Raw genomic sequence first — 60,948 nt, forward strand, 5'->3', positions numbered from 1 at the left:
TGTACCTCCACTCTAACTCAAATACAATTCTCAAAGGGTCTGAATTAGATCTGTCAGCTACTTCGAAGGAGGTGCGATCCATCATAGCGCTAGTAGATGAAATACAAAGTTAAACTATAAGACCGTTAGCTGCTAGTGTTAAACTTAAACGTTTGATCAAAAGCTTATTTTAGACCCTAGAGGAACGAAATAATGATTTATTTCATTTAAACATTCGCCACACGCAATAAAAACTTAATTACTGAATTAAAAAGTCAGTCCCTAATCTTATAAAAACAGTTGAAAACTTTTTTGTCATTGACTTTTTCTGACGCAAATCGAAAAATGTTTATAAATTTTCTGTGATAAGAACATTTCAGATCCTGACTATACTTCCTCGAATAACATCTTGCTAATATAAAAACAGACAAACCTTTTCACCCTTCATCAGGCCTCCAATAAGTGTCAATTTCCCCGAGCACAATGCAGAGTGGGTTCTTTGTTACCAAATAACTGACAGTCGATACCAGCTCAATGCCATTTACCTAATAGCGCCGTATTCACTTCACATGAGTTGCCGTACCAATTCGTTCACAACGTCCGACGTGAATTGTGAGCTAGAATATGACTAGCTCAGTGAAACTGATTCACAATTCACGGATAGATCAAAATAGATTTAAGTAGATTCGTAAGCGAGGAAATCATCGTTTCTGACTAGCTTTTGCCTGCGGCTTTGCCCGCGTTCAGTCTGTCATGGAAGCCTATAGTCATTCATGAACACATATAACTACAACTATAGCTTAATACTTCTTCTATCTTCTGGTGAAATAATTTTCAAAACCAAATCATCATTATAGTTCTCCAGATACATATAACGAGTACTTTTTAGAAACAAACTTACAAACCTTACCATAATGACTGTACCTATCTGGTAGGTAAACGGCATTTTATTGGTGTAGATTATTTAGTTAAAAAAGGTTTATTTCTGCCTACATTGAAATAAAATGCCACTGAACTACAGCATTATTTTTCAAGCACCAATTTTACTATTTCAAAGGTAGGTACCAACTTATTTTGGCATTTCGCACTTACCAAAACATGGAAAAAAGTTTGTAGTTGCCGAAAAAGTTTATGACGAAGTAAATCGAGATTCCGCAGGACGTTGAGGAAAAATCTGAGTGTCATCGGGAAACTAGAGATAAAACTTACGCCATCCATTGTTTATTTCGCGGCCTTTATCAAATTAGGGAGAAGTTTTCGTGAAATTACATTAACTCGAGGACGCTGGCGTAGGTCAGGGAGAACAAGCAGGTCACTTGGTTTTCTTAGAACTTTTTGGAGTGTCCACTTGACGCTTAGTAGCAGAGCGCGAGCGACGTGTTATTTCGTCTTCCTTGAAAAGGCGTGACGAAAGTATAAATGAAGAGAGAGTCCTTGCCGAAGTCGTTATAAAGACAGTACCACCAATAATGGACAATACATACCAATAATACTTAATACAATTATAGCATAGTACACCTGTAGGCCTAAGATGCGCGTCGCGATAAGCGGTTATCACGCCATTTTATCGATTTTGCCCATACATTTTGACGTCGATAAAAGTTATCACGGCGCGTATCTTAGGCCTACTGGTCTACCTCCAAAGGAATTAAAGCATCTCTCTCTGATTTTCATGAGAAAGACATTTTATTTAACTAAGTATTTAAGAACACGGATTCCAAGGATACCATAAACACAAATTAGTGAAAATATTATTACTGGCCTCTTTATTAGGCATTCGGCTACAGAGGCAAGACGTAACCACCGGAATATCCAATGTCTGTATAGTCAACAAAACTTTTTTAATGTTGCTAGAAAGCCCTTATTGCACCTACATCAGACGCAACAGTGTAAAGCTTTAAGTGCTTCCTCTGTACTATCTGTTATCTTTAAGCTGCGGTGACAGGAAGCATTTTAACTTAATGGCAGCCCTCGCAGCAGTCCCTTGGCGTCACTTAGCCCAGCGAGTCACTCCGCAAATAAAACTGAATGGACCAAATGCATTCCTGCATGCCTTTTAACGTTATTACGCGGAGTAAACACATTGTCTGCTCGTTTGTGTAATGAAAAACAACTAAATAAACTGCTTGATTCTTTTTATAAACTGGTTGTTGTTCGTGACTACTCCCATGTGATTTTCGGCCCTCACGAAGTATTTAATTGACACGTGTGTGTCCTCCGACTAAAAATAATGATTTGAGTTTAAGAATAATGTTTTGAAAATATTATTTACATTGTATTACATTAGTTAAAGTGCAAAAATTCTGTAACCATCAGTGTTTCCAGAACAATCACCGTACCGTACCGTACCGTAGGTACTCGTATTATCAAAAAAGTAATCAAATATAAACTTAGGTAGAAAAGTAAGTAATATATAGTATAAGTGTAGAGGCAGTTCTTAATTGCATTTTGATGGTATATTTTTATGAATAGATCACGCCGATATTAAATTACTTCAAATAATAGATTCTAATTTGGAACAAAAATAATGTCTTATCTCACCATGAAAGAGCTGTTAAATTGACCGTTAAAATACCCGAGAGGACTTTCTTCGTCGTCGTCACATTTTCTTTAAAACTTCTGCCTTCCTTTTGGCGAAATTCGTTTAAATTAACCCAATGAGTCATTAAGATCTCATTAATAGTCTAGGCACCACCTCAAATGTACTAAAATTCTCCACTAAAGCAGAAATGGAACACCGCAGCGACATTATATAATTTATTACGCCCTAAATGTACTGAATTTAATGGGACCCTAATTGTAATGTCTTTTGGCTCTTCTAACTAACTACTAGTTGGGTTAACACTTATCTGGTAGACACTAGACAGTAAATCCAAAATTTGGGGTAATTGTGGACATTACTGGATTATCAGTAAACATTTGGCAGTTAGATGTTTGTACTACTAAGTCCATTTCTGACCTAAGTTTACCTATTGAAGATGATATTTAATAGAACTTAGCCAACCACGCTGCCGCGAAACTAGACATAAGTGATGCTTACTCATTTGTTCACTGAGTAAATATCGAGGAAAAAAATAAACATTTATTAATTAAAAAACAATAGACAAGGCGAAATTAGCCTAGGTAAGAACTAGTAATATTTTTTTACCAAAATTTGTAACCAACGTCATTCAACGTACACACCCGAGCGCAAATCAAAGTGTAGACATGGCTACCGTTGCGCAATGTACAGCAGAGTCGGCGGCCGGCAGCATGATAGTTGAAACTCCACTAAACAAGCTACCGATGGTTCCAATTAGATAACACTTAATGGCGTAAAACAAGGGGTTTCGGAATCATAGTTACACTGAAAACAATAATGGCTTCGAGCAAGCTTGTTTGGTGATCTAAACACGATTATGGTGTTCATGAATATTCATTGTCCGGGTGTTTAGCCAGTCAACTCTGGAACTAGCCATCTACAGGGAAATTTGGGCTATTCTCGTCTCGTGTAGTTGATACTTGCTACCCTGTTCGTTCGTTCGTTTCAGCCAAATGACGTCCACTGCTGGACAAAGGCCTTCTCCATGGTTTTCCACAATGCACGGTCCTGCGCTGCCCGCATCCAGGCTCTTCCCGTCTTCGTCTTCTTCTTTTACCAGATCGTCGGTCCATCTAGTAGGAGGCCTGCCCACCTGCCCTGCCTGCGTGATCGAATCAGAAATGAGGAGATCCGCAGGAGAACCAAAGTGACCGACATAGCTCGCAGAATTGCTAAAATCAAGTGGTAGTGGGCGGGGCACATAGCTCGTAGAGACGATGGCAGTTGGGGCAGAAAAGTTCTTGAGTGGCGACCACGGGCTGGAAGACGTAGCGTGGGTAGGCCTCCTACTAGGTGGACCGACGATCTGGTAAAGGTCGCGGGAAGAGCCTGGATGCTACCCTGTATTTATTGTCAAAGTTCGATCTGAGTTTGTGAATACGCTCAATGGAGTAAGGACAGTATCGTGAAACAATACTGAAACGTGCTACGATTTCAAACATAAATTGAAGTCTGATTGGTTCGATTTCAATGTTCAAGCAAATAATTACTAGCGTGAATCTATTTTTAAACAGAGACTAATTTGGGATGTCATAACGAGAGCCAGACTAAAACTAGAGACACAAAAATTACCAGTCGTGATGATAATAATACTGTGTCAAAATATCCTGGCATTATTTGAATTTCCTAAATATTTTAATAGTTACTTAACGTGGGACTAAACTATAAAGAGCGAGATAAGCATACTCCTAAAGTTACACCAGTAGGCACTTTACCTATTACATACTAGTAGCATTCACTGATGGTAGGTAATTTATGTGAATTGTTTTCCAATTGCATTTCCCATCTCAATTTATTTCCACAATGAACCGAACATTATCGAATTATGCCTAACTGTCAATCGGGCTAATTCAATCGAATTTCGATATCAAAATGTCCCATAACGTTCAGATTTGCCACACATTGCACTAAACCACTAAAACCGCGGTCGCAAATGGTCATGACACGCTGACACGTCACATTACAGGTTAACAGTTCCACAGATCATGGCTGACTATTACGAATTGTCAGATTTTCTCAAAGGATTATGAACTTTGTGTCCAATTTATAAGGTTCAAGTAAATTAGCCTGTATAGGTTGATTCGCTATTGTCTGTAGACAGTCGTAACAATAAATTTTTAACTATTTAGTTTTACAAGTTTCGTACAATTTGACTGAAATTAACGGTTAAAATCAAATAAAACAAACCCAAAAAAGTAGGTCAAATAAGATTTAAAAAATAAAGTCACAGAAAGCACCAGTTATTTTGATAGAATAAAAAAAAAGCTAAAAAAGTGAGAATCTAATTTCCAGTTTCCTTGTTTGTTCATGTTAAATAATCTAATAGCACCAATAACCAAATGATTTAGCGCTCAATTCAATGGCTTGAACCTTACTCATTTCCACTATTCCGATTCTCCGCCCACAGGGTATAAGTACTTCACCACCCGATACTGTAGTAGCATCGAAAACAATAATCGTTCAACAAGAACATAGCAAGCTTGTGGTACAGCATAAGTAGGAGCAGTAGGCTTTTTCTTTAATTTTTTTAGTACCCTATCTCAAAGACTCCAGAATCTGATGGTTTTTTTTATGCGCCGCTATTTGATCCTATCTTGAACGTGGAGTCCCAATACTTCCAGAATCTGATGGATAATGATCACTGCTTTTATTGTTCAGGACTACCGTGAGAATACTGCGTATATACGCTTATCAATTGATGCCACTGGCTAGTTACAAGAACTTACTGCCTTGCTCGTCAGTTGTGCTAACTGTGCCTCTACCATGAGTTGCCATCGAAAACTTGTATTCGTATACTACAGTCGATAGAGTTTAAACGTGGATCGATGAAGTTTGCATTAAAATCATACCATGAGTTCAATTACCGTATACTTAACTCGCTAGCGATAATTCGATGGTTTTTTGATGTCATGTTGGTGAACATGTTAACGTATCCAACTTCACACTCTATGAATGGATGAATGAAAGAACGAATGCCGCTCCTTTCTAACTATATAGAAAAGATAGAGTAGGAAATAACAAAAATGTCAAAAATAACACTGCTATATTTAAGTGTCCTAGAACAGTGCTTAAAGCTGAATTAACATGATGATTTTAAATTTGTATTATTTATTTCTTGTCATTGCGACTTTGACGCAGCTGTTGCCATGACAACAGATAACAAAACATGTTTTGTTGAAGGATTATTGATGAATAATTTTCCACAAAAAATTGGATTTTAACCACGATAGGAAAATGAGAACCTGCGCCTATCCGTTTAAACCGATTGTAGAATTTATGTAAAGGTAAGTTAAGTAAAAATAAACATACTATGTAGTGGAGGAATTTCGAAATTAAACGAATAATTTTGAGCTGGTTTTTTTGGAGAAATACAATCTTTCCAGCATAACTTTCACGTGCCTAGCTAAAATTCAGTAATATGAGTGCTAGATTTATATTTTCTAGATACAATAAAGTTGTTTTTCTATAGATATGGCGATCTGAGTATGCCCACTGAAGGGCCCCAAGAAAGAGCTAACAATAGTCAACGGTGGGTGGAACTAACGGACACGCGAACGTGAAATTAATGCTGATGCCACCGGCGACACGAAAACTACTGAGAAATTGAGAAAAGTGTGTATAAATACCTACCTACTACTTTATTCATTTTGATTGCTTTTATCTTATTTCGTCATTATTATTTGTAATGTTTATTTGTTAAGGTGTGAAGTGACTTTAAACAGCAAGAAGAAGGCAACTCGCATACACAGAGCTGCCAAGGGAACACTGGACTGGTGGCGATCCAGGTTCTTCCCTGAAGCCAAAGGATTTAGAGCAGAGTGCTTGTAAATAACTACTTGTAAATTAAATCCATAATAAAGACCTAGGGTAACTGGATGGATTTACCTACCTTATTACTGTAAAACTTAAGATATTATAATTAATTAAATACATTATATTGTTTTAATCTTTCATAGTCACTAAACATACATGGTAGCAATCTCGTCAGTAATAATAATTAACCTAAATACATATCCTACTAATATCCTACTTAATATTAAAAATGCGAAAGTTTGGATGTCTGGATGTTTGTTACTCTTTCACGCAAAAACTACTGAACGGATTTTGATGAAACTTTACAGTATTATTGTTTATAACCCAGATTAACATATAGGCTATAATCATGACGATCTGTGACAAACTAAATTTCACGCGGACGAAGCCGCGGGCAAAAGCTAGTTGAAAATAAAATGATTAATTTTTATTGACTAGGTATTTATTTCACAAAACCTAATACATAATACACAGACTGATTAAAAACAAAAGTAAATTTCAACTTATGAAAATACATATTCATTGTCGGATTAGCTTTCTATCATGATCTCGTAAGGCTGCGTTTCCACCAGAGATGTGCGAGGATGCGTAGCGAAGGATGTGTTTGTAAAGAACCAATAGAATCGCTTCATTTACCTCGCCTCGGTCAGCACATCTCTGGTAGAAAAGGCTCAGGCTGTACAACACTAATGAGCATTTTCAAATCTCTGCTACACATCCTCGTACGATACATTTTCCTCGCACAGCTTTGGTGGAAACCCGCACATATTTTCACAGCACAGCTAGACATCTTCGCACGACACAATTCCCTCGGATATCTCTGGGAAACGCAGCATCCTCTCCCTCCCCCAAGGATCTCCACAATGTGCCCGCATCCAGGTTCTTCCCGCGACCTTCACCAGATCGTCGGTCCACCTAGTGGGAGGTCTGCCCACATGCTGATAACATGTTCCATCGTAATAAACTTCTTTCCGACATAATTTAATAAAGAAAACACCTAAAATGACCTAAAACCACAATTTTATTTTGCTTTTCACACGTCAATAAGCCAGTGAGTTACGTTACTGTGACAGCTAAGGTATTTTTCGATGACATCTTTGAAAATTGCAACTCATGGTAAGTTATTTGTATGAAACTTAATAAAAACTTTAGTCGCTATCGTATTCATTTAGATAGGTTTTTTACCTAACGATTTGAGATGAACTCATGGTAGTGTTTTTAGTTTTGCTGTGGTTCAGCTACTAACCGCTAGAGGCGCTGTACAATTTGCCATACATTTTTTTACGTCCTCGATAGCGAGGTGCTCGGTAGGTAAACTCATGGTAGAGGCACTGGTGAGTGTATAAAACGAGAAGTGTCCATCGTATTATAGCTCACTAGACTACCCAGTAGGCGCTACTATAATAATAGTCAAAGCAAGCGACCTTACTATACTACCCAGTGTGGTGCCAATTGGTAAGTACCAATACAATAGTCACCGATTGGGTCACCAGTGCGCACCACTATTATAACTTTCATCTTTTAACAGGTCCATACTCACCAGTGGCGCCAACTTGTGACTATAAATACCTACGATGATCCATAATCTACATATTTCTTAATAATCGTCACCTGTTGCGGCCTTTATTAAAGCAAACGTACTCTCTCCATCTGCATTGTGGTTGTTTGGAAACCGATCAGAATGCGATCAGGGGTCGCTACATGAATATTCAGGGTACAGATGGTCGGTTAATGTTCGAGCTTCCGATAGTCAAACCACTACTGATCAACACGTAAATTGAACTCACGTTCTGCTTTATTTTTGATTGGTGTAGTCGGAAATCGGAATGCTTTATATTGATGGTAATTGGATTTGTTTACTTTAATAAAACAAAAAGTTGTAGATAATGTAGTATCTAGATACTTTAGCACAGATTGTCTTGGTAGTTTTAGCACAGATTACCTAATAATGTTTAAAATTATCTGATACTATGATTGCTTGAATATACTTATAACATTACTAGCTTTTGCTTACGGCTTCGTCACCGTGAAATCTTATAAGGCCTGTTTTTTTTTAAGTTTGATCAAAATCAGTTTAGCATTTTTTGCGTGAAAGAGTAACAAACATAGGTACATCCTTAGAAACTTTTATCAATATGTTAAATCTGAGTTACTTATTGCTGTCGCGACACAAGCACAGCCAGCCGCTAGAAGAACAGGCTGTTTGTAAAACTTTTGTTGGCAAATAAAATACTCTACTCTTCATTTATGATATTAGTACGATTAGTTAAAGTAATCTAAAACCGCTAACACGGCTAAAATCACCGGTTACTCCGGCCGCATAAAGATTTCAAACCTCATACAAGGGAGAGTTGTAAATTCACCTAATAGTACGGAAGTGCATTTCATGAGATAGAATATGTGACTCAAAAAGATTTATCTCCTCCCTACTGGCTTATAAATTCCAACAGTCTTCGGACATTTCACGAAATTAATGTAGCTTGAATCCGGAATATATTTCATGAGATTGGAATGCACCTGTGAATGTATAAAATGTACTAATCCTTTAATAAAGTACACAATATTCTTTCACACTTTCGTCACAATTCGTTTAAGTTCTTCTGAGTTCCTCTATGACACCAACTTTCACTTGAACACATTGCTAGATATCATTGAAATATTAAGGAAAAATAGATTTTTTTTTTATTTAGTCCAAAATCCTTAGACTACAATATCAGTATAAATACATAGGTAGTTTGTTTAATTTGAACCAAAATGGCAGTTACTCAGCATGTGTTATGGGCTAGGTTAGGTCCTAGAGCGTTGGAAGTGTGCTTGAAACATTTATACTCAAGCATATTACGATAAATGTTCATTTCAAGAATAAGTATACAAATTATCAAATCGCCCCGAAAATTATTTACTAGGAGAAAATAAACCACATTGAAATGGGAACTACATTTTGGCGCCGCTAGTTGAAACAATAGAATTTCTATTTTATGACGGAATGCTGAAGTAAAGTCAGTTGCATTTCTGCATACCAACTTTACACGTTTCCAACACTGAATCTCGTCTCGGAGAAATAAAGAGCGTAACTGGAGACACATTACTGACGTGACTAACTGTTCGCGTACGCCACGACGGAATTTAACGGCTATCAGCCAAATGTTTACTGTGACATTATACAAACCTGCATTTAACAACTACGATAAAACCCCAAATTAAACTATAGGGGGCACCAAATTATGGCGTTAGTAGTACCTGGTAGAATAGATGTCCGTATTCGCATGACATGATAATAAACTTATTGTACAGATAGGTAAAGTTGTCTGTGATTTACCAGCTCTTGGACTTTAGTAACATAGTACCTATTCAAATCTGGGTTTTTAAGGCTGTGGTCATTCGTGCCGTAGGCCGCGTCACAATGTTTGGGTACTACCTCAGATCTATGATCTAAGGGTACTATCTATAGCTGGCCTAAGGGGGCGCAAGTTGGGGGGGAGTCTGATCTTTTACAGCACCCCCTACATCGATATTAATATCACATAAAATAGCGGTTGAAAATACGCGAGAACAAGTTTTGGAAACAAATAAAAACAAAAATATAAATTTAAAAAAGTAGCTCGCTTAGGGTCAAATGGGCGAACTTGTATTCTTAAAATGACCTTACCTATACACCCACGAAGTTTGTCTAACCTTCAGCCAAACACACTGTATTATTTGCACTCTTCAATTTCAGCGCATAAAACCATTTAACCCCACACATTGAAATATTATTTAGGTACTCGCAGAAATATTTAAAGCGATGATCAGCCAGTGTATCTCGAGGGGTACTTCAAACTCGATTGTTGTTTTAGGATGCCTTTGATAAACTATTCAGAGCTGGGTTAGGGGGCAAAACAGCCACGTTAGCTTTTCAGGCTCACAGACTTTTACTCGGGAATTGCATTAGTTTATTCACAAAGTTAAACCACTCATGCAGACATGTTTAAATGGACGATGGAAAACTATTTACCGATTTCACGTATAATATGAATTGAAATAATTTTAAGCTAGCTAGTATAGGCATCGTGGGAATAACTTCTAACTGTCATTATTACCAGCAGAATTTTTAAATAGCTGTCTAAACTTTTAGCCTAGAAGATCATCTTAAGTTGATTTACGCATTAGCATTTAGCATCGTGGAATACTACCACATACTCGTATCACTACCATTTCTTGTACAGCATGCCTGAGCGAAACGTTCTTAGACAATTTGACAGTCGTAAGCATGTGCTAGCATGGCTTAGTGGCACAAGGCAATAAATGTCAACCTCACGTTGTGACGTGACAATATCACACCCCACGCTCACATCCTCTGCTTGGCAGGGGTAATAAACAAATGAAGGTAAGAATTTACACCCGTACCTATTCACAAACGATGCTTGCTTAAGTGAAGCAGCAAATCGAACGCACAGCGTTAAATACAGCTCTTTGATTGGTATGACCTTGTGCGTCCACGGGCACTGCGAGACCACTTAGTAATGTTTGTGAATACGGGCGTTAATGCATTTAAAACCATTGCGTCCTACCGTATTTAGCGAATTGGTGCAAAATAATTTTGTATACGCAACACGTCCGTCCGTCTCGTCACAACAGACGCCGCGATGGTCCTAATTGCTGCAATTATGAAACTCTTCGCTCGTTGATGAAAGCAATTTTTCTGTAGCGACTACCAATTAGTGAGGAGAGCAGCCATTTGTAACATGAGCTCAAATTGTGCGGGCGATATTTATGGCAAAAAGTTATGGACATCAAATGTAATGGGTTGATATTTCGGCTGAAAGTGTCAGAAAACAATCGCGTTACTCCACTTTTTAAAAGAGCTACATCTGTGTGGCCATTTGAAGCACGAAAGATTGCTTGAGAGGCGTCCGGTTCTTTTGAAACTTGTACACCCTTTTATCTTAAGTGTAAATTTTTGGATAAAACTAGGCAAGAAGTTATCTGATTTACCCACTATACATCTACGTGGCATATCGACGGTGTAATTCAATGCAAATAACTTGAGGTACCCTTCGTTCGAGTAGCGTTTAGGTCTCAATAAAGGGAACTAAATAAAGTTGTTGGGTTGTGACAAACTCCCACACGTAGGTAGGTACAGTCGACGGCACATCATGCTAAAACTGAAGTATCTTATTCTGTTGTAATAAGTTCCATTTTGCCACAAATATGCACAACTTGATGTGGTGTCTACTGTACGCCGGCGACGCGCTCTAATACGATTGTCGCGCAACTTCAGTCTACTTTGCCTGACGCAGACAAATAGGTAATGACGTTTGCAACTAGCAGAGAATGTGAACCGCATCATCTTCTTGTTTGCACATGAAAACTTTCAACCTAGAATTAGCCTTAGTTTTGTTGAAAACAGAGCAAGAGTTGCGCGAAAATGTAATAATATAGTCATGTTGAGGCATGTACGGATAACAATCTTCAAAGAAAAGAAACAACTACCAGTTACCAGTGGAAAAAAATAATTTTCTTCAAGCGAAAAATTATTACGCCACATGGTGCGTTTTACTCCGATAACGATTTGTGAGTTGTCTTTGCATTAACGTCACAAAGAAACACTACAGGTACGAAAATATACTAAGGCCTAAGCCTAAATCAAAATCTTCTATACCTGCTTGTACTGCAAAAACACTTAGGCTTATGTCCAACAAAGATGAAACCCTACACTATCATAGAGCATTTCTGTAAGCTTACAACGTTAATTACTGTCACAAAAACCAATTTGTGGATAGTCTGTCATTCTGTCTGTATTGATATTTTAGTACAATAATAACTAAAAGAGAATTCAGACATGGGCAATATGGGCATCGACAAAAAACTTAGAAATCTTAGCTACAGTCTTTGATAAACCTTTCTTACCAGATTGGCGATCTGGTGAGCTGTATACGTGACTGATTTTAGACTTAAGGACTCACTGTGCAGCGTATCAAGAAATATGCTAACAAACTAAAGAGTAGAGGAAATGTAGATGAGTTTAGATGGCGCGAACTTTTTAACTGTCGTGTCGACGGGACGCCCCGAGACGACGTTAATACGATTGGCGAAGAACTTAATCCAGTCGCCTTCGTAGATAGGGTGGCCTTATGCTAATAGGCATTTTATAAGATAGTGCATAAGTAGTAAGTAGGTACACGTAGTTTTTATGTAGCGACATTTTTAAATGATGTACCTACCTAATTGTCGGCCGTTTGGTGTAGTGGTTCGGAACGGACTACTATGCCGAGAGGTCCCGGTTTCGATTCCCGGCCGGGCAGAAATTGAAATTTAATTTCTGTGATGGGTCTGGACTTATGTACCTACCTATTTACAAAAAAAATGTATTTAAGTATGTTTATTTATATCCGTTGTCTAGTACCCATAGTACAAGCTTTGCTTTGTTTGGGACTAGAAGCTAAGTGTAAAATGTCCAAAGATATTTATTAATTCTTATTTATTTACTTAATTACGTTACCAAAGCTCACACAATTATTTTTCATGCAGTTCAACAGTTTGAATCCTCAGCGGAGAAGCCCTTGGCCTGCATCTGATAGAAAGATAGTAGAATATGAAAACGAGGTTCACCTTGAATCCTTAACAACAGAGAAACTGGCTGTCTTAGGGGAGACTGGCCCAAAGCGGGCACCTTAAGGTAAAGTAGGAAAAAAACACAGAATAAGCAAAATGGAATAAGTTTTTAACGTGATCAGTTACTACATTTATTGTAGTTTGACATGGCGTTTTCAAATCATTCATTTGTCTAATATATAAAAAGTAGGCACTCAAATACGAAACACTATCACTTGCTCACTTTGCCCGAGGGGGTGGCCTAAAGCGAGCACCGGCACACGGGCAAAACGGGCATGCAGAGGGCAATAGTTTTTTTTTAATTTTTACTATATAATTTTGACCTTTGAATAATAAGGAATGTCTCTATTCAAACATAGAATGAGAATCATACTTTCTGTATTGCGAAAAAATAGATTCTAGACATAAAAATTCATCAAACAACATAAAAATTAAAACATAAAACTAATCAGAAGGAACTCTCTTTGAATAATGCAGTCTTGAATCATTATCTTTTAGTATTTTGAAGCTTTTGAGCTGAAGTATTACAGCTTCACTCCAAGAACCTTGTTGTGATTTTCTTTTATATTTATTTACCATCTAAAAAGTCAAATAATAAGAGATTAATGTCGACACTAAAGTCTGTTTTTCTTTGCTTGTCCAATATTGTAAACAATCTTAATATTCCTTTTTAACGAAATAATTCGTTTTAAAATAAGATAAACACAAAGCTCACAACCTACATTATGTAGGTAAGTCATCGTTGAACACCGATATCTTTTCAAATCATTTAATTAATTAATTTTTTTCACTGATATTACTTTAAAAGTTATAAAAAGATTGTTTACATTGTTCGACTAGCAAAGAAAAACGGACTATACCTGACTAACAATAAAAGCAAGTTAGGGGCCGTCCATATATTACGTCATTCTAAATTAGGGGGGGGGGGGGGGTTGGTCTGCGGATGACGGTAAATGATAGAAAGGGGGGGGGGGGGTGTGTCGAAATTGACGTCATTCTTATTTATTTATTTATAGTTTATTGTTCACCTACAAAAAGATTATTTCTAAAAAGAAATTCCTTCCAGCACACCTAGTAAGTGAGACTGCAAATGTGAGAGGCGGCTAAGGCGCGTACAATACTAAAAAAAACTCATAATAAACATACATAATGCAACATAGATGTACACAAATACAGTAATAACTACAGATAAAATACTCTAACAATAATATTACATACAGTGGCGGCGTAGCATGGGTTGGCACCCGGGGCGATCACCCCCCCCCCCCCCCCCCCCCCCCCGTCACAAGTCCTATGGCACCCCCTGGTACCCCCCCCAGGATTTTTGGGGTTTCCTACCGATTCAAAGACAACCGCACCCCCCCCCCCCCCCGTATCATGACATAGACCGCAGATTTGCCATGCAGATGTGCCAGGGAGTACTAATCTGCGCGACTTGTGTCACCCCCTGATGCTTGGCACCCGGGGCGGACCACCCCCACCGCCCCCCCCTTCCGCCGCTACTGATTACATATAATACTAGCTGCCCGCCCCGGCTTCGCCCGTGGTACTTACATGTATTATACATATAAACCTTCCTTAAGAATCACTCTATCTATTAAAAAAAAAAAAAACCGACTCCAAAAAACCTACACTAAAACGTAGAAAAATAATTACTAATTACCTACTTATTTATTAGGACGAATTATTAATATTTATGTAGGTATACCATGATTGATACTTCTGGAGTCGGTGCCAAGATTATGAAACATGTAAAGTTTGCCTGCACCGACTCCAAAAGTATCAATCATGGTATACCTACATAAATATTAATAATTCGTCCTAATAAATAAGTAGGTAATTAGTAATTATTTTTCTACGTTTTAGTGTAGGTTTTTTGGAGTCGGTTTTATTTTTTTTTATAAAATTTTACTTATTTCTTGCTTTTTAGTTAACTAATTATTACCTTGATGTTACCACTGAAGGTAGGCAGTACACGGAGACCAAAAAAAAATTGGTTCATAATCTTCAAGGATAATAATTTTCAAGGAAATATCCTTAAAACACGGTTAAGTAGGTGCAACACATTACGCATACATTGATAATAACGTACGTCACTCAGTTTAATCCAAAACACAACGAACATACCTTTGTTTTTTCAAATAAAATTGACGAATTTCGTTTATCACTGTCCACGCGTGGTGTTGTCACTCGGAGGTGGCGCACACGACTTCCGCGGGAGCGGCGGGGCGGGGGGATAATGTTAACAAGACAAGACAACAAGTCGAGCAAATGAGTGTAAGTTTAGAGGGGGGTGCCCGCTTTAGGCGGAGTGCCCGCTTTGGGCCAGTCTCCCCTACCTCTTCGTTACCCCTTTGCGTGATTTCGGTCAAATTCCTGCATTTTAAAAAACTCTTTATCAGTAATCAACTCATCATAGTTACAACTATCATGTAGAGAAAAAAGCCACAATCCTAGTTTCAAAGTTGGTTAAGAGTTATTGGTCATGTTAGCAGCCAAATACGGCTTACAAAAAGTGTAAGTCAAAGTCGGTTTATTTATTTGCCAAGTCCCCAATCCCATAGATCGCATTCGCTCAGATAGGTTTTACGCTATACTTGGCATTGCCGCAGGGACATGAGCATCTTTATACATCTTTTCCTTTTGGTATTTACACAAAATTATTGATCTCAAAATTATACCTATTACCTACTTTACTTTTTTTAGCACGCAGCAATGGACGTGATGATTTAGTTTTGTCTAAAAGTACAAGGGAATTTGCGGAGAAATGAATTTTCGTTAATACCAATTGATAGCTTTCTAGGAAATCCTTCTTTTAACGTTCCTATAGTCGCACTTTACCCTCATTAATAAGAAAATTAAACTTTTAGCGACCAAAGAATTAATTCAGCACATCAGACTATACGTTTTTGTTGCAAAACAACATCTGAAGGCGCTTTCAAATTAGGCGTTTTGAAACGGATTTGTTATTTAGTTGATTTTATTGACATTTTAATTTTAAATCTGTTATCAATACAATTTTCCGTGTGTTGTACAAAACGCCTAATTTGAAAGCGCCCTAATACAAGTATAACATAAGAGTCCATAGTGCTTACCTTTATGTGATGTCCGAATACGTGAATGATACCTACATGTAACATAATGATCAAAGTTAACGGAACAAGAGATACCTTTTCTAAAGAGCCTTTCACAGAACAGGTGAAGGTTTCTAAGTAGGATCACATTTTATACGAAATACCCGTAAGCTGCTAATACAAAAACTTCTCCTATGTATTGAATATTTTCGTATTTCAAAATAATGAGTTCTATTAATCAAATCATTCCTTCATGAGACTACAGATCATTTCAACAGTGGAATTAACTGCATACTTAAAAAAACACGTCTTCTTAAACTTAATGAAATATTTTTCAAAATCCTGCATTTCTTGGGTAACACAGCAAACCGCACACCGCTTAGCGTGCCACAAATTACTGTCGTAAACTAAGCAGTTGCCTAGATGAACACAGAAAATGAAACTTTGTGGTGTAAATAAAAATTAAGAAGAAAATACTTAACAGATTCCACTATAAATTCTGAGACTGCGGGTAGCGCGTCCGCGTAATGAAAAGTTACAGCAGAATATATCTTCGTATACAACATATAACAACTATGTACTACGTGGGATTAGGTCTACCGACTTGGGCGCTTTGCACATTGGGGAAGGGCTGGTTAAATATTAGGGCCCGCACTCATTGAACACTTATTTCACCAGCTTTTTTTTTTAAAAAGGAGCAGTACGGGACAGGTCATACAAATCTGAAGTCTCGCTGACGTTTGACCGTTACAAAATCACCCTTCCTTGCCGTTCCCATACCTCAGGAACTGACTGAGCGCTAGACCTTTCATTGAGGTTTTGGTGCCTAATGAATATGAGTGTTTTTTATTATGCATAACAAGAAAGGTATTTGACCTTTGTTACATAACGCTAATCGCACCACATTTTTTTTTACTAAAATAATTAAAAATTATAAATTCATAAAATTCATTTATTTTTGCAAATAGGCTTTAAAAAAGCGCTTTTACACGTCCCAATATTAACCCTACCACTAAAAGATGTAGATATCAAGAACCTGTAAATAATATTGCAACTCATATCAGAAACGAAACGATACTGCCACCTGCACCCTCAATACGGCTCTTGCAAGATATTTAGCCAGCAGCTCGATACAATCTGCCATTGTTGATGAAATGCTTTGTCTAAAGATCTAACTCATTGAAAGGAATGCTTTCCAGACAGACAAAGGCATTTCGTGTTGTGAAGCAGCTCCTTTTGTTTTTGGGAATACTATCTGGGAATATTTGCTGCATTGTGAATTATTAAAGTCCAGAAAGGGATTCTTACAAATGCCTCATACCAAGTCATCCATTAAATGTATATTGACATTAGTTGTAGTGATTTTATACAGTTGAAATTCGATGGAAATATTGCTCCTTTATTGTTCATACCTCGATGTTCTTTTAAGTTTTCGTAGAATACGTACCTACCTAGTTTGAAAAGTTATAAAAAGTTTATTTCGAAATAGCTACGTTCCAAAAGCAAACTTGCTCTTTTCTGATTACAGAAAGAGCAAGTCTAACAGAAAGATTACTATGTTTAATATGCATCTATTTATTCTGAAAATATGTTTTTATATTTTTTTATTTTAAGAATGTGTACAATTTTACTAAAGATACGCCGAATGTAGGTTCAACTGAATACGAAAGTTCGGCTGAATATTCGGTCCAAAATGTACCGAACCAAACATTTGGCGCATCTCTAATTTTGACTATCCAAGGTCATTCCGTGAACGTTTAAGAATTTTAATGTGCTTACTCCGGTATGTCAAACGGCCGATTTATTTATTATTATGTTTATTTATTCAGAAAACCACAACATGAGTTTGGTTGAATCATAACATAAACCTTAAAGATTTACAAACCCTATAATAAATCCAATCGTAAAAATGGCGTTATTTTTAGCCGACACGTATATTCTGCACGTAGGCGTCGCTAAACGACGTACGACTGTATCGCGATGCATTTTAGTGCAGCGCTCGTGCCCAACGCTAGTGTCGGGTTACGCCTCCACTGAGATGTCACGTTTTGTAATGTAACTGGTAGTTTTGTAGCAAGTACCAGTCTCTTTACGTTAAATCCTCCTATTCTCTGAAATACAGTGAGTGCGTTTCTTGCGCTGCTCCTTCAGAGTTCCTACTAGCCTACATTATTGTGGGTTTAACATTTTAATGAGATTTGTAATTAAAATCGCTTTTCAAAAGCTTTTTAAATTCAAAATATGATAATATCTAATTCGAGTTAGCAATCTAATTTCACAATAACGCGAGGTTTAGGCTCGATTCCCAAGTGTGACACATAGGTACTGTATAATCTTTTTGAACCTAAAGACACTTCACACCAGTACGAGTTTTTAAATGTGACTTTATAAGTACCCTCTAAACTTTGTTTCATCATTCCCAAATATACTAATTTTCATAAATAAAACCCAATTAATTTAAAATTTACTTTTTCCCTCGCTTTTTTAATTTCCCTATCTCCAATGTGTCCCGCCCCTTATTCATCTCGCATCATTCACTCATTTTAAGTTAACCGAAAAGAACGCAACGTCATGAAATATGGAGGCACATTGAATAATAAATACGCCCTATATTGGATCCAGTAAACTGTCGTCATCCCGGCTTCCACGTAAGTGGATCGCTGTGGCAACACAAAGGGACCCATGGCTTTGTGACTTATTGCTCTTGGTGATCGATACGAACAAAGTTTTACTGCTTGATTATTGAGATACGGGGCGGGCGTGAATTTCTATTTTGCCCAGATGTTGGGTTCAACTCGGAGGAAGTTGCCCCTTTTGAGTGGCAACGGTTTGAGAAAACAAAAGAGGTTTCACATTTAAGTAAGATTCTTACTTGAAGTGATAAAATTATTACGATAACTGATTGTATCTTAAGGACAATAAAGGTTGCCTTTTTGTTACAAGAATAAATTTATTTATTTATTAAACGTGTTGGCTTTAGATCACAATGTGCATGGATACAGATGCAATGTTGAATGAAGTGAAATTGCCCAAAAGCTCATATTCACTAGAAGTGTCACGTTAAGCTTAACAATGTAGGTCAGATGTGCGTATCTATCTATCTTGAAATGCTTGGGGATCTATAAAATTCAAGAAAACTTCGCAGGGAATTCCACCTTAATAATAAATAAATCTCAAAAATGTGTACCTGCACGCGAACCATGGCAGAAGCACCAGCCCGACCGAATTTAAATTTTTCGATACCCAACTATTTATGGAGTTTGAAACTTAAAAAATATCCTGAAACAAAGTTTCTCGACCGAGTGGCGTCAGCGGGGCGGACCATAGAAGCCATGGATACAGGGCCGGATTTAAGGGGGACCAAAGAGGGGCCCCCACAATAAACTTCGGAAAAAAATTCAAATTCAGACTAGAAAACAACTTTACCTTTGATTTTTTTTCGCGTTTTACTTTTATCTACAATACTTTGTACAAACATGATTATCCTTTCATCATCTCTTTCACTCGGTAGTTTTAATAATTCCACGACTCGCAGTTCATCAGGCCGCTCGTCGTCGGTGTCATAATTAAACGTTACATTCTTTCTATTAAATATTGACCATTTTATTTGGATGAATGGGCCTGGGACCTTTACTCCTTTGTTGCCCCGAGGCCTCCAGAGTCCAGACCCCTAAATACGGCCCTGCATGGATATCGCAACGGGGGCACGTACTTTGAACTTCGAGAACTTACAATATGTTGCCCATTATTGAAGGAATTTTAGGCCAATGAGGTTTATGACTTTATGAGTTTGTCTTTATAAATAGTTTTTAGAATTTTACACGCAATTATAAAGTAATATTTATCTTCATTAACGTAGTTATTTACCTAAAAAAGTACGAGGATTGTTTCAGAATAAAAATTTTGTTACAATTACTTGCATTTCATTAAAAATTATCGGTATTTAATAGGTGATATTGAGATGCAGGCCAATACCTTATTCGTTGCGAATTAAAAAAAACTTGTACACGTCTCTCTATGTCACTGTTTTTACGTGTGCTTAAAAGCACATTATTTTAACTAACTGAAATGCTCTCGTCAGATTAATATTTCAACTTTCAACATTCGAAAGCAAAGGCATCTGCATTAATAAATACCATCATCCCAACAACCAAAGAATTTCGTTCAATTTCAGCGGCCTATCAACTGACCCCGTGATATTAAAAATGTTGTTCCGATGCTACAAAGCAATGAGGAGAAAAAAATGGGAAAGCTTTTACTTCGGCTGCGTTTTCCCGGCGTTTCGGTGCATTTCCCGTAGTGGCATAAAAGGCAAATGGATTAGCGGCTTAACAGGCCGCTCTGGCCGCTGCATCAGATATTACGGAATATGAGAACGCTTACCACAACCCCGCTATGTTTTGAATTCCCCCCGCTAGTGTTATAGAGTCGGATTATCGGAATGCATTTTACTTAGCACAGGAAAAATGGGTTTTGAAACTTTATACAAAACAAAAATCGAATCACAAGCCCCGGCTAGAAACAAACTTCAAAGACGCATCTTTCGGCTGAAGCAAAGCAAAATCACTGCAGTTTCAGTTTAGCATTCTGAAACTAAAACTTCAATAATTAAACGTGCGAAATATATACAAATTTCGTCGCACGGCACAAATCCGTACGCGGAACTATGTTAAACTTTGTTAATCCCGATGGGCTCATAAAACACGAAATTAAAATCTATAGGAGAGCAGGGTCCACATTAGCCCATTACAAAAGTTCCTGCGCCGGGGCAGGAATGTCCCGGTATACGGGCGCAACTCTAACACTAACAACTAACTTTGCTGTCGCATACAGTTAATGCCCTTTTGTTTGAATTTCTATCTTTTTAAATGTCTGCATGCAGAAGTGCATGTTGCGCAGTTTAATTTAGTTAAAACTTAAATCAAGCAAAGGTAACAAAAAGAGCAAAAAGACTATAGGTACTGAAACTTTTGAAATGGTGATACCAGAATAATAAACATGAAACACACGGAAAAATAATTTATGTGAGCACTTTCTGCACAAGACGTTTTAATTGTACAGTTCATAGCACATCAGACTATATTACATTTTAGTTACAAAATTTCATTTACTAACTACAGCTTCAAAAGATGTCAGAATATTTTACTTAATGTATACCGCCGTCAGAACATAGTATCTTCGCTCTTTAGCAAGGGAAAAGTAATCATAACTTTTCGTACAGTAAATGGAAAAATTATAGTTATACAACTGTGACAACATTGTTTTATTGACACAACTGTAGTACTTATTACCGAATAACAGAGGTCCCTTAATTAGTGGAAAACAAACAAGCTAAGACCTCTCGTAATTATTAGACAGTTCAAACAAAGCTTCGGACATGTTGCCTGTCGCGAGTTAATGCATTTTTAATTGTCCCTGAATGCCGACTTTCACTGAAAACTAACCCTGAGGACCTGACTGTAATGGGTATTTCGGTGAAGTACTCATTTAATATTAAAATGTCTTCAAGCAGAAATAGAACTAGATTTACACTGACTTTGGTTGTTTTAATGCACGCTGGATTTACACGCCTTACTTCCTTGTTGAACCGGGGAACAAGGGACAATTACCATAGGGAAACGTGTTGTTGGTGGGACGGACGAAAACGGTTGTAATTCATGCATCCAGTTGATAACCGCTACGTCGTAGCGTTGTAGCTCGTAGCGTCGTAGTGTCGTAGCTCGTAGCGTGGTCAGGCGTGGAATCGTAGCTGGGTACAGTTATAACATTTTCTAAAGAACGTGCTTTATAGCTCGTAATAATGACAATGCTTGTTAAATGCAATAATATGTTAATATAGAACATGACACCTGACTTGCTACTAGATAAAAAAAAACTTAGCTTGAAAGAAGCATGAAATGAATCAGCACTCACCAAATGACGTCACGGCGTCCAGAAGCACGGTTTCGTACATTTTCACAAAACTGAGTAGCAAGTTACGTGCAGAATATTTTACCAGAACATGCACCAAGTGACTCTACATGTACCCACCGCATCGAACAAATCAAAGCAATGGCCAAACGAAACGACAATAGCACTGCTTTGCTTAAATTGCTAAGGTTACTGGCGACATACTAAGCGTAAAGACCAAGTCTGTGTTTACGTTATGAGAATCGACGATTATACCAGTATAGTAAACTCAGTAAATTAATACTCGTACTTACTTAATTTCTCATCTCATCACAGGAAAAAAGCACTTACCTACAATATTCAAAACCAACATATCAGGAGCCTTAAATCAGAAAACAAAAGCTATCGCCTAAAATGGAGCGCCCTAGAACTAAAATGTAGCACCTTTCATAATTGATGGAGAAGGAACAATGGCATATTGTTTAGGAGCTCCGCAAGCCGCAAGGCCGCAATCACTCTGCAGTTGCATCGCGGTACAATTTGCGTGGCGGCTGCATAAAAGCTACTCTGCTTGCTCCCTTTCTCAGAGGGAGAGCTAACAAGCGTAGGTTAAAGAGGAAAGCCAGCTTACGTATGTCTATGAGCCTCGAGGTAATACTTATTGAGTGGCCTACCTAATAATCAGTCTGGGGCCAAGATTGTAACAGAGTATGAAGTTACGCTATGTGTTTAAGTAAAAGCTCTAGTCATAAGTATATCGTAGATAGGTTAAAGTAAGTTCAGTTTCTCTAATCCCTAATTTTGCGATTAGAGAAACTTGAGAGAGGTACATGGTTGTAGATACTAAGTTTCTTCCACTTTTGTAAAACCTACCTACCTACTCCTTTTCCTTTCACAAGAGTGGCAAACCATCTTACCTAAGTCTGTCGCCACTAACAGCATTGTTATGTTCCGGCAGTTAGAGGTAAGATAGCCAGTCCCTCCGTGGTTGAGGATTCCGGGTGAAGCTCGCTTCCACCTTCGGCCTGATCGTCACTTACCATCTGGTGAGATACAGGCCAAGAGCTTCCTCGTTGTGGATAAAAAAAACCTAGTGTAGGATGCCTCCAAGCTTGGTATATCTGAAGAATATAACTAGTAATGGATGGACGAAAAAAGCAAGAGAACTATCCTTTGAAGGAACTTATTATCTACAACCATCCATACTCTCTCTCTAGTTTCTCTAATCGCAAAATTAGGGATTAGAGAAACTCAACTTTTTTGGCTACGTAACTAGCCCGGAAATGTAACTGAAGATAATGCGCTCAATTCTTCTTGTATTCAACCTCAACTTCGGTGCGCTAGGTCTGGCTCCTTAAATAAACTACACTGTACTTCGCTCATAGCTTATTTACAATCCAATTTGACTCCCCGAAGTGGTAATTTGTTTTGTTATTTCCCCTAAGAAAAGATTAGGCACTTATACTTATTATCTTTATGCTTCTACGAAAGTTAATCAAAACGTTGTCACTCTAATTCCAAATTAATTAAGCCAATAAATTAGCTTAAAGGTCACAAAACAAAGTTAATTACCAACATTTGAAGAGACGGCTTTGAGTATCGCGGATTTTTCCATGAAATTGGCGTATTTATTCTTCGTTGCCGACGATTTATTTTGAAAGAGACTTATTTCATACGCACACTAATTAACCAATTAACCAAGTTCATTACATTTCTCCGTACTCACGTGTAACTTTCTAGCAATTGAAAAAGAAAACTAACTCCTATTATTGTTGGCAAATAGTTTTCGATCATAAATAATATGCGTTCTGCGTTCAGCGGTCAGGTCAAAGCGAACGCAGCCCGAATTGTATTTAAACAACATTGTCGGTCTCTATACATTTTTTTATATTGACGAGGATCTGACCGTGAAGGCACGAGCAGAGAACGTACACTGACAGGTGCGGGTTGCGTCCACTTTCACCTGACCGCAGACTGTATGTCAAATCCTCCTGTCATGACAGTCAAAATACAAATAAATTAATGCTCAAAGATAGAACAGAGCTGCGGAAAATCGTTTCTTTAACATGTTAAACTTTCACTTGTTGAATTAATCAACACATTAGTGAACAAAGCTTAACTGAACGAGTGCATTTATAAATTTGCAAACAATAACAAAACGCAAAATTAAATGTCAGCCACCAAGACAGGAACGTGGGTAGGATGCTAAGGAGCCCGCCGCATGCGTGACACGATCACACGACCGACGCTTGTAATGCGCCATTTCTTTCCCGCGCGTGCTCATTCCGCCTCTACGTAATAGAGTCATCAAACATTCAACGGGAACAAAAAGCAGAATCGGAATAAAATACGACACCAAGATCTTGAGTGTTGAGGATCTTGAGTCTTTGACAAAAGAATTGGACATTTCTATGCTTGAAGTAAGATCGACGACGAAAAATCGTGTCGTGCTGTTGTGAAAATCATACGAAAAACATGATGCAAAATACGTCGTAAATGTGCTGTAGTTGCATATTGCAAGCAGGAGTAGTTAGGTACTCGTAGATACAGGATCTTACTTTTGTAAATCATTAGAATAACGTACACAATGGCTATACTCAAATAGCTATACTATCAGCTATAGCTTTAACCATTTCTATGTCCTTCTCGTTTTACGCCATTAGAGTGAGACATGCTAAGCCGGTGCGATTTCCAATCCCATTATTCGTCTGCGCAAGCTACGTAAAGCCAACATGAAATGTCAGCTGAGAGCACCATAACAATGGAACTGTGTGATCCCAAACGGACCTGTCGCGCGACTAAATCGCCGTCCTAAATCGCCAACGTGAAAGGAGTTTTACTGTGAGTGAGAGCAGTCTTTTTCTACCTCACAGTGGGCAGAATCGTCCATCGATATTATATCTATCTCCTACCTACTTGATGCTAAGACTTAGTGGCTCGCAGCCGAGCACACCGCAGCGACGCGCGCAAACTGAATTAGGGACGTTTTTCTCCATTTTATATCTCTCGCCTCTAAGGAGCTGCGAAGTGTTGAATTATTGGACTTACTTTATTTTATAAAACGATTTCACCTTCAAGAGAGATTTCTGTTTACTTTTCCACAAAACGTTTTTCACGTCCTCGCTTCATGTTCCATTGATACAAATTGATAGTAACTTAGTAAGTCAATTTTCTATACGCCGTTTGTATTATAAATGACACGTTCCGGGTGTTCGGGAAAGGCCTTTGAATATCGGGTTTTGTGTATAAAGCGAACCCGAAATAAAAGTTGCGGCATTTTGAACGTGATAATACGAGGTTTTTCGTGACCAAAAGAGTTGGATGATAATACATTTCCAATATTAATACGATTCATATAATATTCTCCGGAAGGGACAGATTTAGAGGCAAAATCGTAATTCTACGTGGCGGTTTTCTTCGATACTAAGGATTTTTTCGGGCAGAATAGCTTGAAACGCTAACTTAGGTTGTGTGCAAGTCTAAAAAAGGGATTACAGATATTAATTATCAGGTTCTGCTAGTGGTTCGTCATAATATTCTACATCACTGTCATACGCACGTGACACTTCATAAATTAACTTTAAGTTTCTTAGATTCGTAAAGCAATTTTCATTTTCAGTAGTAAGTTTATATACATGAAACTGAAATTACCACAAATTTTGTTGGTGTTGTTTTATTATGTTAATATTGTTACCAATATTAACACTATGCATACATCTATTATCTATGTATATCTAAGTTCCTAACAATCTAGTCTACTCTAATATTTCTAACATGGATTAACATCTACCTAAACAGTGGTTCTTAATCGGTGGTCCGCGGACCACTGGTGGTCCCTGGAAGCATTCCAAGTTGTCCGTGGACCACTGGTGGTCCCTGGAAGCATTCCAAGTGGTCCACGAAGTGCACTTGCACACCTTGGTCAAAACCACTTTTAACTGATTTTTGCAGTCAAACTGATTTTGACCGATTATGAGAATTTGGTAAAATGGTCCCTCATGACTTAAAGGTTAAGAACCACTGACCTAAAATGCGATGTAAAAAGGCTAACAAATGTTTTTTCCTACCTAAATGTGTTAATGAATAAAAATGTACAGTGAAGCAACGTTAACTGGAACTACTCGTACAATACCTAAATACTCGTCCTCTTTTCTATAAATAATCCCAACAAAAACCCGAGCGTGTAACATGTAGTAAGTAGGGATGTTAATATTACATGCTTGTAAATCGTGCGTTTTTTCCACCGTGTGTAATTCTGTGTGTTTCCTTTTCATTAAGCGTGATAGGGTGACCAAATAGTCGCAATGCAATAGACTAGTTTTATCAATTATACTAAAGTGACTGAATTGCTAAAATCAAGTGGCAATGGGTGGGGCACATAGCTCGTAGAGACAATGGCCGTTGAGGCATAAAACTTCTCCACGAGCCGGAAGACGTAGCGTGGAGCGAGAAGATCCTGGATGCGGGCAGCGCAGGACCGGTCGTTATGGAAGTCCTTGGGGGGCCTTCGTTTAGCTAAAACGAACGAAATATGGCTACGTAATAATGAAAGTCTATATTAAGTTTTTTAACATCTCTTACAGCACTTGCCTCATAAACTGATTTATTAGTGTGGTATATTAGTAAATTTTTTTTTTGTCACTGTACAGACGACAACACGTCAATCTATACACTGTGGCAATAGTAAGGGTGGTATTGCAACAAAAATGTAGGCTATCGTCAGTAATTACTTAGTAACAAATAAATTACTAACTAGTATCTTTGTTGTATTGGGAACGTGCGAAGTGGGTGGAAGGGGTAAAGAAAACGATCGCTGCGGTCGTCGCGGCACAAATGTGTAACATTATGGGCAAGGGAAGCAAACAAACTTGTCTTGTCATTGTCAATGTTGTTTTGATTTTAATGTGATTGTGTTAATTTATTCAATTGTATTGATGATATTGTACATGTATGTTGTGTTTTAGTTAATTTACAGCCTCCAATCTTTTCCAAGAGTAAATACTGTTGTAAAAGGTAAATAAAATTCAACTTTTGAAAAACATAACTGTTTTTTATTTTATAAAGTTCTGCACTTATATTATTATCATTATAATATTAAATTAACACTTTCTTATCAGTATCATTACTGCAACACATCCAAACATAAGAAGTTAGCATAAATTGAAGATATTTGACGTAATATAGATTGTTGTTCACAACAGTCAGTCTTAGATACTGATCCAAACATATCGCACGTTCATAATCAAACTGTCACTATACAAAAAAGTCGATTTTTCAGGAAAAGCATTTGAAATACTCAAATTTTAAAACCTTTGCAAAATGAGCAAAATGTGCGTAAATGTTTTGTTTTTTGTTAAACATCAGTAGTGGCTTGTTTGCCTTTTACGGGAATATAAATATCTTTCAAAATATCATAATGGTTTATTTAATATTTATTTTTTTCCCTAAAAATAGTGTCACTTTTCCACTAAAATTGAGACAGTGACAGTTTTCAGTTAAAAACATGTTAATGTTGTATTATTAATTCCGGTAGAAATGTCACTATTTTCATATAAATTTGACGATGAAAGATTAAAAAATGATTATTATTAAATAAAACTAACATAGAAAAATCAGTAATTTTAATGAACTTAAAACTTAATAATTTGGATTAAGTGGTACCAATGGTAACAGTAATAAATATAAATTCTCGATCAGAAAAAAATACGTTACACACATGAAATTACTATAAAATTACATCACATAAATCAACTTCTTAGAAAATAAGGTACTCTCTTGTTCAGGCAGCCTTTAAACAACAAGAACTTGATGACCTCGATGAACTTGACGAACTAGATAATGATTTTTCATGGGAAAAAGGCTCAGAGAAGTAGGTTTAAATTCTGGATCATTATCCAGCGGCCATTATCTTTGCGAGCTATGTGCCCCGCCCACTGCCACTTGATTTTAGCAATTTTGCGGACTATGTCGGTCACTTTGGTTCTCCTGTGGATCTCCTCATATCTGAAACTAACTGAGCATCGCACGCTCCATCACCTTTTGGGTGACCTCTCAGATCCATAAAATATCACTGGCAACACACACTGATCAAAGACTTTTGTCTTGAGGCACTGCGGTATTTCGGACGTGAGAATATCACGAAGCTTCCCGAACGCTGCCCAGCCGAGTTGGATTGACGATTGACCTCTTTCTCGAAGTTGGACCTACGTAACTGGACTGTTTGTCCCAGGTATACATAAATTGTCAACAAACTTTCGAGTGTACAGTCTCCAGATGAGTGGATACTACATGGACATTTGACATGTTTTTTGTCTTGTCCATATTCATTTTCAGGCCCACTTGTTGAGAGGCTCTACTTAGGCCATCGAGCATTATGCCTAGATCTTCCACAGTCTCAGCCATGATTACGACATCGTCCGCAAATCGAAGGTGGATGATGTACCCGTTGATATTTATGTTGAATCCGCTCCAGTCTAGAAGCTTGAAAACATCTTCCAGGACGGTGTTGAACAGTATCGGAGATATGACGTCTCCCTGTCTCACCCCTTGCTGCAACTGGATGAGTTTCGAGTCCTGATTCTGGAGACGAACCGACATTGTGGCGTTTCCGTACAAGCCTTTCGATGTATCTATAGTCAATTTGGCACCGTTGGAGAGACTGTAGCACTGCTCAGACCTCGATCGAATCCAAGGCTTTTTCATAGTCCACAAACGCTAGACAAAGTAGTAATTACCTTGATAATTTCTTTGATTTTACTAGTGTTTGGATTGACTGGTGGCATTTTTGTTAGATGTTAAAAAAAATTGCAACTACTAATTAATCATTTAAAAATATTTCTTGTTATTTTAATATTACACAATTTGGATACTGTATCTCATGTTGATAGCCCAATAAAATAAATAAATAAATAAATAAACACAATATTCTACGAAGTGATGGAACAATCTTCTTAAAAATTTATTTTAAGGCGTTTTTCGTATTACTTTATTGTGACTTATCTTATGGTTTGGAGTAAAAGCGTCTTTATGCTTAAAATGACGTTTTTCATCACAGAGTCCACATAACTATCAAGGCGTGCCCGTCCATTTCCCGTCGGACACAAATGCCGGTTTTCCCATTAAACTCCACAACGACACTACTGATATCTGCCGAACTATTTGAGTTTTAAGCGTGGGATTTTTACAGCATGCACTTTTCGCGGAGCGCTGATAGATGGTGTTGTTAACTCAATTTCTCCCAATTTCGTATACCTAGTGACGGTTTGATTATGAACGTGCGATATCTTGAAAATAGCTCCCTTTGGAATATTTACAAGCTACAAATTGACGAATAATGGTTCTCCCCATTGTTGTTCGATGCTCGTTTTTAAATTACTATGTTGTTAATGTAACATATTAAAGCAGCAACATGTTTGCACTTGCCGCTCTGGTTATAAACGCAGCTGCATTTTACTCCTGTGACAACCCTAGCATGATCGATCTGTAATAAATGCAATGAATATTAATTTTATAACTTTCTTTAGTCATTTCTAACTAATCTTTAGTCATATTTTTAGGTTAGGAGATTACTTACGTTTAAACTTGTTTTATAGGGTGTCGAGGTCACCGATGTTTGACGAATGATGGTGGCTCAATAAATAACTATTGCCATTAGTTCTCAGCTCTTCTACATTCCTCACATGCTCTGCTAGTACCAATTTTTTTCCTTTAGCTGAGTTTGGGGTTGGAAACTTATTGTGTGTTTTACACACTCAAAACCAGTTTTTATAATGACGTCCATTTCTCCATAAACATTTTTTATTAAATTCCATTCAACGTACCATTTATTATCTTTTAAAGTACATTTTATTTACTCTAATCAATAAAAATAAGAAAGTCGTTGTTGTTTATTTTTTGACATATGCCCCTTAAAGTTTCGTTGGCAGATGGCGCTAATGTCGTGCACGTTCCCAATATACGTTTATTCTAGGTAAATACATTTTTGTTTTACTTGTGATTAATGTTTTAAATGACCTATGTATACCAAAAGTGTTACCTCTCATAGTCATCTCATCTCAGTCATAATTACAGGGTGGCCCAGAAGAAAGTTCACTTTTGAAAATTCAAAGAAACGAAAACTGTACATTTTTGTAGAACTTTGACTATTGCAATTTAAAGGAAATTTAGTGCAATTTATTTGAAAATTTACTTTCTTTTATAAATTTTATCGTACATGTGATTCCCTTGACGTTTACAACATTCGGTCAACATACATAAAAAGTTTGGTAAACTTTCGTTAGAGTTACCTCGAAATGGATTCAGGATGAATGAATGCTGCAGAGTTTTTGGATTATGAGAGTATACTCTGCTCATAAGGTAATCCCACAAAAAGAAGTCTTCTGGAATGAGATTAGCGCTTCTCAGAGGCAGTGAGATTTCACCCCTGGTTAATTGGTTTCTTGCATTGAAAGGATGATTAATTTTTAAGAGCGCTATACTGGTAGGCTTAAAAGCTTTTTGATTTCAAAGATGCAAGATTCACAAGGCTATGACCGGAGGACTTGGTTTCATCAAGATGGGGCTACGTGTCACACTTCAAATGAGAGCATTTAGATGGTAAGAGACATGTTCCCACAAAAAATATTTTCAGGCAGGGGTGACATCTCCTGGCCACCAGGAAGCCCTCATCTCACTCCAGAAAATTATTTTTTGTGGTGTTACATTAAGAATAGAGTATACCTTTATAATCCAACAACCATGGAGCAACTAAAGCTGAGCATTCGGCAAAAAATTGAAAATAGGTTTCGAGGTAATTCTAACGAACGCATTTCAAGATTTTGATGTATGTTGATCGAATGTTGTAAGCGTCAAGGAAATCTCCTTGGCGATGTAATTTAATAAAGGTTAATTTAAAAATAAATTTCATTAAATTTCCTTTGAATTGCAATAGTTAAAGTTCTATAAAAATGTACAGTTTTCGTTTCCTTGAATTTTCAAAAGTGAACTTTCTTCTGGGCCACCCTGTATGTCTCAAATGTAACATAATTTCACTACCGCCTAACGCTCGCTTAGGGCTACAGAAACAATTTCGTGCACAAATAGCTTTTCATTTAGGAACTGTCTCGTAAACCACACAACTTGTGGACATCCTAACCTGTACGCACGATATTGCAGGCTGCCCATAAACAGACGAAGGTGCCTCCTAGACCGGGGCTGCGCTATTGCTAGAGTAACGAGACGAGGAAAAATTATATAGTTAATGAAATGAAACAACTTTCTAGGAACCTGCTTGTATTGGAGTTGGAGTTTTATAAAGATCAAAGGATTGATTAGAGTGCTTTTTACATGAACATGAGCTAGGTTTAGTAAGGTTTCTGAACTAAGGAAATAAGAGTCAATGAAAGCGCCTTGGACATTTTATACTGCGCCATCTAGTCTCTGACTCAACCTTTTTGAAAACACACTAGATATAATTATTTAGAGAAATGTACCTACATATTGAACATCCAGACTAATAAAACAATTTAAATTAATAAAATATCTTAATGCATCTAAATGTTTCTGTAGTTCGGTAATTAAACCAGTCCTAAACTAGTTTTTAAAAAATGATTTATCCAGGCCTAACCCAAGAATTAATCAATCGATTTGAAAAAGATTAACGTTACTAACTACTCGCAGATATGAAATTAATCTCTTATTTACAAAATGATTAACCTACCTGAACTCTTTTCATAATTTAACTTGTTCACCACATTATTATGATAAAACATCCTCAGGAAATAACAGAGCATTCATTTGTTATTTCCATAAAACTGAATCTGGTTGTTATTCGTATGAACCCGCAGAGCGTGAACAAGCAAGCACAAAACAGAGACCACACATGCCTTGCGTTCACAAAGGAATAATTTATACCTTAATTAATTATTTTTGGGATTTTAAACCGTTAACTTGTTACTTAAAAATTAGTAACATAATATTATTATAATGTTGTTCATTTGTTTTAACACAATAGTTTATGACGATCAATTTCCACAGCAAGAGAGTTGGCAAAATTATGTTATTTCCTATGTTTGCTCTGGTATTTAGTGTATTTCGAACATTCATTTCAGAAACAAAAATTACTAGACATGCACGAGTCAAAATCTAATTTAACTTCGAAACAAATTTCATATCTCGCTGAAAAATCCCCCGTACCACGAAAAACGCTTTCGGAAAACACGGAGCGCAAAAAGGTACAGCATCTGTATCAAAAACGGAGCAGGAGCAGACCAACTCTGGAAGTGGAATTACTCTTCACACTCCATATCTCAGTTTTATTTTGCAGTTAAGCGCAATGGCAATGTTTTAACGCGTTTTTATGCCGAATACAGCGGAAATAAGGAAGCGTGGGGAGAATTAAAACTAATGGAACGGTTAATTTCTCATGAGAATAAAGCTGCGCTCGCTCACGCTAACTCCGCCTCTGGTTCGCTGTACCTTTAACTCCTGATCGCGCTATTTTTTACCCTTTTTAGCTGAGTTAAGCCGAAACGAGCATTGTGACTTTACCGCAAATGTAACTTCATTTATTTTAACGCAGTACTTACGTGGTTACTTAATGGATTTCGGTAGGGAGTCGACGCTAGGCCTTTTTATTTCGAACAAGTAGATCTCATTTTTTACCGGAAGGGGCTACTGTTATCTTATCTTTTAAACTTGAAGGTAGAGATTACTCGTGGGTACCTCTCTGTTTTGTTTTTGGGTATCTGACTGATTACTATAATTTTATCGATGGTTTCCCCTATTTTAAGTTTACTTAATTTATATCCTCATTTAACTAACTAAATTTTCCCAGGTTCCCTTTTCGACGACTGTAATTTTATGATCACTATGTTATTTTTAATGAGTAGTAGTATCAGAAATACAAAGCCTTGATACAATTGCCTGTATTCCTTTCTCATACAATGTGTCCATAGACTCCATAGGTAACTAGTGAAGTAGGTAAGTACTCGATCGTAAGTCCGACCGAATAGCAGCATTGAACTTGCACAATGCATTCAATAGCAGCAATAGAAGACGTCCACTGTCCAAATCGCATTCAGTTATGGCGCAAGTACACTATGCAGGAAATTGGTCGAGACGTCTAGTGAAAACACGCATTTCAGTTAGTTTCGCCTGTAAGTCGCCCATACTTTGGTGTGCATGCTCGCGCTTCGTCTCGACTCTCGGTCAATTTCCTGAATAGTGTGCTTGCGCCATTACAATTGAAAATGAAGGGTCGATTCTGAACCTTAACACTTTGATGTCATTGTAGCAGCAAAACACCTTACAAGAAGTAAACTATTGTATCCATAATACGCGCCATCTAACAATATTTTAGCACATACCTAATTAAGTACCTATGTAAAACCGAATGAATCAAGTTCTGGGCTTAAGTTTGAGGGATAAAATTATTTTAATTCTAAACGCAAGTAACTTACTTACCTAACGTAGGCAGGTAACAGGGGAATACGTTCTGCTTTATCCAGATCATTAGTCAAACAAATTAATCCGAAGACAGCATAAATATTTCACAACTTTATATCTTTGCAAATTGTGTGCAAGTGTTGCTTATTTTAAGTGTCTGTCTGTGTCTGCATTTGCGGGCTAATTAATTTAAGAGAACGCGTCCCAGTCTCGAGACGCTCGCCTTGCAGCTTAACAATTTGAAACTTGAGTAAGGTTATAAAAACTTGCATATTAAGTCCCTGGAAAGTTTAAACACAAGCAAAAGATGTGCCATAATCTTTATCGCCCATGCAAGGAGACCGGCTATGAAACCACACGTAACGTTAGACGTCGTCTTATAAACTTTACTGAATTAAGTAGTCTCTAAGTATGAAAAAACTTGTTTTGAAAAAACGGTAATGGGCAGGGCATGTAAGTACAATAGCACACAGAACTCACAGCCGATGGGGCAGCAAGGTGGTGGTGCCAAAGGTGTAAAATGAAGGATTGGAGGCCACGTACAGCGTTGGACGTCTACACACAAGGTGAGCACTTAGGTTCTATCATTTTGATAGATGAAAACTCTTCGAGAAATTAGCTCCGAAACCCACCCCCCTAAAGAGAGATACGGACCTGCCCCAATGTATCCCCCTGAATACGAAACAGTGCAGAATATAACACGTTACAAAGCAGTTTTCCCAGACCGGCAATGTGTGTTCTCAAATTCAATCCACAATATTAATTTAATAATAAATAATAAATAAATCATTTATTTCCCCTCACAAATGATTTATTTATTATTTATTATTAAATTAATATTGTGGATTGAATTTGAGAACACAATTTCGCTATCCTATAAGGCACACTCGAGCAAACAAATAACCTAAGCTCGAACTAAGCCAATATTCTGCACACGTACGGTTCGCAACTATCATCATAACACAACTGACGGCTAAAGATACAAGGAGACTGTACGCAATGGAAAACTTATGTATTTTCTTAACGTTTTTTGAGAGCTAACGAAAACCGAACGAGCTTAGGAAACTCTTCGAGTCGTGCCTCCTTTGAATAGGTAAACAAGTTAGACCGTGTAGCGAAGTTCTGTGTAATGCCAAGTGAAGCGTAGAATTTAAATTTACATACCCTTGACTACGCGGTTCGATTGACTGGAATACAGAATTAGTGTATTTTTGTGGTGATTTTTGGCCAGGTGTACCCACCTGTATTCTCCGCCAATTAATAATAGGATTAATTTTATTCGTATTCGATCTGCAGAGACGCAAGAGACACAAAAGTGGTGTAATGATGCTAGTCCAAATCCTAAGTTTCTCTTTTAGAATTTGGATTAGGTATGTCATGAAAAAACATTTTCGAATTAAGTTATATTTAATTATAAAATATAATTTACTTATTAAGAATAATGGAAGCATTCACTCCCAGTCAACCAACGGTGCCTGACAGGCATTTATGTTTCTGATGCAAATTATAAGATTAGGTTACTGTGACTATAATCTATACTCAAATTATTATGCTGTTCGACTCAGAACTATTAGTAAAGCATGTAAGGAAATAACGTTTCCGTTACTAAATCTTAACGTTATTTATTTCTTAAATATCTGTGTGCCAAAGCTCGAAATATTGCAAAAAAAATACTAACGTCACTTTGACAGCAATGACAACTGACTTTGACAGCTCAGCACCAGAGAGAGAAAAATACGAGTTGTTGTTGTCTGGATTTGAACAAAATTACTTTATTTGACCTTGCAAAATACTATTACACGCACGAGATTGATTCAGTTAATTTCCTCCTACGAAGCCGTACTACAGCTGAACGTCTTGGTAAGCGAAGTTCTATTTTTAATAAGAAAAACAAGCTACTAGTTTTCGACGATGTTTTCTAGAAATAGAAAGTTTAGGATAAATTGCTACAAAAAACGTATCTTAGCATCTTGTTATCCGCAAAATGAGTCATGTTTTCTCGTTGTTATTGCAAATCCACTAGGTATTTTGATTCCTCACTATAACTTCTTATCCACTTAAATCAGTAACAATTTAGTAGAAGTAGGTACCTAGCTAATTGTGGAGTATAAAATTGTTACATTGACGATTAAACTAGTCTGTTTTATCTCATGACGATAATTATCCTGTTAAGATCAAGGTTATGTCTAAATGTATAAAAAAATTGCAAGGCTGTTCATATCAAAATTATAACTTTGTTAATCTTACAGTAAATATTTAAACATTGACGCTAGTATATTTTGTTTATTGCGTGATTTATAAAATATCCTTACAATAAAACAGAATAATGTAGATGTATTAGTACGTAAACTTAATATTTAATCCTTAGACATGCATGAAAGCTTATAAAAAGGCAAATCAATGGTCGCTTGCAACTTGTGTTATGCCGAATATTATAATTGGTATTTTATTTGACTCGTATTTTATTTTATTTATATTATTATAAACAGAATTTAATGAAAGAATAATTTAAAAAAGTATGAATAATGCAATTACCTTAATTCAAATAAGCTTTGAAAGATTTATTTATACCTAAATAATTAAGTCTCTTAACATATTAATATCGTAAGTAAAATAAGAGTTGACTTTAATGCCCGTATTCACATACATTACTATGAGGTCTCACAGTGCATGTGGATGCACAGGGTGACACACGAACCAATCACAGAGCTCTATTAATGCTGTGTGTTCAATTTGCTGCTTCACTTAAGCAAGCATCATTTGTGAATATGGGCGTAAGTGGTTTATAAATAAAGGATTTTAGTAAATCCTCTCCAGCTTTATTTATTCATCTTCATTTTGTGCTGTGATTTATTTATAAAGGCTTATTTCTGTGTAAAAGAATCTAACTAGATATTGAATAGCTAGTTCTATTCTTTGCATGGTTGGAAGTAGGAACTGAATTGATTTATCCTGTGATTATTCAGTTAAGCTTGAAAATCTTTGTATAGTTAACAATAGTATAGTAGTGGTGGTTGTGAGTTGTGACATCAGAAGGACTAAACATTTAACTGTTATCAATTACCATGTAGTGTTGTGATTGAAGTTTTTACTTTTACAATTTTAAAAGTATTTGTGCTGAGTAAAAAAAAACTTTGGGTCAATGAACTGACTAAATAAATATTATGCTTGTAGTCCAGTCAATGAAACTTTACTATTATGAGGTGCTTTTTCACGAATAATACTTTAAAAAAGATCTTGTTTTTAATTGTATCTGAATTGCGCATTTTCAGTGCTAAGATCTTTTTTCTTCTTTCTAATTATTTGCTATGCCGAACCCAGAGAAAAACTTCATCATCATCATCATTTCAGCCATAGGACGTCCACTGCTGAACATAGGCCTCCCCTAATGCTTTCCACGTTGATCGATTGGTAGCAGCCTGCATCCAGTGCTTCCCTGCTACCTTTACGATGTCGTCAGTCCACCTTGTAGGTGGACGTCCCACGCTGCGTTTTCCGGTACGCGGCCTCCATTCCAGAACCTTGCTGCCCCATCGGCCGTCAGTTCTGCGTACTATATGCCCTGCCCATTGCCACTTCAGCTTGCTAATCCGAAGAGAAAAACTTAAGATACTTATTTATTGGAAGGCGCCAATGACGCGCGCGCGATAGACCGAAATAATAGCGGACGAAGCTGCATGCTAAATGCTAGTAGTATAATGTAAATGTTTACAAATTTTACGATTAAAATCATCTTTCCACGATATATGGGCTTGGGCATGGCGGCGCATAAAAATGTCCAACTCTGTGAGCGAACACTTCCTTTAATGTCAGTGTCCCAGTGCCCGGACTTGACCGTACAATTATGGCTTTCTGCCAGGAACAACCCGCTAATGTCACAAAGCCGAATGAGCGTAAGTCACGTTTCACCCCCATAAACCAGCAATTCCAGATTTTAGAGATGTTCTGCAATCTATACCGCTCGACATGATTCGTACAGGCTTTTACATCAGTAACCACTTCGATTTTTGGGTCACTTGTCTTAAAATAAAATTTCCATGAATTAAAACATTTTGTATGGCTACTAAAGCCAAAAACGCAGGATCTTATAATATGATAATAAAAAAAATCTTATTTTTTTTTAAGCATAAGACTTTTAAAAGCTCTCATACAAAAAACTGTTGACGTACCTACGACTTTAAAGCTTTAGTAAATCGAAAACTGGTCTGGGAAACTACATAATATTTCACATTATTATCAGTAACTTGAATAACGAAAAAATTATCTTTATTCGTAATTCTGTCCAGACTCCTCGGCACATCACTAACAGTTTCGTAAAAGATCGCTACATCGCAGTAGCGGAAGTTTCTTTATAGCTACGACGTTGTGGACATTACACAGAATGTAACAATCATAAACTTTAGAACGTTACTAAAACTCAGAAATATCATTTTCCATGCGGCATTATGGAACAGCGTAAATTGAATTCGGTTCTGGAAGATATTTTCTTTCTAAAGACACGTACGAAGCATAAGCACATGATGAAATTTCTAATTCTTCTTCCCAGTAGTCAGCCCACATACTTTATGTAGTGTTATTATAGTGGGAAAGATCAGGGACTCAGGGTCCTTCATTGCATAGCTAGTTTCTATCCAGTCGAAAACCCTTTAGACTTACACCATGAAAATGTCTGGAACATTCTGTAAGGCTTTTCAACTAATATCGCCGTGGTTTAATCACAGATTACTTACTTAATAGTTACTACAATGCTCAGATTCGGAGTAATCGCCTAGAAAGATTCAAGTAATCAAGTCCCTTCTCAGGCAGCTAACTTTTCATGACCAATCCCAAATATTACATTACAAACTAGTAGTATTATTTGAGTAACTAATAAATGTATGTTATTGTTTTGCCATCAGAGACCCATTCACAGAATTTCAGGTATAGTTTGCACATTTTAGCGTAACATTGTTTTAGTTGAAGCGGAACAATACGAATTCGTCCTTAATTTTATAAACCAACGACCTCTTTGTGAATGAAGTCAATATGATTATTCGTACAAATTGGATAAAAGCGAGTTGTTTGCCTTTATTTGACCTTTGCCATTTAGATATTCTATTTCAATTGAATACGTCGTAGCTATGATAGTGATAATCACAGCGACCTTACCCCAACGTTGCGTAAACTCGGCATACATACAATCCAGGGTTTTGTTATAAGCTTAAACTTTTAAAATAAGGACTAATAGGTGTTCTAGAATTTGTGATAATAGTCTTGGAGAATCAGCTCCGATCGACCTCATGAATGATGGCTAACTTTTGTCCAAGGTTTAACTTAAAACTGTCATTGAACCTGCAACTAATTCAATCAGGAGATGATCGGAATAGTTTGTAGCTAAGAATCAACCTCCAGCACAAATCATATGACAGATGACAAACAAAGATTTAAAATAACATTTAAGAAAAGTACATTCATCAGGGATATGGGGACCCATCAAGTTAGCTGTTAATCGCTCGCCAATAATGACTTCCAACAGCTGCCTTCTGAGTCAGAAGTTCTGACAGACGCTTACGTATAGCTCCTTCTCACGCAACCTTTTTGCTTCATTTCCTTGCCCTTACCTTAGTTAAAAAGTGTATCTTCATTTCTCTAATTCCACAGCATTCCATTGTAATTGATTTCTAAACAAATGCATTTCCACTTTGCTCAATATGGCATTTCCTCTAGCCCAAATAAGCTATTTGTCTCTCCACAACCTCTCGTCTCTTCGTATCATTTCTCTGAATTGATTGCGTGTTTATACAGAGTAGACGCTTTGCCAAAACAACTCTAGTAACATCTAACAAATAGTCTCTACATAGAACACGGCTTTATCTTGTTTCTTGATGGCATGACCGCTCTCAAGGATAGGATGTTTTACACCAGACTTGCATGGAAAACCTGCTTTTGGGGCTCATTGGAATTTTGAAAAACGAAACGCCAATAAAAACAAGTGTTTTTGTCTGATAATCATACCTCTTAATATCTCAGACACTGCTCGTATCTGTTTCCGACTCTTTGGTGTCGTTTTTGGTAAATGTATTTATTGTGTTACGGTTTTTTTTATCTGAACTTCTAAGGGCTCAGTTAGTTTGTGGAAAAAAGAAAAAAACAGGTAAGAGTAAATGTAACTTACCTACATCAAAAATAATATGATGCGATTCGATGTAAATGTACAGAACCCGTTGCACGCTAGTCCAAAACGCACTTGTTATTTCTCACGCTAAAGGAAATCATTGTTGTGTCTCTGATTACATTGACGATTAGTTTGTAGGTAGAAAACCCACGCTTTGACGTAGTATTAATATTATTATTTTGCCATTAATGAGTTTGGATGATTTTGCCATTAAAAAAACATGAAGATGAAGAATAATTTAGATTTATAAACTAAAGACTTTTTGTATGTACCTGAATGACCTTTTTAAGTTGTCTGACTTTAAACATAGTCAGATCTCAAAATTTAAATAAAAACTAAGTACAAAAATATTTTCATCATCCCGATGAGTATTCTTTTACAGGTTTTATCTCTGCGGAAAAGAACTAAATCTAAGCCAATCAACGTGTCGTATAAACATACCTAATTCATGATTGTAACAAAAATAGCCAAAAACAACGATGTAATTCTAGGATGTCATCATGACGCAACGTTTAGCACCTCGCAAAAAATCTATTTCAAACTAATATCAATCTTATTCCGTTTAGAAACTTGAGGCCTGCGCCGACAGACAGATTTCGTTACCGAACTAATGGGCTCAGGTCGGGTCCCTGGGGTATGAAACTACAAAAACCTGAAAACTATTCTGTTAGGACTAGCCTCCAGCTACACTAGGGTAACCATTTCTTGCTCACAGCGAACGATGGAAGTGGTATTGTATGATTTAACTAATGGTCGAATCTTCGATCAAAGATTTCTCATCTTGCCCCATCTCACTTAGAATCGTATTCACAAAAATGAAAATCAGTTTACACCATTTTCACGGTTCCAAACCAGGACTACTAAAAATATAACAAACACATGTTTTTGTGTGTCAATAAGTTTAAACTTTAAATACAGATTCCCAAATGACGCCTCTTGTAAGCAGCAGATTTCATATAAACTTATCCGCTACTCCGCATAAGTACGCAATACGCATTAAAAAAATATCGTATGCATTATGTAGATTATACGTCATTTTCCAGAAGAACTGACTTTTATTCTCTGAATCGATAACTGTTTCTAAACATTTGGCAAAGGTTTTCTCAATTGGAAAATATGCAGGAGTACTTTTAGCAAGGAGACATTTAGTCGCATATGTGAGTTATGCCCGCCGCTCAATACCCGTTATCCTCTTTGGCCCTATTCCAACTGATGATTAACGTCACCCCATTATTCGTTTTATTAAAACATTTTCCATTTATTCCCAATTGTACAGATTCTTCGGTCGTTACTTCAGCTGTTTCTTGCTCATTAGACGTCGTCGATTCGGAATTGGGGACAGATTTGTTGATAGTCCGTTTTATTTATACAAGTAGAAATATATTTCTATTAGGTAGGAACATTGTAAATGTTTTGACATTTTCTAATTGCTTCGAATTAATGATAGCATTTTGTTAAATATCTCCGAAGATTAATATACAAGCTATGGTAGCAACGTTCTTGCAACTGGGTTTTCTTTTTAATTGTCTGCCAGTCAATTAAACACGCTAATGTTTATTATTCCAAGTCCCGTCCTATCCATTTGTTTGTAATGTTACTAATTATTAAATACACGCCATTCGTTAGTACAGCTGTGTGTGACCCAACTGTATTTAGTATATGATTTGATTGTACGATGTTTTTGTGGACAAAAATACTGATGACGTAAAATTTCAAAGAACCATAATTTTTACAATAGATAGTACTTGTGTCTTTGTCCAAATGATTGTATTTGTTTGGCAGTTCCACTTTGTTTCGGGTGTAATCATTCACCCTACAATGGCCTGAACTTAAGCAGTAATTTTCAGACTGTAAGCTGGAGACATCATAACTAACAATACGGTCCATATTAATGGCTGAAAGTTTATGGATCTAACGTTTTGAAACTGCATTAGCCTTTTGCGTATACAAAACACGAATTAATCGGACAAAGTTTAATCGCAATTAAACTAATTGCGTTTATACAATGATAAGAAAACTAATAGCATCATAGCATCTGTACAATTATAAATATTTACGAATATCATAAATTAGGTATGTAGGTATAAACTTCCAATGATTGAAGCGAACCATTGAAATAACTAAATTACTGTTAGTTAAATTTCCAAATTAACCTTTATTCTCTACGATAGGTAAAAGGAGTAAAATAATCCACGCGTAACCCTTCCTAAACAAACGTATTTCCCAGCTTTAGATTACTACGAATAGCGGATTACTAAGGTATTTATAGGTGAGCCGAGCTTCCGAGATGTAGCATAAGGTAAACATTGTTACGTCTTGTATAGTATGACTATTAAATGAATGATCTCATTTACAAATTACCCGTTGTTATCTCTCCAGGCCCGAGTCCGAGCACAGAGACTTCAGTCATTCGCGGTTCAAGTTTGTGTGTTATCGTCACCTTGTTTTACGCAGTTCTGCAACGCGGTCGTGAATTTGTGATTGTCTCCATTAAATAATAAAGGAAGCTAACATAACTCTGGTGAGTTCTGCGAGTCTGCTATAATTTTGTTTGATATTCCACGAAACTTTAGATTTTGAAAATAAGTGCTTAAGCAAATATTCCTTTTGCGGAAATCAGTGTCAGTTAATGCAAATATAATTATGTTAGAACAATCTTCCTATAAATACTTTACTTATGAGTAATTTGATTAATCAGTGTATTACTAAGCACGTAGGTAACTTATTTGTTGAGGAAACTTTGCACTGAATTGCCAAGACTGCCTCTTTGGGGTCTTACACAAATATACGCCGGCTAAATCTCTGAGCCGTCCCGTTGTGTACGAGCTTAGTTAAGAACGAAAATCTGTAAAGAGCCCACACGATTCCGGCTGCGGAACATTTTATCTGGCGTCGGCATCCCACGAGCGTGAAGTGTGAACACATCGGAGATTTCCGCCGATATAAATCCCGGTGTGCGACACCCTCGCTTTACACCCGTCGCATCCCCCTGCAATCCCTGAATTTGTGGACTGGAAGCCGGCAACGATGCATCGCCTCCGGAATTTGAACGCGCCAAATCTTGCGACCAACTATATTCTCACGGATCGTCACGTACTGGCATTCGGCGCGGCGTGCTCACATTTGTCATCCGCTTTTCCCGTGTCAATTTGTTTACGCTTTTGGCATATTCCGATGGAAACATTACCCACGCCATTAAAGCAAACAATGGAGCCGGACGAGTGAAGCTCGGAGGCGACAGCGGGCCGTTAACACGGCCGTAACAGGCTCGGGTGATATATGAGCTGCGAAGTGGCTTGGTGCCGCTGTCACTTCGCACACCACCGCCACATCGCAAAAAAGATAAAAAGGATTCCGAAATACGATTCACAAGTGGGCTGCCGGAAATGGGTAGAAAGTTACCGAGCACGGCTTTTTGTCGGGCAATATATCTCGCGTATCGCTATCCAATTTCTGCTCTATGGCATGTAATATCCCCCCAGGGATCCTTTTAATTTCTGCACCGCGGCGTCCTTTTTAATCAGGGCTTCGCCATTAATTCTAATCTCATCAGCACGAGCGCACCTGTGAAATGGTCGTCACATGCGATGTCCTGGGATTTAGTTCAATTCGGATTTACTAATGATTCAGACTAATGACTTGTTCTTTGATTTGCGTTTTTTAACTCGATTCGAATGGACGAGGAAATATAGACCTTCGTACATCTGTGTCGACTTTCAACCGTGTATTTTCGATTCTATCCATTTCATTCGTAGCGAAATGCCGTGTGAGCGACAACGACAAATAGAACTGAAAATACAGAAACGGCTTTAAGAGCTAAGTCCCGACGGTCCTGTAATATTGGCATAAGCGGCCACTACATTCGTTCGATTCCATAGTCCAATAGATTGTCAGGGAGTACTCTGCAAAACGATTTTGATATATCGGCTTTATCCTGTCTCTTCCGCTCATGCCATAATTTTTGGGTAACGACCAGAGCCGATTATATCGAAATATTTGCGGAAAGAGTAGTCTGATTCATAAACAATTCTATAATGAGTTATTGCTCATACAATCGAATAGATTTTTGTAAATGAGAGCATTTGAATGTATGTGTTAATATGTGGATGAAACGCAAACAAAACAACACAGGTATTTAATATTTTACTCAAAAGCTGTGGCAATTCAATCGAACCATGCCGTTTCCAATTAACCTTTTCATTTTAGCGCAACCTGTGGATCGGGTCCATTGATTTTTCCTGTAATTCAGTATTTAGAGCGAAATTGTTAGACGTCGCGTGACCGCCCGACCCACGAACCCTGGCCTTGATTGACCTGCGTGACTTCAGGGCGCGGTGTACTGTGCCAGCCACTCAATCCACTAGTCGTTTTAGGCTAGCTTCATTTGGTTCTTTATTTGCGGGAGTTAGTGGAATTCAGTGTTTCTGCGGTGACATTGTAGAATTATAAACTACTCTACTACTACTCTCATGGGTCCGTGTTATGATTGAGATAAGTGAACACATTTCTCGTCGTCATCTTTTGTTGACGTTCTACATTTAGATACGCATCATTCGGTTTTTTTTTATCGTCTCATTATGAGTTGTTGTGATAATATTATTGTTCATTGGCACTTCTTGGAATTTTTTTTGTTTTTTATACAAAAAAATATCATCATATTAATAAAATAGAACATTTTCTTTCGGAAAATTACAACAATTGCAATGCTAATAAGTGGAACATGCTTCATTTTGCCATTACCTACATTACTTATTCTTACAGCATAGGTATAAGTTATGGGTCATCAGGCCTTATCAAAACCGTAGGATCTTTAGAAATCAGCATCATTAATATCAACATAAAAGCTTTTACAACGGACGGTTGCATCCAGCTAATTTCGCCAAACGTCCCGCTTTAAACAAAGGCTACAATGCCACAAACAACTAACGCTGTTCTCAAACGCTTGCACATAGTCATAGCTCTTTCATATCCGTAATTTGTCCGGCTCTGCAGTCGCGACTCTCTATTTTACTGATTCAGTAGACTTTCAATGCAGACTTCAGAGCAATGTTCAAGGAGAGTGATTTCAGACACATAGAGTAGGAATATGACTGTAAAATTGCAGCTATGGTATCAATTTCAACACCCTTTTTCCACGGAAAACGCCGTCAATTGATAAAGACAGGCAGACTATAAAGATGACGGAAAAATTCCTCGCTCGGGAGAATCCTAGTCTACGTGCAGCTAGTTTAGTCTGTGTCCCAATATCAGGACCAGCGTAAAATCTTTATGCTCACACGGCTGCATCCAGCCAAATTGACGGAACGCCCCGGTTTTCAATAAAGGCGGCAACTTGCCTCATACCCGCAAAGCGTTCGCCCAGCACCGCTCGCTAACGAGGTTACACGGAACAGTTTCCAGGGAATTGTTCAAGGAATGTTGCTCTGTCATAAACTTGTAGAGCTGACGGCGGAGTACACGTGCGGGCTGTTACATCCCCAACTTTGTTACTCTTTCCATATTGTTGCGAATAACAGCTAAACGCTACACTGATGTGGAATGGCCGAGGCATGCTCGGCTGTAGTTGAATTCTCCAGGCGGAGTGTTGAATCAGCCCTTGTTACATTGTATAGATCTCAATCTCGAAGCTTTACGAGCTTAGCTTTATATTCATCAAGCTGCAATCATCTGCTTAGTTCTACTCGCAACACGTATCGCTACTCATCCAAAGTGTAGTATGTTATAATTCATGGTGTTTTATTTGTTACAGTGCCCACCGCGATGGATTGGAAGACTGCGCTAATAGCCTTCGCGTTAGTTCTCTATGCTGACGGATTTTCAAGTAAGTTTTCCCCGTCTAATTTGGCTTTTTTTCCTTAACTAACGTAGTGTTTCACATTTATAATTTCCTTATTATTAAGTATGTGTAAAAGACATCATTGCTAGAGCAAAGTTTTAATGATAAATTAATTTACTTACTATTTTCATGTCTAGATGAGTAATCATAGTGTCAGTTGCGCTTTTAAACCAAAGCCAGGTCTTTGTTAGTTTAATGTAACAAATTATTTTTAAGAAAGCATTGACAAAACAATATAAATAACACAAGAGATCAAATTGCAACGATTCTTGAACTCGTGACTCAAACAAGATCTCGCATCGCGATACCTAGAATCGTTTCGCCCATTCTTGGTCAGACTGTAGCTTCCGTCTTCGGGCACGTACATCTTGCCTGTAAGATATTGCTCAAATCCATTACCTAATGCACACATAAAACCAACTCGCTCGCCTCGAAAATAACAAAACAATGAGTTATGATCCGGTCTTATGATGCTCTTTTTATTCGTCTTTATTGCCTCTAAAGTCGCTCCTCAAGTTGTCTCGAAACATCTAGCGCGGAATCCACGCGTTCTCACTTTCGGCTTAAAACATTTTCGACGTAGATTTGCCTCTTTATGGAGCTCGCAAAACAGATTTTATTGCGGCAACAATGCTATACGAAATTTCACTAAAAGTTTTGGACGATATTATGACGTCATTATTCTTATCCAGGGGCTAAAGCGATAACCCGACCGTAAAACTCGGTGTAAATCTTAGTAATCGAAATGTTCTTAGGAGTGTGACCCTGTGGGTGGACATAGACCCTCTTTATATTTTTACCCCATTCCTTTTCGATAAATTGTTTTAACACCTAAAGAATAAATTGTATAAATTGCGCGCTAAATCCAACAGTGTAATGTTCCCGTATTATTTCCACAACACTGGGTGAAACGTTACCAAAAGGAGCGAATAACAACAATCCATTATTTTTTATCCAAACAAATGAAGGCATGAACATACCCATTCCTGCATTTATTTTATATAGGACGCAATTGCCTTCCTAATACGGTATTTGGCAGGATAAAGCACGAAAAGCTTATACGAAAAACAATTCACTGGCAAAAACCGTTCCGTTTCGGTTGCCTTTTATTACGTGTGATATTGAGTCTCGAGGAGGTCGCCGAGCCTAATCTAAGTATATAATCTTGTATATGCAAATATTCCCTATTCCCTTACAACCGAATTCTTTACCCGGTCACGCCTTTCGGGTTATAAAAAGGGCACAGTTCCCGTAGACACAGCGGAATAAAATATATTCATGCGATATTATGGAGTTTTTTTACATTTTCTAACAGGTTTTTCACCTGGGGAAATCTATTTTGCTATGAAATGGGAGTAAATTGTGGACACGTCTGTGAATAGTCATGATGGCCTGCAGACCGCCCCTTGTCAACACTTGACGAATCGGAATTTTTCAATTTGCTTTTGGCTATTTTGTGGACGCGGACAGACTTTAAAAGTTCTAACCCAAGTTAAAATCTATAAGGATTACGATACGTATTCACTGATTAAGAGAGTCTTACATTTCAATGCAAGAAGACAACCTAAATGAAAGCAGGCTTTCGTAATTTTTCTCGTGCTAATTTAGAAAATGTGAAGTGCCTGTCAGGTAAAGGAAGTTTCTTTGACTAAGTACTTTACTTTTTGTACAGTGCGACAACTCCGATCCCAAAAAATAAAAAAAATCCCAAGTCCGACATAGGTACATAATAAAAAATATGCTATTGAATTTTCAGAATACGGCCGAACATGCAAAGACATAGGATGTCTCAACAGCGAAGTGTGCGTGTTAGCTGAGGACCCCTGCTCCTTCGGGCACTCGTCCAACTGTGGGACATACCCCACTTGCAAGAAGAAGTCGCAAGTTGAAGGTGAGCAAAAAGTTATTTTTACAATTCGTCAGAGGGCGTAGTGTGCGTGAGTTTACATCAAACGCATTCGATATCGACTGCGTTTTAAAAGTTATGAAAATTTTAGTTCTTGAAAGTTTCTGCTAGGGGCGCTGTACAATCCGTCATACATTTAATGTCACTTTTTTTGCGAAATTGAATGAGTTTGACGTAAACTTACACTACGCCCTCAGTAGCAATGTATCGCGTTCGTGACGTAATTTCAGCCTACACATCCTTTATTTACGGTTGGATATTGCAGGTTCCCATCCCGCTTCTCTTTGTATAAACCAAATAGAGTGTAATCCATCCAAGGTTAATTAAAACCATCAGCAAGAGATATCTGTAACATAGTTTTTCTTTTCAGTATTAGTGAGGTGAAGTCCCCATTAACACTGAAAAAAAAACACAAAACAACCAATCGCAAATATAAATTTGTATTCCTTGAATAATCAAGGATAGATAGACAACATCCATGTACTAATTACCTACTTGTTCTGACTTTTGTGTACTTTTCATTTCAGGATCACACGCAGAGCCTGCGAAGCCATCTGTGACAACGCCCAAACCTCAAACGCATAACTTTGACTCAGCTCCTAACTACCCCGCCCCGGCCCCACCGTCGGGAGGAAACTCCCCTTACGGAGGAAGCTCCCCTTACGGAAATAACTCCCCATACGGCAATAACTCCCCTTACGGGAGCAACACTAACACTGGTGGTAACTCCCCGTATGGAGGCAACTCCCCTTACGGGAGCAACACTAATACTGGTGGTAGCTCCCCGTATGGAGGCAACTCCCCTTACGGTAGCAACACTAATACTGGTGGTAACTCCCCGTATGGAGGCAACTCTCCTTACGGAGGCAACTCCCCATACGGCGGAAACTCGCCCTATGGGGGAAGTTCGCCTTACGGAGGGTCATCCAACGGAGGGCATAGCCCATACGGAGGTAATTCCCACGGTGGCTCTAATCCCAGCCCTTTCGGAGGTTTCGGTGGCAGTTCAGGTAGCAACGGAAATCCCATCGACAGCATTCTGAACACCATAAACAAATACGCTGGTGGGAACACCGGCGGCGGTGGCACTAAACCTGGAACCGGCTCAGGCGGATCAGGCGGTTTCTCCAACATCTTCGGAAGCATCCTTAGTGATATAACCAAGAACGGAGGTTTGAACAACTTATTCAACTCGAGACCGATTATGGAGAATCCTAATTACTCTTCTTATAGCTCCAATTCCAGGAGTTCTAACCCTCAGTATTATCCATCAGGTCAACCGAGCTATCAGACCCCCACCCAAAACAAGAATTACGGGCAAAGCAACACCCACCATAGCGCGGGCACCACACACAAACCAGTGTCGTACGGATGGAACGTTGGGTAAATAACGTAGATATGCGTAGTTTCTGGTGTGGTGTCGCTCGGTGTAATTTTTCTTTCAGCTTTGCATGTCGCGGGCACTTTTTCTTTTATTTCTTTTTAATTTATATTAACTGCAGTTTACTGTTCATACACTAATTGACATCACATAGCAATGTAACCTAAATCATGATATAATTAGGCAAGATTTTATTTGCAATGTAATTGTACATATTATGTGATAAAATATTGGTTTTAAGAATTATGTACCTACGATTGTGTAAATATTTCACATGAAATAACAAGTTATAGGTATTATAAGCACATTACCAGTTTACTAGGTCACAAAGAACAAGCTTTTATACAAATACTTAAATGGTATTGATAAATGATCTGATTCCTGAATTAGTTAAATACCGTTCACCGCAATTAAGCTTTATATTATTGTTTTATGGTTTAATTTTTTCGTCGTCTCATTGTGTTGGATAATGCTTTACATTTAAATTTTTTCGCCAACGCTTATGTATAAGTAATTTTCGTACATTGTAAGAAAATAAGAATTCTCGAACTAACCAAGACATGGGACTGCTAAAGTTCGCTTTCTTAGCCATGGTATTCAGTCATGCCTTACCTTCTTTTACTCAAAATAACTTTTGTTAATATTTTATAAACAAGGCTTGTAAGTTTGAAGCTAATTTAATTAAGAAATACTAAGGTCTTCGGAGGCTAACATGATAATTAATATTCTCAAATGTACACTCGACGGCATATCAAGCGTAACATTTTGCAAAAGTTCTTATTACTGATGAATAAAGGTCTGTTTTCATATTCAAATGTTACGGCTGACGTGCTGTTTTTATATGCACTTTTACAATGTATTATACAACTATGTTATAAGAATACTCATTTGGATTTATTTATCAATATTCTGTGCCATGTTTTACATTCCTACTGTGCATTTTCATTTCAGTATCGCAATGGTAGTGACGTGCATGATACAACGATATATCCAGACGTCCGTATAGTGAATTAGTTAGAATAAAAACAAAATGTTATAAGCCGCAAATAATAAAGCTTATCAGCTTATTCGAAACTATTGGGATTATAAATGAGATTAAAATAAAAAACTCAAATTGAATCTCTTAACTTTAATAATACAGACTAGAAAACATGAGCAATAAGTAAATGGCTTACAAAGTTATGGTACCTCAGTTATGATATTGTAAAACATAAGTAAAATATTGAATGTTTTTGTTCAGAATTTTAAGGAATGTAAAGTTACCATTAAAGTTTACAAAACTGTACATTTTGTTTTCTAAATAAGTAGGTATCCCTTTATTAATTCTAAATTCCCTAGCCCATAATTCCCCATTACTCTTACAATGATCTACATTCTAAGCCAAGATAAAATACTACAGTTATTAGTGTTTGTTCATAAAAATCTCAACAAATTATTGCCAACAAGATTCATATTCTGGCACATGTACTTTTCATAATATTTATATTATACCTACTCAAATTACATAAACTTACTCAAACTTACTCTTTACGTAATAATCTAACAGTGAACTGGATAGTAGTAATATCATCTCATAAGTATGTTTTTTTTTAAATAGACAACATAAGTATTTTTTTAATAGTGAATTAAATTTTAAATAAATTATGAATTAGATCAACCTACATTTAAAATTTTGATACAGGTATCTTTGAGCTACTATTGTCTTAATTCATAATTCTCAGATTCAATTTCAAATTATACTCTTTTAAATAAAACAATAAACCAAAAGCAGCCAAACTGAATTTTTCAACAAATATTTTCCGTAAAAATATTTACTAAATTAACTAACAGAATAATTCATCTAATAAATCTACAAAATTCGTATAAAAATATCTCTATTTATGTCATGGTTTAAATAACTTCATTAATTGACCTTACTTTTATCCGTAGCAGCACTTTCACCCGTGTTTTTCTTAGGACGACTTGCTTTATGTGCTTGATTTAATACTATACCTAAGATTAGGAATGCAAGCCATACTCCGTACCAGTAGTGGTAAACAGAAGAGTAGTATATCCAAATGCGATCGAATGTGAGAAGAAGGAATGCAGCAGCTTGATAGGACTCCGAATGTGTCCTCAGGAACCACATAATAAAACCGATGATCTTCTTTTTCTGTAAGCAAAATTACAATCAATTATCTAAATGTTTTAAGGCAGACAACAGGGATAAAAGCTTTTATAAAATTCAAGCATGTGACGTCACATATTTTATATGACGCTAGTCTGATATGCAGGAACAAGCACACAACTGCTTCCGAGTTGAAACGTTACTAACCCCTAGGCTACACATTATATGAAAATTCGCGCCATCGCGATGTGTATAACCAGGTGTTCGCGTACTTTAGTTATTTTTTGCATGGAATTGGACTCGCTCTACTGTCACCCAAATGTTATCATCACCATGTGTGTGGTCCAAGGATAGCAAGACACATAACGAAAGTGACGTTAAACTCGAGAGTACGAAGATGAGGACTTACCATTCCTGTGGCTTCCTTATAGTAAAGTTTGTAGTAAATATCCTCCGCCATCAGGTAGAAAGGACAGAAGTAAATGCAGAAGAAATACCCGGCATGGAATCCGTGCCAAATCACCGATACAAACAGCGCCACATGGACCCTAAAAATTGTTTAATTGATGTGAGAAAACTTAAAACCTGGTATTTAATATTTAACCATTTATTTTAAATACTATCTTAGGGCTTCCGTGCAGGTGACCAGGCCACGCAGCTAGGTCACTGCAGCCAACTATTTATTTCGTGGCGCGCATTACGAAGCCTGGCTGCGCGACAAAATTTTATACATTCTAGCCGCGCGACTTGGTCGCCTAATGCGCGGGGGCCCTTAAAATGTATACTTACTTTAATATTTTGATTGGGAATCTCTTATAGACAACCACAGCCACCCAGTATTGCACAGCCTTATTCCAGACTTTCATGGAATCACGGAGGGTAACTACAGTCTCACAATTCCAAACTTCCATTGATTCTACTGTATTGAAATCATATTGAGCATGTTTTGCTTTTTCCTCAGACCTAAAATGAAATGATTTTTTGTATTAACATTAATGGACTTGGATGGATTATAGTAAATAAATTAATAAAGGAAAATTTATTACATTTGCTTCAACTTCAAATAGCCAACAGTTGGCCCATGGCCAGTTCTATTGCGACCTTCTACTGGATAAGCTCCGAAACCAGCTGAAGTGCATACACTTTCAGCTAACGTCATGCCAGAGTAAATGCGTTGACGGAATGCTGCAAACAACACCCATGGGTAGAGCATTCTATATATGAAGTTCCTATTGTTATGCTCTTCAGTTAATATGTACTGAAAAAAAAATACAAAATAAAAAAACAATTCAATAAAAGTCCGTACAAACCTTGGGTAACTTAGAATTTCTGTAAATTAGGTAATTTTTACAAAATTATAAATATGTAGGTAGAACTTTTTTTTTAAATAATTACATAAAGATACCCAAGGTAACTACCAATTTAAAATAATTACTTATTTTTGTTATTCTTTGTTTGATCTGAAAAAAAAAATTAAAAAAAATCACCTCCAAAGGCCAAAGGTTTGAAAGTCCCAAGTACAAAGAAACATACAACGGTACAGTTTTCAATGTGTTGATTGTAAAACCGGTGCAATCGCAATATTTGCTGAATGGCAGATAGAAGTAGTCATTGAAAGTTCTGTATCTGTAATATGGACCTGTAATAAAATAGGATCTTAGTACATTTCTAAAGACAGTTAAATATAATTTTTATGAATGAAAATACTTTATGAAAACAATCACCTGTAAGCAGACCCACATAATTAAATGAATAATGGAAAAGATCAATCAGATTAGGGTTGATAAACTCAACAAAGTCATCGTCTTTTTCTTTTATTACCACGGATTCTGGTGGGACGTCTTTCTCTTCTTTCTTTTTCTTAGTCATCGCTAGCCAAGATCCATTTATTTCAAACGCAACTCCCACCACTCGTAGGACAATAATCATCTGTATGAGATTCGTTTGACCCGAAGATAATGGCAATCCAAACTTATCAGCCAGTCGAAAGAAGAATAAATAGCCGAACATAAGGAAAAATGTAGCTATATGGCAATATCTGAAACAAAAATATTTCTTTTTATAGTTTATAAACTAGGTACGAGTAAATTAAAATATGCGAAGTTGAAAGGGCTACATCGATTAGCCTTGAATAATTAAAACTTGATGAATTGTAACGTTACAACAGAATGAATAATAAGGTAGGTACTTAACACACAACGTTTTAGGAACAATAAATGCGGTACTTTATCCCAAAATTGTCTCAGTGTGCATTTAATAAGTGAAATTAATTTGAAAAAATGTTAAATAAAAAAATTATAAGTTTAGACTTTGTTACCTGACTGTTGTAGCTTTTATAACCAATATTCCTAATGTCGCCGACAATATGGGATGGATTGCGCTGTATCCAGACACGATAACAATGAGCAATAAACCAAGCAAAGTTCCACTCCATTTCTTAGCTTGCACTGTACCCAATGACCTATAAAATGGCCCTACTGCAACACTGAATAGTAACAGCGACAAGTAAATGATATCATTCTTATTCTTGGCTAAGAACGCCCACATTTTAGTGGCTAATTGAAGGATGAGATTTTATAATAAAATTCTGCTGACATTCGATTTATTAGAAAAACTTCGAGCCGAAACACAATCACTCTTCACACAACAAAAATTGACACTGACAGTCATAGAGAAAAGTAATAATACATAGGAAATAGAGAACCCTCTCTGTCAAATTTTTGAACCTACTAATTGACAGCCTGGTGTTAAATTCCCTGTACTTAACCTACGTATAACGCTCACATACATACATAGTACACGCACACATACATACATAAAGTCCACGCACACATACACACAGTTCACGCACACATTTTGTCGGCCGTTTGGTGTAGTGGTTCTAAAACGGACTACTATGCCGAGAGGTCCCGGGTTCGATTCCCGGCCGGGCAGGAATTGAAATGATGAATTTTAATTTCTGTGACGGGTCTGGGTGTTACTATGTATAATATGTATGTATTTAAAAACTATATATGTAGTATATCCGTTAAACTAGCACCCATAACACAAGCATATTAATTGCTTACCTTGGGGCTAGATAGCGCTGTGTGAAATTGTCGAAAGATATTTATATTTATATTTTATTTACATAGGCCCTCATAACCTTCAAAGAATTATTGTTTTTATGATGTACAATGTAGAATTTTTTCAAATCCATTATTTTGAAAATATTTATCTTTATGGTGTACGTATTGTATTATTTTCAAAACAATGGATTTGGAAAAATTCTACATTGCACATGGAAATGCAAATAAGTAAACAAAAACTTTTGAATTTAATAATTTTACTTTATTTATGAACACACATAATATTATACACCAAAAGTCTTTTCGCAAAGTTTTCAACAACACTAAAAAAGCATTTGCACATTGAGAAAACTCAGATCACTTGTGAACTTAACAGAAAGTTTCATCGCGATTCACGAAGGAACGAACAAAACTCCGATGAACCAGAACAGCAGCAGGTACGAAGGAATGAACTTGAATTTGACTCGACGACTCTTCAATACTTTAATAGGGCCACAGAAAACTTAAATGATGGCTAAGAAAACAAGAATGCATTTAACATAACAAAAACAACACCGGCCATTTTGGAGGAAAAACAAAGTTGCCATATGTTAAATAGTAATTTCTACTACTGTAACAATATCGCATTTATCAATCAATACTACTAGCGCCATCTCGTGGTGTTCGCCTGCATTACCAAGCCTCCGCGGATCACCGTGCTTATTGCAAGATGTATCCAGTTTAGGAAGTGTTTACGCCGCTCGCCGCTAGATGACACTAGCACATTGAGAGTCGATTTCTACACCGCGGTGTCCAGATTTTTTTTCCCTTAAAGCGTAGATAGAGAATAGAGGTAGATGGGTCATTAGCGTACACCTGAGTGAGATAGCAATATATGTACATACCATATCTATAGCTACAACAATACACTTAGTATTGGCTACGTTAAAAATTACCCTGATTTTAGGGGTAAATAGGTAAGCTGCGGGTGAAACGGAGGCGCAAAATCTAGTAAGTATTACTATAAAGGTGAAGTGAAAGTTTGTGTGTATGTATGTTTACCTTTTTACGCTTAAACAACTGGATGGACTTGATTGATGGCGTGTGCGTGCAAGCTTTTTTCTATATTTAAGAGGTTAAACTGAGTTTTTGAGGATTTAAATAAAAAACCACTTTAATATAATACTTTAATCAGTATCACTGACCCTTAAACAAAATTAATTTGTTTTAAAAATTCCTGACGATATCAGACTTTTCTGAAAGCTTTTTAGCTGCATGATGTATTCGAACTTTCAGATACTTTAGCATCTGGATTCAAAATGTCTGGAACATATTCGAGAATGTTGACTTGGATGCCAATGTACTCGGCCCGTACACTCCGTCCATTTATTTCTTAAACTTGGTTCATTCGGGAATCTAAAAACAAAAATACATGAGGGAATATTGACTAGGCCTGCTGGTATCCCCAGCGGCTTATAACCCGACTAATGACAGATTACATGTATTATCATAATGAATCTTCTGGCACATGATGACTTTCACTCCAGTCGGTTAATACCCAATTTATAGGTTTAGAATAATCAAATTTTTAACATAATTACGAGAAAACTTACATTTCGGTAACATCAAACAATCGTTTTCTTAATGTTTATTACCTTCAGTTACCATATAATAGCGAAAAAATGCTACTTACCGATGAAAGGTTATGTTTGGTTCTTTTCGTTCACTACGGCTTTTACAACCAATTATACAACAATTCACCATTACTGCAAACGAAATCACACAAAATACTGTGTAGAACAATGTTCTGATTGTTTTATTTGACATGAAATCACTATAAATTGATGAAAAACATCAAAACACCACGCAATTGTCTGCCACCAAAGCAAATGGTGGCAAACATAAAAAACCGATACGCAAGCGGAGACAGAAAAAAATGTTTTGTCCTGCTCTCCCATATTTATCTGACATATAAGCTTTCTCACTCTAATTTTTTTTTTTAATTAGTAGCTTATCTATACTCTATCCTCTATATACGCCTTAAAGACCTTCCGTCGATTATGTTGAATATTGTAAGAAGAAGTAAGAAGTAAAGTAATAACCTGAGGTTGTATCCGACTGTGACGTTCTTTAGGGGAATCGCAGATTGGGACTTCCGAAGGCGCATTACAAATATTTGCCCCGTGACTCCGCGTCTGTCTCCAACGTCCTGATGGGAATTGGTTGACGGACGGAGCACGCACGCACTATTTTTGTATATTACGCTGGTACTGCGAAGTAAAAGTACACTTTTTGCTACACCCTGGCCTTCTTATTTGGACCCTGCACCTCAAGCTTGTCAGCCGAGAATTTCACACTTTTATACTGGCGTCCCAACGGTGGGCCTGACAAGCACTAGTCCTACCTGCATCTGCACACTGACGATTCAACGGTCACTCTGAGAAGCACAAGTCATCATACCTGTATCTTCACACTGGCGACCAGCGGTAGACCTGATAGGCAGCAGTCCAAGATGGTGGTGACCTTAGCATATGAACAGTTCCAGCTGCTACTCGCGGAAATTTCACCGGGTCGGCAAGGAAATTTCACTCATTGCAATTCCCACTTTCACGGTGAGAGAAACACCGAAGTGGTCGAAGAATTTTTAGCTGCAGTGAACCTATACAAGTGCATTGAAAACATCCCAGACCAGGAAGCTCTTGATGGCGTCCCACTTCTATTGAAAGGTGCGGCAGCCGTCTGGTGGCAAATAGTCAAGTTGCAAGTGACAACCTGGAAGCAGTTCGGGATAGCATTGCGTCATGCATTCGTACCTACGATACCAACCTGCCTTAACTACCAGCAAGTGGTGGTTCATGAGCAGGGGGAGGGGAAGGAAACCCCTTTTGTTATGAAAAAAATTGACAAACAGTGTCATTGTCGTCCGGAATACCAAAATGAAGATTTGGTGCTAACAACTATACATTCAGTAGTCAAGGAATCGAGAGGAATCACAGGCAAATTCTCTCCAAGCTGCAATTACCCTCAGGTACAGAAGATGGTCTAAGAAGACGAAAGATGAACCAGTTGTTCACCGACGAGGCCGTGGACGTCTCAAGAACGTAATCCAGATCTTCTCGTCGGGACGACTTCGTGATCTGAGGGGGAGGTTGTAACAATATCGCATTTATCAATCAATACTACTAGCGCCATCTCGTGGTGTTCGCCTGCATTACCAAGCCTCCGCGGATCACCGTGCTTATTGCAAGATGTATCCAGTTTAGGAAGTGTTTACGCCGCTCGCCGCTAGATGACACTAGCACATTGAGAGTCGATTTCTACACCGCGGTGTCCAGATTTTTTTTCCCTTAAAGACCTTCCGACGATTATGTTGAATATTGTAAGAAGAAGTAAGAAGTAAAGTAATAACCTGAGGTTGCATCCGACTGTGACGTTCTTTAGGGGAATCGCAGATTGGGACTTCCGAAGGCGCATTACAAATATTTGCCCCGTGACTCCGCGTCTGTCTCCAACGTCCTGATGGGAATTGGTTGACGGACGGAGCACGCACGCACTATTTTTGTAAATTACGCTGGTACTGCGAAGTAAAAGTACACTTTTTGCTACACCCTGGCCTTCTTATTTGGACCCTGCACCTCAAGCTTGTCAGCCGAGAACTTCACACCTTTTATACTACTCTATTATGTAAATTATAACAAAAATGTCAATGTTCAGTTTTAAATTAAAACAAATTAATTTCATTTAAAAAAAGTTTTCACATTGTAATTAACAATATTCTCAAATATATTTTAATTAAGAAAATAATGAAAATATGAAGGAAACAGGAGCAGCGACATCTAGAGCGTTTTAGGGTAGTTAAAAAGTATTTGAATTTATTCACCGATGTCGCTGTTTGGAAGCAAGTTTCACTTCGATGACCGTTGTATGGAAGTTTCTTTTTTTTTTTTTTTTTTTTTTAAACAGATTTAACGGCTTCGGATAGTATCCTTACGGCCAATTCTTTAGTGAGATATTTCTTTCTTTGTATTTTCATTCATGAGTACTTTCTGAGTGTTTTCAATGGATTTCTGTTCTTCTGTATCTTAGTTGAAATGTCTTCATAAATTTATATGTGTATTTACAATGTACTGGTAAATATGTGGGTACGTCTTTTCATTCGCTAGTATGGATGGCAAGAGGCGGGGAATATTTTCATCTTCTTGATAGATCTTCAGTAAGCCATCCACTAGCAGAAGCCTTTCCAAATTAAAGGCTGGGCACTGAAGAATAAGATGGTCTAAGTCTGCCGCATCTGCCTGGCAAAATTCACATTTATCTGTAGTGACCATTTTAATCCGTTTAAGGTGGGTTGGAAATTTTGCGTGTCCAAGTCGTAAGCGATTCATTGTAGTGATGAAACTTCTTGAGGTAGAACTTTGCGACTTGCAGTACCATGGTTTTCTTGGAAGTTTCTGTTGTATTTGTCCATACCATTTTCCTTTGGTTAATTTAGTGATATTCCACTCTTCGTGCCAATTATCGAACATACGGGTTTTCAAGATGGAGTCATAGTCTGAGATGGGTACAGGGGGCGCTGGATACCGTGAATCGCCACTATATGGACTTTCTATCTTCATCAATCTGTCCACTATTTCATTGCCAGTAATCCCAGAATGCGAGGGGACCCACATAAACTCTATTTGCTTGCAATCGTTATTCAATAATATTTCTCTTATTTTCGTTATGTAGATGTTGGTCTTGTAATGAATATGAGTGTTTTGAAGACAAGTGAGGACACTCAAGGAGTCGGTAACAATCAAGAAAGTATTCTCATCTCTTATTCCTCCAATATATTGCAATGCAGTATATATTGCATAGGCTTCCGCTGTGAAAATTGATGCGTTCTTATCAAGTGTAAAACATCTCCCAAACTTAACTCTTGAATCATAATACGCTGCTTTAGTGTTTTCCTCAGTTTTAGAACCGTCTGTGTATATCTTCCGATACCGAACCTTTTCGCTATTTACAAATTGGACAAACTCATAGTTGTTATTAACTTTCTTCAAGCAAACCATTGGTATCTTAGTCTGAATTTCTAATGTACTTAGATCCCAATTTACCCTATGGTCTATGCATTTACAAATTTCTTTTAGTTCATTTAAATGCTCACATTGCAAAAGACAATTGTTGTAATACAAATTAAAGTACATTTTATTACTTAAAATCTTAACATAAAACTTTTCTGTTAAATATCTAAGTCTAACTAAGATTGGTGGAATCCCGGACTCTATTTCTAAGGAATTTATTGGAGTTGAACAAAAAGCTCCAGTTATAATTCTTAATCCCTTGTTTTGAATGACTTCTAGCTTACGATACAAAAAATTACTTAGATATCTCCCATAAACAATAAGTCCATAGTCATAATGAGATCTAACTATTGCCTTAAAGACCATATTTAAAATTTTTGGGTCCATTCCCCACGTAACACTTGCTAAGTGTCTCATGATATTTACAGTTTTTTGCATTTTATCTACAATTTTAAGCACATGAGAATGAAAAATTAATTGAGAGTCAAAAATAATACCTAAAAATCTCTTTTCTTCCACTAATTGAATATTTACAGAATTATATACAATATTTACATGGTCACGAGACTGAGAATCATTTTTCTTAGTGAAAATCATGGCCGAGCTTTTAGTGGGATTTACATCTAGTTTCAACTTAACATTATAATACAAATATAATTGACGTAAAGCTTCATTAATAGTAAATTCGGCAAGTGATAAATTTCTATTAGTAGTGTACAACACAATATCATCTGCATATTGCAAAACCGATAATCTAGGAACTGAAATAAACCTATGTATTTGAGATGTGTACAGCAAGTAAATCAAGGGTGATAAGGTGGCCCCCTGAGGAACCCCTTTATAAACTAATTTTGGACCATGAAGGACATTGTTGAACTTTAAATAAACGGTACGCGAATAAAAAAAATCAAAAATCCATTTGCACACTTTACCTGGGATATTGAAGCTATGTAGAATCTCAACAAGGGTTAAAAGATTGACGTTATCAAACGCTCCACTCACATCTAAGAAGGTACATAATAAATAGCTGTGATCACAAAAAGATTCTTGAATATCACCTGTGAACTTTACAAGACTATCTAATGTAGAACGGCCTTTACGAAACCCAGATTGATCGTGAGGGATAATTAATCTAGATTCCACAAAAAGTTCTAATCTAGTCTTTAACATATTTTCAAAAATTTTCCCTACACAAGAAGATAAAGAAATAGGTCTGTAAGAATCAGCATATTTAGGATCCTTATCCGGTTTGAGAATAGGAACTACAGCGATAGTTTTCCATGACTTTGGTATTAAGCCAGCGGACCACAAATTGTTGAAAATATTAAGCAAAATTAATTTAGCTGAAGGGTCTAAGCGTTTAATCAAAATATACGGAATATCATCAAGTCCTGGAGAAGTGTCTTTTTTAGAATTTAAAGAAAAATTAAACTCTGTTTCAGAAAAAAGTGAATTCAAATGTATATTAAAATCATTAAAAACAAATAAATTGTTGAGGTGGTCAGTATCTACAGAATCATGATTAGGAGCTATTTTATCAAAAAAATCTTGTAAAAATTCTTCATCTTTGCTATCAGGCTTTGAAGCTTTTCTATTAAAAACTTTAATGAACTTCCATATTATGCTGATTGGTGTACAACGATCAAAGCTAGAACACAATTTTTTCCAACTGATTATCTTTTGTTCTTTAATAATCAATCTTTTAGATGCTTCAAGTTTTTTATAAATAATGTAATTTTCTATTGTTGGATGACGTCTATACATATGAAGAGCTAATTTAGTTTCCTTAACTGCATTGGAACAAGTTTCATTCCACCATGGCATAGGCTTATAAACTTTGCGTCTATTATTACTATCATAAGTGTGTATCGGTATAAAATCTTTTCTCAAAGCATTTAATAAGTCACAAAATTCTGCATAAGCAAAGAGCGGGTCTGGATAATCAAGAAGATGATTAAAAATCGTTCTAGACTTGATTGTATAGCCTAACCAGTCAGCTTTTTTGTAAATAAACTTTTCAAAACTACAGGAATCTTGGTATATTTCACAATCATAATTTAAGTTAACTAAAGTAGGAAAATGATAGCTACCTAAGGT

The 60,948-nt window shown here is 37.0% G+C and overlaps 2 protein-coding genes and 1 long non-coding RNA gene across 5 annotated transcripts; 1 reads left to right on the forward strand and 2 right to left on the reverse strand.

The window, feature by feature from the left end:
* Nucleotides 1-35,062: 35,062 nt before the first annotated feature.
* On the forward strand, nt 35,063-49,916 carry LOC135074488 (uncharacterized). 3 transcript variants are annotated; one of them, XM_063968793.1, is made up of 6 exons: nt 35,063-35,214; nt 45,258-45,329; nt 47,101-47,235; nt 47,778-48,422; nt 48,525-48,633; nt 49,583-49,916. In XM_063968793.1, the coding sequence occupies exons 2-6, from the start codon at nt 45,269-45,271 to the stop codon at nt 49,635-49,637; spliced, it is 1,005 nt and encodes a 334-aa protein (XP_063824863.1). In that variant the 5' UTR covers nt 35,063-35,214; nt 45,258-45,268; the 3' UTR covers nt 49,638-49,916. The 3 variants fall into 3 exon arrangements, with proteins under 3 accessions (XP_063824863.1, XP_063824860.1, XP_063824862.1); XM_063968790.1 differs by having other exon boundaries at nt 47,778-48,633; XM_063968792.1 differs by lacking the exon at nt 35,063-35,214 and adding an exon at nt 41,901-42,029 and having other exon boundaries at nt 47,778-48,633.
* On the reverse strand, nt 49,746-53,400 carry LOC135074487 (lysophospholipid acyltransferase 7-like). The gene is made up of 7 exons (XM_063968789.1): nt 53,056-53,400; nt 52,463-52,776; nt 52,226-52,377; nt 51,785-51,996; nt 51,528-51,701; nt 51,148-51,286; nt 49,746-50,783 (listed from the first exon to the last, which is right to left on the reverse strand). Exons 1-7 carry the CDS (start codon nt 53,283-53,285, stop codon nt 50,535-50,537), a joined length of 1,470 nt encoding a protein of 489 aa, XP_063824859.1. The 5' UTR covers nt 53,286-53,400; the 3' UTR covers nt 49,746-50,534.
* Nucleotides 53,401-54,958: 1,558 nt separating this feature from the next.
* On the reverse strand, nt 54,959-55,811 carry LOC135074959 (uncharacterized). The gene is made up of 2 exons (XR_010257929.1): nt 55,479-55,811; nt 54,959-55,201 (listed from the first exon to the last, which is right to left on the reverse strand). It is a non-coding gene; the product is annotated as an uncharacterized LOC135074959 (long non-coding RNA).
* Nucleotides 55,812-60,948: the final 5,137 nt, after the last annotated feature.

Source organism: Ostrinia nubilalis, chromosome 9 (assembly GCF_963855985.1).
Source record: "Ostrinia nubilalis chromosome 9, ilOstNubi1.1, whole genome shotgun sequence".
NCBI classification, from domain to species: Eukaryota; Metazoa; Arthropoda; class Insecta; order Lepidoptera; family Crambidae; genus Ostrinia; species Ostrinia nubilalis.

What these genes read in the sequence shown, in the direction of transcription:
- LOC135074488 (XM_063968790.1), top strand. Translation starts at nt 45,269, where the DNA reads ATGGATTGGAAGACTGCGCTAATAGCCTTCGCGTTAGTTCTCTATGCT. An exon ending in CTATGCTGACGGATTTTCAA is followed by an intron (nt 45,330 to 47,100) that starts GTAAGTTTTCCC and finishes TTGAATTTTCAG; the next exon opens with AATACGGCCGAACATGCAAA. An exon ending in GAAGAAGTCGCAAGTTGAAG is followed by an intron (nt 47,236 to 47,777) that starts GTGAGCAAAAAG and finishes TTTTCATTTCAG; the next exon opens with GATCACACGCAGAGCCTGCG.
- LOC135074487 (XM_063968789.1), bottom strand. Translation starts at nt 53,285, where the DNA reads ATGTGGGCGTTCTTAGCCAAGAATAAGAATGATATCATTTACTTGTCG. An exon ending in CAAACCTTTGGCCTTTGGAG is followed by an intron (nt 51,997 to 52,225) that starts GTGATTTTTTTT and finishes TTTTTTTTTCAG; the next exon opens with TACATATTAACTGAAGAGCA. An exon ending in ATAAGGAAGCCACAGGAATG is followed by an intron (nt 50,784 to 51,147) that starts GTAAGTCCTCAT and finishes TTTTGCTTACAG; the next exon opens with AAAAAGAAGATCATCGGTTT.